We start from the raw sequence: 72089 nt of genomic DNA on the forward strand, positions 1-72089 counted from the left end.
ACTGACAAATTTAATTTACGTAAGTACTCAAACCCTTTACTCAGTACTTTGTTGAAGCAACTTTGGCAGCGATTACAGTATGGAATCTTCATGGGTATGACGCTTCAAGCTTGGCACACCTGTATTTGGAGAGTTTCTCCCATTCTTCTCTGCAGATCGTCTCATGCTCTGTCAGGTTGGATGGGGAGCATTGCTTCACAACTATTTTCAGGGCTCTCCAGAGGTGTTCGATCAGGTTCAAGTCCGGGCTCTGTCTGTGTTACCGATGTGAAATGGCTAGCTGGTTAGCGGTGGTGCGCGCTAATAGCGTTTCAATTGGTGACGTCACTCACTTTGAGACCTTGAAGTAGTGGTTCCCCTTGCTCTGCAAGGGCCGCAGCTTTTGTGGAGCGATGGGTAACGATGCTTCGTGGGTGCCAGTTGTTGATGTGTGCAGAGGGTCCCTGGTTCGAGCCCGGCGAGGGCACGAAATAAAGTTATACTGTTACATCTGGGTCACTCAAGGACATTCAGAGACTTGTCCCGAAGCCACTCCTGCATTGTCTTTGCTGTGTGCTTTGGGTTGTTGTCCTATTGGAAGGATCTCAAAGATCTCTCTGTACTTTGCTCCATTCATCTTTCCCTTGATCCTGACTAGTTTCCCAGTCCCTGCTGCTGAAAAACATACACACAGCATGACGCTGCCAACATCATGCTTCACCGTAGGAACGGTGCTAGGTTACGTCCAGACGTAACACTTGGCATTCAATCTTGGTTTCATCAGACCAGAGAATCTTGTTTCTCATGGTCTGAGAGTCTTTACATACCTTTTGGAAAACTCCAAGCAGGCTATCATGTACGTTTTTCCCTTCTGGCCACTCTACCTTAAAGGCCTAATTGGTGGAGTGCTGCAGAGATGGTTGTCCTTCTGGAAGGTTCTCACATCTCCACAGAGGAACTCTGGAGCTCTGTCAGAGTGACCATCAGGTTCTTGGTCACATCCCTGACCACTTCTCCGCTCAGTTTGGTGGGGTGGCCAAATCAAGGAAGAGTCTTGGTGGTTCCAAACTTCTTCCATTTAAGAATGATGGAGGCCACTGTGTTCTTAGGGATCTTCAATGCTGCAGAAATGTTTTAGTACCCTTCACCAGATCTGTGCCTCAACACAATCCTGTCTCAGAGCTCTACGGGACAATTTGTTTGACCTTATGGCTTGGGTTTTGCTCTGACATGCACTGTCAACTGTGGGACCACAAAGGAGGTGTTGCTAAAATTTATGACAGAACATTTAAATTTACAAAAACAAAAATGACTGCGTTTTCATCTTTTGAGCTTCTAGTCATGAAATCTGTGCAGCCTACTCAATCACTTTTTATAGCTACCAGACCCAAACTGCCATACTTTTAAAACGGAAAGGAGAGTGAATTTGTCCTTTTGGAAATGGCATTGGAGAGCCTATTGGGTATTCACAGTCATCTGTCAGAACGCTACAAATACCAAGTACTAATGGATCATTTGCGGTTTCCCAGTGCATACAGGCTGGCCCAATCCTTTATGCACACCAGACACTGCAGCTCTCCAGGCCCTGAAGGCGAGATATGGTGAGCCACGTCAGCTTGTCCAGAATGAACTAAACAACATCCTGAACACGTCTCCAATTAAAATGGGAGACCATGCTGCCCTCCAAGAATTCTCCCTGGCTGTCCAATCCCTGACCTCGATGCTCCAATCCGTTGAAGGAGAAGACGGGAACGAGCTGAAATGTGGCTCCCACGTGGACAGGCTTCTTAGCAAACTTCCAGTGTACCTCAAAGACAGTTTCATTGAACATTGTTTGAATAAGGGCATCCTGAAAGAGGGCTCGAGAAGCACCTATGCTCTCAGAGACTTGGCCGCATGGTTGGAGGTGAAGGCAAAGGCGAAGAGCATCGCTCACCAGGCCACAATCTCAGCCATAGCCACAGGGGGAAGGAAGGAGTTTGAACGCCAGGAGGGACAGAAAAGGCCAAATCCCATGTACTTAAATAGTGAAGCCAGGGAGGAACCCGGGAAGAAGACCCCTCTCAAGAGCGAGAACATAAAATTCCAGCCTTACTGCCCATATTGCAATAGTAAGGGGCACTTCATTGGCTCATGCCCCAGGGTAAAAAAGATCACTCAAACTCAATTGAAGGCCTGGATCACTTCAGGCGAGCGATACTACAAGTGTGCCCGTAGCCATAAGGTGGAGACCTGCACATTGAGGAAACCCTGCAACCGCTGTAAAGCAATCCATCTCACCGTGTTGCATGATGAAATTCCCCAAGCACCGAAGGAGCAGAGTATGCTCATGGTAGGAGCTGCAAAGGAGCTGTACCTCGACCAGCAGAACCGGTCTCCAAGGGTCATGTTGAAGGTGGTCAAGGTCACTCTGCAAAATGAAGGGAGAAGCATTGATACATTCACTGTTCTAGACGATGGGTCAGAAAGAACAATCATTCTCACGGCGGCCACCCGTCAGCTTAACCTGGAGGGGACCCCCGAGACCCTTAATCTCAGAACGGTGCGACATGATGTTATCCAAATGAAAGGCTCTGCTGTAACCTTTAGCATTTCACCTTCAGGAAACCGGGACGTGGCCTATAACATCACCAATGCCTTCACGGCAGATGGCTTGAATCTCGCAGAGCACTCCTGCCCGGTAAGTGTTCTAAAGAAACAATATCCTCATCTACGAGGACGGCCTCTTCCTAACCTGGCCAGAGTAGCGCCACTTATCCTGATTGGGTCAGACCACCCACATCTCATCACCCCGAATGAGCCTATACGAGCTGGACATCCTTGGGTTGGGCTGTGCAAGGTCCATCCCATCTACTTCTCTCCACCCAAGCTGTACAGTCACAGCAAGTCCTCTTCACCAGAAGCAATCCAGATCCATTCCCCTGTGCAGCCACTGACCTCCTTCGGAATGTTGAGATGCTCTGGAAGATGGACACCTTCTCCAACCGGAAGCTACAGGAGGTCACTTGCTTGAAACATGACTCCTATGCATTTATCCTCCTGGAGAAGAGCACCACCACCACTGATATGGATGGCGTTCGGAGGGAGGTATGCAACCCCACTGCTACGGGTGCCCAACCATCCTCCTCTGGCAACCACGACACGGGCTGTACTCCCACTACTGCGTGGAACAGAGCGAGGCCTGGTGAAGAATCCTGAGCTTGCAGAAGTTCATAACCGAGAGATTCATAACCTTGTGAAGGCAGGCTACGTCACTGAAGTGACAGCTCATGAAGAGGGAAACACACTCCGTGAATCCTGGTATCTCCCTCACCATGTTATCCAGCAACATGGTGGGAAGTATAGACTTGTCTTCAACTGTTCATTCCAAGCTACTGGTCAAAGCCTGAATGACTGTCTACTCCCCGGACCAACCTTAGGTCCTTCTTTGCTCGGTGTCCTTCTCCGGTTCCGGCAGCACTCTACAGCCATCAGTGCAGACATCAAAGCCATGTTTCATCAGATTCGTTTACTGCCTTCCGACACCACACTGCTCCGGTTCATATGGCGAGATATGGAACGAGATGCAAAGCCCACAATCTATGAATGGCAGGTACTCCCATTTAGCACCACCTGCAGTCCTTGCTGTGCCATATACGCTCTGCAGAGACACGCACGGGAGCATCCAGACAGTGACCCAGAAGTATTGGATTCAGTGGAAAATGCCTTCTATGTGGATAACTGCTTACAGAGCGTCCCATCCACGGCTGAAGCGAAAGCACTCCTTGAGAAAATACGGAATCTCCTGTCCAAAGGGGGATTTGAGGTCCGACAGTGGGCTAGTAACAGAGCGGAGATTATCCAGCACCTCCCGCCACAAGCTAGGTCCAGTAGCAGTGAACTATGGCTAACGCAGTCTGGTGCTAACCCAGAAGAGTGCACTCTAGGACTGAGGTGGAGCTGCATACCGGATACCCTGGGGTATAAGCACTGCTCATCCCCGAGTATCGAAACCCCCACTCTGCGCACCATCTATCGGACCCTGGCCAGCCAATACGATTCCCTTGGGTATATCCTGCCATACACAACATGGGCCAAAGTCTTAGTCCAGGACCTGTGGCAGACCAAGAGGGACTGGGATGAACCAATCCACCCAGCTGACCTAGTGGAACGATGGATCTGTTGGGAAACGGAGTTAACGGAGCTCTCTGATGTCCAAATGCCAAGATATTATGTACCATCCTGTGCTGACCAACTGGGATCATGCCTGGAACTGCATGTGTTCTGTGACGCTTCGGAGTGAGCTTATGGGGCTGTTTCCTATCTTAGAGTGGAGGATAAGGCAGGCCACACCCATGTCTCCTTTGTCATGGCCAGGCCCAGGGTCACACCCAAGAAGCAGTTGTCAATGCCTAAGCTGGAACTCAGTGCTGCCCTTTCCGGAGCCCAGTTGGTCTCTACCTTGCGAGCCGAGCTCACCTTGCCAATCCAACGGGTCATCTACTGGAGTGATTCGACCACTGTATTGACCTGGCTCAAGTCGGAGTCCTGCAGGTATAAGGTGTTTGTCGGAACTCGCATTGCGGAAATCCAAGACCTAACAGAAGTCCAGGACTGGAGGTATGTTGATAGCATAAACAATCCTGCTGATGATGTTACTCGCGGTAAAACTCTTAAGGAATTGGCTCAACCCCATCGCTGGAGCTTGGGACCACCATTCTTGTCCCAACCAGAGAACGAGTGGCCGACAGCCCCCAGGCGTGCGGCCCCTCTGCATCCAACTGAAGCTCATGAGTTAAGGAAGTCCGCCCAATGCTACAGCATCTCTACGGAACCAACAACGGCTCTCCCTGACCTAACACAATCCCAAACACTGCTGGATCTGATCGCCGCCACAAACCAGACCTCAGATGGGGTGGCTTCTATACCCACCTCCCTCGCGGCAGAGACACTACTCCTTCAGCAAGCACAAGCAGTTAGCTTCCCTGAGGAGTTAAAAGCTCTGAAAGCCGGTAGGGAAGTGGCTAAGGACAGCCGTCTTCTCTCTCTTGCCCCAGAATAAGATCCAATCCTTGGCTTGATCAGAGTCGGAGGGAGGCTGCGCCAAGCAGAAGTTTTGGACCCAGATGCTATCCAACCAATTATCCTTGACTCCAGACACCCTCTTACCAGGCTCCTCATCAAGAGTTATGATGAGAGGCTTCTCCACCCAGGGCCAGAGAGGGTCTATGGGGAGATGAGGCGGAAGTACTGGATAATTGGAGGACGAGGAGCCATTCGTAAGCACCAATACGCCTGCATAGAATGTCAGAGATGGCGAGCCGGAGCTACGGTGCCCAAATTTACCCCCTGCTCGCTTGCGCCTCCTTAACCCACCCTTCTGGTCAACAGGAGTAGATTGCTTTGGCCCCTTGATGATCAAACTAGGTTGTCGTGTGGAAAAGCGCTGGGGCATTCCATTCAAGTGTTTGACAACCAGATGTGTCCACCTGGACCTACTGGAGAGTTTGGATACTGAAGCCTTCCTCATGGCCCTACGGCGGTTTATCTCCCGACGGGGGAAACCCTACGAGATCCTGGCTGACAGAGGTACGAACTTCAAGGCAGGAGAAGCCAGGTTGGAGGAAGCCTTCCAAGCCATGGGAACCCAGCCTCCAGGATCAGCTGATGGACCAACAAATCTCATTCAAATTTAACCCTCCAAGGGCCTCCCGGGTGGCGCAGTGGTTAAGGGCGCTGTACTGCAGCGCCAGCTGTGCCATCAGAGTCCTGGGTTTGCGCCCAGGCTCTGTCGTAACCGGCCGCGACCGGGAGGTCCGTGGGGCGACGCACAATTGGCCTAGCGTCGCCCGGGTTAGGGAGGGCTTGGTCGGTAGGGGTGTCCTTGTCTCATCGCGCACCAGCGACTCCTGTGGCGGGCTGGGCGCAGTGTACGCTAGCCAAGGTGGCCAGGTGCACGGTGTTTCCTCCGGCGCATTGGTGCGGCTGGCTTCCGGGTTGGATGTGCGCTGTGTTAAAGAAGCAGCGGCTTGGTTGGTTGTGTATCGGAGGACGCATGACTTTCAACCTTCGTCTCTCCCGAGCCTGTACGGGAGTTGTAGCGATGAGACAAGATAGTAGCTACTACAACAATTGGATACTACGAAATTGGGGAGAAAAAGGGGTAAAATTCAAAAAAAAAAAAAAAACATTTAACCCTCCAGGAGCTCCTCATTTTGGAGGAACATCGGAGTGAGCGATCAAATCTGTACAAATGGCCTTACGAGTCGTACTACGGGACCGAACTGTCACTGAAACTGTCTTGAGGACCGTCCTGATAGAGGTGGAAGGGATTCTGAACTCCAAACCCTTGGGACATCTCTCTGCAGACGTCGCTGACCCCGCTCCGGTTACACCGAATATGCTCTTGATGGGACGCCGAGATGCGTCACTTCCTCAAGCCATGTATGCTGATACCAACCTCGTAGGCAGACGCCGGTGGCGACACAGTCAAATCTTAGCTGACCATTTTTGGGCCCGATTCATTCGGGATTACCTACCAAGTCTACAGCACAGAGGGAAATGGCGGAGATAAATGGCCAGCCTGGAAACTGGCCAAGTAGTAATGATGGTGGACCCTCAGCTGCCTCGAGCCTCCTGGCCGGTGGGCCGTATAACTAAGACCATGCCTGGGACCGATGGTCGTGTTAGATCAGTGGAGATCCAGGTGAAGAACCGGACATATATCCGGCCAGTTGCCCGACTAATTCCTCTCCCTGATGAAGGAGGACGGGGAGCAATGAGCCTTTTTTGAGTTGTGGAATTTAACAAATTTCCGGGGTGGCTGTAGAAAAGGCCCATGGAGTTCGCCTGATCTCGCTGCTTTCTCTTCCTTAACTCCATCTGATCCAAAAGTTCTGTGCGTCCTTGAATCCACACTACTCAGTAAATACACCACTTTATGGTTAAAGGAATTCCTGCCTCAGTCTCATCCATTTCTCTGTCACCTGACACGTGACCACCTGTTCACCTTCACTGTCAGTCATCCTACCTGTCCAGCTACCCACACAGATTCCACTAATCGTTCAGATATACATTTGTCTCTGTGCTGTGGATGGTCCTCTGACAAATCAATTGTAAGTTTCGGTGTTCTTCAAGGTTCCGTTTTAGAACCACTATTGTTTTCACAATATATTCTACCTCTTGGTGATGTCATTCAGAAACACAGTATCAACAAGCACGGCTATGCGGACGACACACAGCTGTACATTTCGATGAAACATAGTGAAGTCCCAAAATTGCCTACCCTGGAAGGCTGTGTTTCAGACAAGGAAGTGCATGGCAGCAAATGTTTTACTTTTAAACTCGGACAAAACAGAGATGCTAGTTCTAGGTCCCAAGAAACAAAGAGATCTGCTGTTGGATCTGACAATTAATCTTGATGATTGTACAGTCGTCTCAAATAAAACATTGAAGGACCTCAGCGTTACTCTGGACCCTGATCTCTCTTTTGACAAACTTTTCAAGAATATTTCAAGTACAGCTTTTTTTAATCTTCGTAACATTGCAAAAATCTTACACTTTTTGTCCCAAAATTATGCAGTAAAGCTAATCCATGCTATTGTCACATCTAGATCAAACTACTGCAATGCTCTACACTCCGGTTACCCGGATAAAGCACTAAATTAACTTCAGTTAGTGCTAAGCACAGCTGCTAGAATCCCGACTAGAACCCCAAAATGTTATCATCTCTACATTGGCTTCCTGTTAAGGCTAGGGCTGGTTTCAAGGTTTTACTGCTAACCTACAAAACGTTACATGGGCTTACTCCTACCTATCTCTCCGAGTTGGTCCTGCTTTACATACCTACACGTACGCTATGGTCACAAGACGCAGGCCTCCTTATTGTCCCTAGAATTTCTAAGCAAACAGCTGGAGGCAGGGCTTTCTCCATTAGAGCTCCGTTTTTATGGAGTGATCTGCCTACCCATGTGAGAGACGCAGACTCGGTCTCGACCTTTAAGTCTTTACTGAAGACTCATCTCTTCAGTAGGTCCTATGATTGAGTGTAGTCTGGCCCAGGGGTGCGAAGGTGAATGGCAATGCACTGGAGCAACGAACTGCCCTTGCTGTCTCTGCCTGGCCGGCTCCCCTCTCTCCACTGGGATTCTCTGCGTCTGCCCCAATTACGGGGGCTGAGTCCCTGGCTTACTAGTGCTCTTCCGTGCTGACCCTAGGAGGGGTGCGTCACTTGAGTGGGTTGAGTCACAGACGTGATCTTCCTGTCTGGTTTTGCAGCCCTCGGGCTCGTGCGGTGGAGGGGATCTTTGTGGGCTATACTCAGCCTTGTCTCAGGGTAGTAAGTTGGTGGTTGAAGATAGGCCGTCATTGTAAATAAGAATTTGTTCTTAATTGACTTGCCGAGTTAAATAAATGTTAAAAAATAAGTTTTTTTCCAAAAAGTCTCTGTCGTTCTATACACCACACACCTGTAGAGAATCTCATCCTCCAAATCTTTAGAGACTGTACAAAAGAGACCCTGAACATTTTTCTAATCTGAATAAGAGAAAGGAGGTCTCAGTGGGTTTTGACTGTCCTCTACTTTCCTGTTACTCTGTCATCTCACCCCCTGGGTCATCTCACCCCCTGGGCCTCCAGGGGCCCATGCATGCAGGGGAAAGTTCCTGGGTCCTGTCCCCCTGCCCTAGAGAGTGGGGTGGGGGGCATTGTGAGGGTGCGGAAGAGGATAACAGGTCCAAACGCCCACTTCCCCGAGCCCTCCCAGGCATTAGTACTGTACTTGCCCCCTGGTTTGTAAATTGGTGCCCCAGATGAATGGTCTCGTTTGTCCGCAGACAGCAGGGATGAATATGTCTGTCTCAGAGGAGCAGAAGGGCCTCAATGCTGCCTGAATGCTACACCAGAATGCAACCTGAACACTACCTGTCCCAGGTGAACACTGTAATTGCTGCCCATCCCAGGTGAGAGAAGCCCTGATCTAATTTTGTAGGATATCAAGGCGAGGGCAGTGTCCTTGGTTTCGGCACCCTGCAACAGCCGTTACTACCCAGGCCCAGAATTACCCCCACTGGACAGTAGCACAGAATGCATGAATGGAACAGAATGGAAACGGTTGGATGATTGATGCTAATTCTTAATGCTAGTTCATAGGATTAGGGAGCTGAATAGTGTTGGGATTTTGTATCACCCTGGTTTCAACAAGGATTGTGAGCAAACAGAATAATCCCCACATATTATTACAGCAATAACGTCTCCATGTGCAGAGTGGGGGTTACTGGATACCCACCCTCTGTGGGGTCGGAGACAACCGGATGCATCTGGTTTTCAGGGGAAATGGAAAGGGAGTCTGTGATGCGACCTCTGTTTTTGGACGTTAACAAGGCGACACTCCATCTAAACTCCTCCACATTTACTGGATTGGCTAAACAGTGCAGAAAATATTTTCTCGTCAAGACCAGAAAGAAATACACACCGCTCAGGTGTTTATTCTACGCCTGCTACGTTAGGTTACTGGATACCCAACACCGTTTTGAAGAGTAGGTAATCACATCTTCATTTGCTTTCTTACTATGCCGAGACCACAAGCACAATATTTCGATGGTCTTTACAACCTTTTCATTGCTGGCCTTCCCACAAGCAGCAATAATGTTTTACCACTAACCACTTCTCTATGATATGAAACACTTTCGCAGTTTCTTTCCTTCTTTCACTTCTGTCGTTTTTCTCATCGTAGATCTCTGGTTAACCAGTCAGTCTCTAAAACATTGATTTGTACAAATGTATTGAATATGTCACAAATAAATATGAGGTAGGCTAGAGTACACTATAGCCAACTCACTGTTTATCAATCTCTCTCTACCCTGCCCTTGTCAGATTGTTGGTCTCAATCAGTCCTAATAATACTTCATAAGTATTTCCTGTTTGGACTTCTCACTTCCTGTTTTTCTTTTTATATTGGTGCTTGGAAAAAGGTGTGCAGCCAAGCTTAAGTGCAGCTGTAGCCATAGCTGTACCGAGGTGTGGCGTAGTGGGACAAAATGTGGGGTTGGGTCTGTGGTGAAAAAATACTATTAGGGGTGGAGAACATGACTTATCATATGGTAAAAACAGTAATCCCCTCTAGTCTGTGACTTGTGGGGAGTTTTTGTTACTTACTGTGTTCTGACAGGTCAGGATGTCGCTATGAGTATCCTGGTTACAGAGGTCATCCATGATAGCCACAATCGGCTGTCAATTCTACTCTTAACACACAGTAAATGTCACAGACCATAACATCAAGCTATGGTTAAGTGATTGGGAGACTGTGTCAAGGTTAATAAACCTGCAAGTTTGTTCATGTGTTAAGGTTTGTCTGTATTAGTGGTGTGTCCTGTGAGCTACAGTATGTTTACTAGGTGTTTCTATTGAATACAGCCTAACCACACTTCTCTCCAGACATGAAATGAAATGTCAAGGGAGCGTATTTCTATGAATTTCTAATGGTCCGTAAAAAAGAGGAAGTTCACTTACAGCTTTTAATAGCATAATCACAGTGACGAAGCCTGCCTGCGTGTGTGCATGCATGCGTGTGGGAGCTTGTAGGCTACAACTCATTTTATTGGTGTAGTTCAAACTGTAAACCACCTAGCTGGAAATGCTTACTAATATCCTTGTTTTTCAATGTAGTCTGTTAAGATGGTTTTTCTGTCCACATAAGTCACTTCAGTACATGAATGTCAAACACTGGGTTGATAAGTAAATATAAAACTGGAATGGGATATTAGTTGTTGGTATACATCAAATGTAAGACCTACATTAATCATAGATAACATCATGTACAGTATGTAGGAAGTATAACATTCAATGATGTGGCATGTACACTTGCAGGACTACATGTCCAAGCTTTAAAAATCGAAATGTAATACAGAAAATACCCAGTTTAACCTCATATCCTTCTAGGGGTTTTGGGTAGGGAGTCTGTTTTTTTCCGTTAGGCCAGCGTATAGGTTAACCCCCACCCTCAAAACACACACACACACATATTCACTCCAGGAGACCTGCGTCTGAACCGACCGGACTGCACCTGCCTTCATCTTTCCTCCCTGTCTCCCTAACTCCACTCCGTGAAGGACAACCACCTTTTGATTCTGCTAATTCAATTTCATAGAAAAACACATATATGAAGGGAGTGGGAAATGGAGGGGAGGAATAAGTGGGAGTGGTGGAGATGTTATAGAGAGCCAGAGGATGGGGTTTGTGGGAGAAGGGGAGGTGGGGAGGTGGGTGAAGGCAGAGATGGGTATAGGGAAGGAAAGACATCTGGAGGGGGAGGATGGGAGGGACAGAGAGAGGGAGAGAAGAAACATGAAAGTCCAAGGTTGAAGACTCATAAAGCTCTCATAACTGATGAAGATGACCATCATCTTCACCCTGCTCCTCATCTAATGACATCTTACCTCTGCATCTATCTTTATGTAGCTGTACTGTTGTAGTTTATTACTACCTTGGTGGTGAAGGTAATATTAGCTATAAATACTTATCGTATATCTGCTTTCTACATGGATCCCAAAAGGGTATTACCTCTAACCAAAAGGGTTCTACCTACTACCAAAAAGGGTTCTACAAAGGGTTATCCTATGGGGACAGCCGAAGAACCCTTTTAGCAAGAGTGTGTAATGCTAATTGAGCACTTTAGAATGCACTTTATGGTGGAAGATGGCTCCAATAGAGATGGCAGCTTCACTTCTAGTCATTAGGAAACTGCAGTATTTCGTTTTTTTTAATGGATTATTTCTTACATTGTTAGCCCAGAAAACCTTAAGTGTTATTACATACAGACAGGGAAGAACTATTGGATATCAGAGAGACGTCAACTTACCAGCACAACCAGCATTACGACCAGGAATATGACTTTCCCAAAGCGGATCCTTTATCTGCGGGGCATTTGAACTGATTCCAGAGGCCGAGCCAAAACAACGCCACCGGAGGAGAGGGTGCTGGAGCGGTCTTCTAGTGAGGCTTCGGATGCGCGCACACCACCCACCACTTCCGAGTATACGCAACGCATCACCGGGGGAAAACTACTACACCGGCTCTGACGCTCGTCGGATGTGCCAGGGATTGAAAACTAGTACAGACAACAAAGGGAAACCGAGGCGCGAGCTTCCCAGTGACGCGAGCCTACCAGACGAGCGAAATGCCTTTCATGCTCGCTTCGAGGCAAGCAACACTGAAGCATGCACGAGAGCACCAGCTGTTCTGGATGACTGTGTGATAACGCTCTCGGTAGCCGATGTGAACAAAACCTTTAAACAGGTTCACAAAGCCGCTGGGCCAGACAGATTACCAGGACGTGTACTCAAAGCATGCCAACTGTCAAGTGTCTTCACTGACATTTTCAAACTTTCCCTGACCGAGTCTGTAATACCTACATGTTTCAAGCAGACCACCATCGTCCCTGAGCCCAAGGAAGCGAAGGCAACCTGCCTAAATGATTACTGCCCCGTGGCACTCATGTCAGTGGCCATGAAGTGCTTTGAATGGCTGGTCATGGCTCACATCAACAGCATCCTTCCGGACACCCTAGACCCACTCCAATTTGCATACCGCCCCAACAGATCCACAGATGACGCAATCTCAATCGCACTCCACACTGCCCTTTCTCAACCAGAAAGAAGGAACACCTATGTGAGAATGTTGTTCATTAACTACAGCTCAGCATTCAACACCATAGTGCCCATGAAGCTCATCACTAAGCTAAGAACTCTGGGACTAAACACCTCCCTCTGCAACTGGATCCTGGACATCTTGACGGGCCGCTCCAGGTGGTAAGAGTAGGCAACAACATGTTGATCCTGAACACTGGGGCCCCTCCGGGGTGTGTGCTTAGTCCCCTCCTGTATTCCCTGTTCACCCATGAACTGTGTGGCCAAACACGACCAACACCATCATTAAGTTTGCTGACGAAACAACAATGGTAGGCCTGATCATCGACAATGATGAGACGGCCTGTATGGAGGAGGTCAGAGAACTGTCAGTGTAGTGCCAGGACAACAACCTCTCCCTCAATGTGAGCAAGACAAAGGAGCTGATTGTGGACTACAGTAAAGGGCGGGCCCAACAGGCCCCCATTAACATCGACCGGGTTGTATTGGAGCGGGTCGAGAGTTTCAAGTTCCTTGGTGTCCACATCACCAACGAACTTTCATGATCCAAACAGAAGAGGGCACGACAAAACCTTTTCCCTGTCAGGAAACTGAAAAGATTTGGCATGGGTCTCCAGATCCTCAAAAGCGTATACAGCTGCACCATTGAGAGCATCTGTAGAAACAGCTGTCTTTTAGTCAAGACTTTTGTGTTAGTTAACGTAATATGTAATTGTTGTACTGTATTTGTGTTTATAGTTTTGTTTAATGTTGTGTTCGTGTCTGTAAGTTGTTTGCATCTGACCATAAGGCGCTACAGAGGGTAGTGCAAACGGCCCAGTACATCACTGGGGCCAAGCTCCCTGCCATCCAGGACCTATACAATAGGCAGTGTCTGAGGAAAGCCCATAAAAATGTCAGAGACTCCAGTCACCCAAGTTATAGATTGTTTTCTCTGCTACCGGGGCGCCAAGTCTAGGGACCAAAAGGCTCCTCAACAGCTTCTACCCCCAAGCCATAAGATTGCTGAACAATTCATAAGAACCCCCCCTCCTTTTTGAACACTGCTACCACTCGCTGTTTATTATCTATGTATAGTCACTTCACCCCCACCTGCATGTACAGATTACATCAACTAACCTGTAACCCCGCATACTGTCTCGGTACCGGTGCCCCCTTTATATAGCCTCGTTATTCTTATTGTTACTTTTTATTATCACTTTTTATTTTATTCTACTTGGTAAACATTTTCTTAACTCTTCTTGAACATCACTGTTGGTTAAGGGCTTGTAAGTAAGCATTTCACAGTAAAGTCTACACTTGTATTCGGCGCATGTGACAAATAAAGTTTGATTTGATTTGAAACTACCTGCCCTCCAGGACACTTACAACACTCTCCATTGTCACAGGAAGGCAAAAAAGATCATCAAGGACAATAACCACCGGAGCCACTGCCAGTTCACCCAAGTTCCATCCAGAAGGTGAGGTCAGTACAAGTGCATCAAAGCTGGGACAGAGAGATTGAAAAACAGCTTCCATCTCAAGGCCATCAGATTGTTAAACAGCCATCACTAGCACAAAGAGGTGGCTGCCTACCTACAGACTTGATATCATTGGCCACTTTAATAACTTGAACCCTAGTCACTTTAATAATGGCACTTTAAGAATGTTTACATATCTCACATTACTTATCTCATATGTATATACTGTATACTGTATCCTACAATATATACAATATATTAGCTATTGCATCTTAGCCACTCTGTCACTGCTCATCCATATATTTTATACTTACATATTCTTATCCCATTCCTTTACTAGATTGTGTGTATTAGGTGTTGTTGTGTAATTGTTAGATATTACCTGTTAGATACTGCTGCACTGTCGGATGTAGAAGCATAAGCATAAGCATTTCGCTACAATAGCAATAACATCTGCTAACAATGTGAATGTGACCAATAAAATTTGATTTGATTTATAAAGGCAATACATTAGATTCATTCATATATGATCACATTTCTGTAGCTAGGGGGCTTGATTTATTATAGCACAATACATTCAGTGCCTTCGGAAGTATTCAGAGCCCTTGACTTTTTACACATTTTGTTATGTTACAGCCTTATTCTAAAATTGATTCAATGTATTTATTTCCTCATCAACCTACACACAATACCACATGATGACGAAGCAAAAACACGTTTTTAGAAATGTTTGCTAATTACATAAGTATTCAGACCCTTTACTCTGTACTTTGTTGAAACACCTTTGGCAGCGATTACAGCCTAGAGTCTTCTTGGGTATGACGCTACAAGCTTGGCACACCTGTATTTGGGGAGTTTCTCCCATTCTTCTTTGCAGATTCTCTCAAGCTCTGTCAGGTTGGAAGGGGAGTGTTGCTGCACAGCTATTTTCAGGTCTCTCCAGAGATGTTTGATTAGGTTTAAGTCCGGGCTCTGCCTGGGCCTTTCAAGGACATTCAGAGACTTGTCCCGAAGTCACTCTTGCGTTGTGTTGGCTGTGTGCTTTGGGTCGTTGCCCTGTAGAAAGGCAAATCTTCGCCCAGTCTGAGGTCTTGAGAGCTCTGGAGCAGGTTTTCATCAAGGATCTCTCTCCATTCATCGTCGCCTCGATCCTGACAAGTCTCCCAGTCCCTACCACTGAAAACATCCCCACAGCATGATGCTGCCACCAAGATGCTTCATCGTAGGGATGGTGCCAGGTTTCCTCCAGACGTAATGCTTGGCATTCAGGCCAAAGAGTTGAATCTTGGTTTCATCAGGGGAGGGAGGGAGGGAGGGAGGGAGAATTTCCTGCAGTCCTCAGCTGCGAGAACATCTGTCTGTGAGGGGTCCAAACAGCCCCCCACGTGTTTGCTCACAGGTTGCCTGATTGCCTTTCCTTCCTCTTTTCTCTCCGACTAAAGACCTGCTGTCCTTCCTCTCACTCTAATCAACGCACCATGACCCAGAGAGGTGCATTCTGGGAGATGCAGGGGAGAGGGACACAAGGAATGGAAATAAGGGAGGAATCAAATGAAAATGTGTATTTGTGTTCAAGAACATGTGTGCGCGTCAGGAAAGACTAGTGTGTGTGTGTGACTGTGTGCGTGTGTGACGTGGGCACCCTGTGCTCACCCTGGGTTTGGAGCCTGCTGTCTGGGTCACAGTGGTGCACCCTGGGGCACTAAGGAAAATAAGGGAGGAATCAAATGAAAATGTGTATTTGTGTTCAAGAACATGTGTGCGCGTCAGGAAAGACTAGTGTGTGTGTGTGACTGTGTGCGTGTGTGACGTGGGCACCCTGTGCTCACCCTGGGTTTGGAGCCTGCTGTCTGGGTCACAGTGGTGCACCCTGGGGCCTGAGCTCCACAAAGAGGCCTTCTATAAACAGCAGCACATCACTCAGGCGAGGAGCCCAACAAAACCATTACCACGCTTTGGGGAACATAGAGCTGGCTTCATTACATCTGATATCACTTAGAAATAGAGCTGGAATCAAGACCTTTTCACAAATATATTTTGGTATTTGTTTTGTTAGTCCATTGCTGATAGTTCCAAAATATTTTGCATGTCAGCAATCAAGTTTTCAAGATACTGTATATAATTTTATAAATACAGAAATATGGCAGTTGCGTTTTGGTATTTTGATATTTATCTTGAAAACTTGATTTCTGACATGCAAAACATTTTGGGACTATGTCAACAATGGATTAGATAGTTTTTGGGTGAAATGTTCCTTTAAGGCAATTTTAAATGTGTATATGAAAGAGAGATGGGGAATAAGAGAGACTGAAAGAAACACTGAGAAACAGAGAAATGTATACATTTCAATAATCAGTTTCAAAGACTCATCATTTATAATTCAAACTTTATTTCCTTAATGTTGTGAGATGGAAAAATTATGAACACGTACAGCTCAGGAACAATGTCTTGTCTAAGATAAGTCATGTTTTCTGAAGCAAAAAGAGTGAAAATAAATTATCATAACAATAATTATAACAGCAATTATAACAACAATAGTTGCTCTGTTTGCTTGCTTATTTTTTCAATAAAATCTGTTAAAAATAGGGGACCAGGTGGGTGGTGTGTATTCCAGCATGTGAGGGATGAGGGGTCAGTGGTGTTTGTGTGTGTGTAAAAGTGTGGGGCGGCTGGGTCAGAAAGTCTTTCATTCCTACGGTATCAACAGTCTGTCCACAGCAGCCAGTCAGTGGGGGGGTTAAGAGGGGAAAGCAGTGGTTCCCCTATCTCTTCTCTGATAGGGTGGGAGGGGGGGTACCAAAGTGACTTAGTAGAAAAAAGGCAAAAGAACCATGAATGTCCCCATTCGCACCAATGCGTCTTCGTCTTCCACACACTTGAAGGGGACAACTTAGCATACCCACATTCCCCTTCACCCTCTCACTTTCTCTCTAACTTCAGTCATGTCTCCTCTTCATCAATCTCTCAATGAGGCCAGGCAAAACAATGTTCTACTGACAGTTGATCCCCATTACTATTACCCTTCTAAAAACAGACGCAGTCCTCTTTATGTTGTCCCACAGTAGTGGTGGTGATGGAGTTGGAGGGGTGGTGGTGGTGGCAAGGCCTGATGCAGGGGCTTCAGGAGGCTTCAGTGCTCAGCCCAGGCCGGCGACCGACCTGAGTGGTGGGGATGGCTGAAGGAGGGGTGATGGATGGGCATGGGAGTTGGCAGCATGTGTCCGGAGTGGCTGAAGGGGGGAAGGTGGCCCATGTGGGTCATGTGTCCAGCCAGGCCGGGGCCACCCCCAAAGGGAGAAGACCTGTCATGCATGCATTTGGACAGCTCATCGTAGCCATCTCCGGAACGCTTGCCCCTCTTGGACTTGCTGGACATTTTGCGGTTGCGTGTCTGGATGCCCTCCTTCTTCATGGTCATTGGCCTGTTGACCTGTGGAGAGCCAGGGAGGAGGGATGTTAGCTAAGGAGAAGCCAGACAAGCCTGGAGTAGGCTATTGGAGTAGGCTTCATATTGATATTTTGTGGGTTTCAATATCATGTCAAATACCTGTTTCTTGTTTTAAAAAACTGTCCAGAACTAAATTATTTAGTCATTGGACATGTTCTTGCACTCTCAATCCTTTTATATTCAACTTTGTCAAGCTTCGCTCGTAATTGTGAATCATTTAGAAAAATCTAAACAACTATGATGGAAAACATATTGCCTTTTTAATAAACATGAGAATAAATTCTGATGTGCCATAAATATTGTGGAACAGATGTAACAGACATTGGATAACCAAGCCATATTAAAAGGCATGAGCATTTTTCTACTTTTGTCTTTAAAATGAAATAGAATCCTCTCACTGAACATGAATACATGAGGACTGGAAGCCACGCTGAACCTGAAAGGGCTACTCTCAGACAAGTTGGCATCAATATAACTGACGCCTTTACCCTGAATGACAGTCCCACCCTCCAGCCTCTCCTGGGAGTAACACCCCCCATTGAAACAAAGATGGGTTAATAGAAAGAAAAAACGACTGGCGGGTTCTGCTTGACAGAAAAAGCAGACTTTGCATCCCCAGCCTCTTTCTCCCCGGCTCCTCAATCGATACAAGCTGTCCGCCTACTTGACCAGCTCACCCCCCAGTTTCTATGTAAGCGGTCAGGCTACTTACGTTGTGCAGTTTGTAGTAGAGCCCGCAGGCGTTGCACACCGGGTCGCCATTGCCGTTGCGCCTCCAAAGGGTGGTGGTGGTGGTCTGACAGTTAGCGCAGCAGGTGCCAGCTCGTCTCGCAGCGGACTGGGGAGGAGAAAAACGCATACTGTTAATACATTATGAATAAAGCCATTCAAATGTTAGCTGATTTGATCATTGTATTAGGCAACAGAGGTCAACGAGGGAAGTGAACATGACATGAATACGATTATTGAAATTAACTACCGTGACGATTTAGGCATAGCCAAAGGCTACATTTCAAATGTTCATTCGGAATTTATAGGACATTTTAGAACTTAAAACCACTGGTTTTAAAAGCCTACTGTAATGTTCCACCAGATCGACCCATATCAACTTGTATCACGCATTGAACAACAGAATAAAACATTCTCTTCGGTAAATATCTTCCCATGTATCTTTTAGGGTGATGACTATTATGACTTTGCGTTGCTGTGTAGGCTATTCTCCAACCAACCTCCTCTCAGGGCTACATCCACAAATAACATCAAAGACAGCGCCAGTTAGACTCATGAAATTGCTTAAAGGGAGTCACATCTGTATTGATTTAATTGAATATATTCTGTGATCTATACAAGCTTAATTCAATTTTTCAATTTGTGCAATGCTGCAAAAGCTGTTTCTAGTTAAATGCGTTGTTTCTATCTTTTACCAATTACTGCTGTCATATTTCATTTAATTAAAAAAATAGATAGGGCACATTAATAATGTATGCCGTCTTTTTGCATGATTCTCCCTTGATCCAGAGAATCAAACGACCCGAACTAAGACGTCTACAATACCAGGGCCCTGTCTGCCGATGCGCTTTGTGTCCACTACAGATCAATTCTTCATATAATAAGAAACATTTCAACTCAGAATACAATAACTATACAGCCATGATGCTGCATGTGTGTTTTTCCTTTTCATTCATTTAAGATTGTATCATATCATAGTGGTTCATTCAAAACATCCCCAATAAAGACAACGGTGGCGACGCACGGAATGTAAAAAACGACAACAAAAAACACTTCGCATTCCGACGCATAAAGCTTGTGCCACTGCTTACCCAGCATGACAAACAATCCATTTATTTTCCAACTCCCCCCCCCCCCCCCCCCCCCCCCCCCCCCCCCCCCCCCCCCCCCCCCCCCACGTTTTCTCTCTCCACACACACATAACTGGTTCCTACAGTGCTGTGATAATCGCTCTACAGTATATGTCAAAGTCTGGCCTGAAAAATGCAGCGGGGTTTGTTGAAGGCGGAAACACCGGGGAACCTGGCTTCCTTATCGGCCCGGGCAGATATCCGGATAGGAAACAACTGGATGCCCTTTGAACTGAACTCTGAAAACACTTGAGCTGAAAATGCAAAGCTGCGACCACAGACCGACCCATGGAAAATGTAATGGACTTCTCATCGGAAGAACTAGGCAGAGGCGCGCAGCCAAGGAGAAAAATGCAGAAGGTTTATTTACACCAAGCAGCGCTAAAATGAGTTATACTCGTCCCACTAATGCTGACAATGTTGCTAATACAGTAAGAAACAATGTATTTCAGAAAGACAGTTATTCAAAACATATTCAAATATAATCCCACCCTATTCACCATGCTCACCATCCCATTACATTTAGCTCAATGGAAGATAGCAATGGTAAAGCAAACAACCATTTCAATTTGTTGAACATTTTGAATGATTGATTTCAAGGCAACCACATGGGTTAGGCTACACACATACATTAAAAACAAGAGGGAATTGGGCTACAATTAGGTTATCCAACTAATGTGTCTTTGGCACTGCATGACTGGAGGAGTAAACGTGTAAGTATAACTGTCTAAGTACAGATTGAATTAGATATTAAGGTATAAGCTATTGATTGAAACATGTATATGATGTAGGCCTATAGTAGCATATGTGAAATAAATTGAACGTCTAATCAGAACTAAACTATTCAGATTAAGCCTATAGGTCTACATAAACCAGGTGTGGCGAGTAAAACATCTACTGATCATGACTCATGAACCTGTTTAGCTGAGGAAAACAGAAGCTAGAAAAAGTCATTATAGAAGCAAAATAAAGTAAAACCATTTTCTTGTAAAAAGAAAAATTGTGTTTAAATGCAGATTTACCATAAATGTGGTGTCTGCTAAGGGAGGGAACACTGCCTTTAAATTTCAATCAAGCTGTAATTGTAATGATGAACTTCCATATGGATTGAGTAGAGCCCTAAATCTACTGCTTTAATGCTTAGCCCACATTTTTTTGAGCTATCCAAAAGTTAGGAGTTGGATTGCGCCTTGGACTGGCATTGAAAGTAGCCTTAATTACTTCTCACAATTTACTTTTGGGAAACTTGAATATCTTTTTAAACTTTGAGATGGTAAGACTGAAAATGCCAAATTAGTGATGTAGTGGAAGATACATGCAAATGTTGAAAATGAAATTTGCAAAGCACATAAAAAAATGGCGAAAGGGGGAGATCGAAAGATGGAACAACTATCATTGGTTGCTAAAATGACTAGGATAATGCCTTTGGCTGCTAGAAAATTAAAGAAAGTTCATTTGAAAACCGATAGAATGTTAGAGTGCATAAGGATGTGTTCCTTAAATATTTTGATCAACATTTCTATGGTTGAATTTTGGCTTGGCTACTTTGAAGCAAGGTAAGACATGCCTCATAATAGGACGTATAACGTCCCGGTTTCAAACAACTAAGGAACAAGTCAAATATAGTGATGCTAATGATTATTTGCATTGATCAATCTCATGTGGCCTACTGTTAGCCTACTTGACTATGAAAGACCAACATGGGAATTATCATTTTAGGTCATTCAGAGTACATATCAATGTTAATCATAAAAGATTTCACACAGGGCAGGCCTCTTTTTTTTTTAAATTGTGCAAAATTGGAGCATACCCACTCCTCTTGGCCCCACTACACCAGGGAGTAAGGCTATCCTATAGAATCAAAGTTATGATTCCTAATCAGAGTTCTGAATACAAAATGAAAGAAATAAAACAATTTCAAAATAAGCAGGAACCAATATATATATTTGTTTTAAATAACTTGTAATGATAACTAAACAACTCATCATGATTAATAATATTGAACATTAAATGTACAATAATACTTTGGTCCGAGACAAACAAATATCTCTAAAAGTGTATGTGCATTAAAAATAACAGGGCTTGGAATATTCCTTGCTCCTAAATGCCTGTGCAGAACACTGGACAAAGTGTTTGTGTGTGTGCACTGTTTTTCACTCACTCCAGTGTGGTGATAACTAAAGCAGCATGGGCATTGGTATCAGTGACAGTATCAAAAGTACCAGCAATAATAATAGCAGTAACAATGGCAATAGTTGCAGTATTGTAACAGGCGGTGTAGGGGATCAGCAGGGGGTGAGAGGGACAAACAATTCCAGGAAGATCATAGGGAAAATATAACTTTCCTGGAATTGTCCTGGCGGTATCTGCTTCATGCTCTATTTGGGCCCCTTTCTCAGATGTGGAGGGGTAGACAGGAGAGAGACGGGGACTCACCAGTCTGCGTTTGGGCTTGATGAGAGGCCTGTTCTGGCCATTCATCTTGTGGTACAGGCCGCAAGCGTTGCACAGGTAGTGACCCGTCCCATCCCGCCGCCACAGGGGGGTGGAGGTGGCACCGCAGTTGACGCACTCGCGCCCCTCTGAGCAGAATTCAAGTGGAGGGAAGACAAAGGGAAATTTATATAATTAAAAAGTTCACACTCCATCAAAAGCTAAACTGTAACAGATTCACATTAAAGACAATAGTCATCAGCACCAAGGAGGACAGACAGGTACTAACGAGCCTATTGGAGCCACTTTTCATTAGTAGTGTAATATGAAGTCTTAGGGCCCCCCCCCCCCCCCCCCCCCCCCGAGGACAGTGTCTCAGTGTGCAGGTGTACCAGCCAAGGACAATCCATATGACTGTCATTTGTACAGCTTGGTTCAGGGCGAATCTCCATGGATACAGACACCTGTATGTAAAGTGATCCAAGTTCGGAAGCCCAGAGACAGCCAGGACGTGTCCAAAGGTGTCCAAACAGATGAATGTGAGACACCATCAAATTAGAGCTACATAATTCATCAGCTTAGCAGGCACACATGATAGGAAACAGAAGTGTGTGCTGCTGGTGGTAGTATTAAATGTGGGCCTGACCACACTGTGGTCTCAACCAAATAGAATCCCATAATATAGCTCAGTATCACTTTATATCAACCCGGCTTCTCTTTTTCCCTTTACCCGTGCCCTTTACATTTGTTTACAAAATGTGTTCATTGTTAGGGTTGTGTACCTGACAGCAACTGTGACCCATTTAGTGGTGACCCTGATTGTGTTTTCCTCCTCTGTAGTATTAAGTGCTCAAGCCTTTTCACCCACTTCTACATCTTCAGCTGCAGAAACAAATGGGTGTTCACTCTCTCTCCTCTCAGTTTCACTTTGTTTAATGCACAGGCTCAGTAAATTGGGAGGTTGCTGGTGCATCATGTCTTATTATAATGTCAGCGACACCCACAGTCCCACCGAAACCTCAGAGAGGGATCTGCTCTGGACAATGGCAGTGTTCACTTTGAAGTGTATTCTGTTTGACTCTCTCTCCCAGTCCAGCAGAGGCACCAGTATCAATACAACATCACCTTCCAGCTCCACAAATGCTAAAGCTGTTGAATTGTTGTGTAATTTGGGGAGGTTCCACAGGGAGAGAACACTAAGATCGCACTGGCCAAGAGTATAGGGAGTGTGAGGCCATTGCCCTTCGAGAGAAGAGGTAGGTAGGTGAGCAGAGAGGGCTGTTTTGAGGTTATTTAAACAGGAAACAACACCGTCTTAAGGTATGTGCTGACTGCTGAAATGTCATTGTGGCCATTTCATACAACAATCAATCACTGCTACATAAGATGGGACTGACAGATAAGAGTAGCTAATGGCAGGCCTTATAGTTACTGATTTTGGAGAGTAACTCACAAAACAGTAGGCTTTTCTTGCATTAAATAATCCCCTTAAAACATTTGTGAAGTGTTTGAATTAAAATATTTGCATAACCAATCTACCATTCACAAAGTATTGAACTACTAAGCATCCGTCAGACAATAGCACTTTGAGCTCTGGTGATCATCTAAATGAAGACAGTTGTTGCAATAATAAATGTCTCCCTATGAGCTCATGTGATGGCTTGATTAACTATCTAATTCATTATCTAGTATTTGTATTCATTTCTCTGAAGGTGATGTGCTCTTTGGAAGATCCTAAACTTTTATACAAGTAACGGCTATTATTACAGTATCATAATATCGTTATTATCAATTATAAATATCGTATTATGACTTTGTTGTGATTCATGTGGTCATTACCACTAGTGTTATAATCATCCTCTCAACTAGAGTAGGCTACCTTAACCCTGGCCATGCTTAAAAACACAAACAGCAGGGCTCTGTCGCCTGTGACGGCGCATCCCAACGGTGCTTTGTTAGTATTGGGGCAGGGGTGGAGGTCGTGATTTGTTCACTCAGAAGTATAGGCTACAGGATATGGTAGGAGCCAGAGCGTCGTGACTCCTGCATTTTAAGTGTAATAAAGAACTACTCTAAAAGAAAACAACTGGAAGTGAACACTTCTGCTAAACAAGGACATTGGTGGGATATATGTTCAGCATCTAAACCAGATAAACATAAAAACGTCCACTTTGAATATGGTTAAAAATAGTAGCAAAATAATGATTATAGGCTTAGGCCACGTAGCACTTTTGATAGAACATGCACAATAGCTAAGCCTTATTACATTTTCTACTGAAATATTATTATATTCAGCACCCTCTTAAAAATACTATATCCTACTATAAGCCAAATAATCAACGAGAAAATACATTTTCACGTTGAATTCCCTATTTCTATTTTGGTGACTGTTGACTTTAGGCTATCATCTCTTTGCCTCGACTCCATAGTCATGTTCAAGCTGGTCCTGAATATTTGCGTTTGTAATCGGTGACCCTGATTAGTCGTTTCATGTTAGAATCCCATTAAGTGACCCTTTTAAGTGGATGGTGTTTACAAGTGGTGACGTATGCGATGGAACATAGATAAGATTCGCTGAAACCGGTTTGAGGAGAAAGAAACGCTGCAGGTAAAAGAACCTGAATAAACTATTACAGCAACCAACCGTTTGACAGCGAAACACATACTGGATGGACCACCCAAACTATTTCAAGATATTTCAAGATAAAATAAACATTTATAGCCCTACAAGTAAAATCAATTTAAAGTATGTTAATTATTGTATGTGCCCTGACAGAAATCGATGCACTTCCAAAGCGTTTCGACAAAACTATAGGCCAAGTTTATATCGTTAAACATGCAGGCCCAGATATTGGTATCTTAAAACTTAAATAATTATACCAAACTCTTTAGGTACAGGGTACCTTTTGGAATAGAGTTATGAAACTCACCTGAGCATGACCGGGCTTTGCTTTTACACTTCGGCGTAAAGCTGGATGAAGATCCGCCCAGCAGGCTACCGGGGTGGAAGAGGCTGCCGCCGTACTCGTGTGGTGTTGGTAGAGAGTATGGGTAGGTCGGGATAGGGAGGTGCGTTGCGGGTGTTTGGGCACTCATCGAAGCCAGGCTGTTGCGCAAAGGACTGCAACCCTCCATTTTCATCCCGTCTGCGAGTGACACTTGGTACTTTATGGACTCCTTTTCGTCCATTCTCGCAGAGTTGGAGTTTGGAGAAGTAGGGCCGGGGTCCGGGGACACGTCTTTGGGAGGCGTAGGAGGGAAACTGTAGAGATGGTGCGGGCTGGAGTGGGACGCAGGGGTGAGGGAAGACACGGGAGCAGAATTGGAGCTACTACTGCAAGGGTAGCCAGAGCTAGCAGGATGCAGTCCGGGCTTGCTGAAATGGCTGACTGCCCATGCGTTATGATGGTGGGCAGCAGAGATGGCCGCCTTCCCGCTGTCCAGCCACGGAATGCCAGGGCTGTGGATGAGGTGTGGCCGGCAAACCTGACTCCCAAGGCGAGCTGGAAATAGAAATAAGCTATTATGAATTTTTACTAATCGAAAGCGATTGGTCCAGTTCTCTCAGAATGCGTAAAGTGCTGTCTCTTCACCTGTTGATGCAAACTCCAAACTATTTAAACTCGACATCGAGTTATCATTTTCACAGTGTAAAAGTTAATCAAATAGCCTACAGGGCACTAACTTAAACCCCACGTCATTTTACAATCACCAGCCAAAGCTAAAACAAGAGTTAGGCTACAACAGCCCCGTGCCATAGCCTATACGACATATTTACTAATTTAAATGTTCATGCTTATTGCCGAAAGCATGTAGGCCTAACTGAGAAGAAAAAAATCCACGAGGAGAAAATCGGACCTTTATAGAGGCCTTGATTTAACTGCTATTTGCCTATGGCCAATGCCTGGTCGTCGCTCAAGTTCCAGAACTTGGGCTAAAGAATGGTATTAGCAATTTTGCGCTTTTATATTATATCCGGAAGTGCCTCTCTCTCCACTTTTCTAGAAACCCCTGGCCCAACAGAGAGGGGTTAAATGACATACTTCCCTTTCCTCTTGCTATTTATTGCTTGAAATTCTCATTTTATGATTCCATGCCGTATGTCAGATACATATAAGCAAGCCTAGGCTACACGTTTATGGACATAGATGTGTTAGAGTGATTTAATTCACATATAGGCTTACCCGTGAAAGGGAAAAAAATTACAAAATGTCCTAGGATTAAAAAAAAAAAAAGTCCCATAAGGGACTGTTATGGCGACTTTTAACTGGTCCAGGGTCGTTTTCTGTGTCAAAGGGCTTTGCGCATCACACATAACCATTTATGGCAATAATATAGGCCTACCATCAATGAGTTTGAAAGCAACAGGCTGGGTTGAAGGAAACATGTAATCGTATTGTAACTCGCAAACTCTCGCAATTACCTACAGCTTTAAAGCAGACTTGACTAGAACACAAATACAGTTTAGTCACAAGGCTGAGCGCGTCTTACCATGTGTCTGGCTGTATGTAACCCTAGCCCGGGAATTGGCATAGTAGGGGTTCCCCTGAGAGTCCAAGTGGTTCAAAAACACGTCCACCTCGTCCGGGGGCAAAAGCGGCGCCATGGGCTCCATGTAGTTGTGGGTCAGGCTGTGGTGATGCGAGTCCAGGTGCTGCCCATTCAACACCGCATGGTGATGCGCCATCCAACGAGATTGATCAGCTGCGACTTCCATAACTAAGTCTTCGATCTCCTTATCCAAGATATAACCAAAACGCCGTAGCCTACTTTACTCAAAATACAAATTATCTTTCTGTGGTCCGTCTCCTGGATCAAGCACTTTTAAACAGTCCCGAAGTGTGGAGAAAAAGATGGACGTAGTTGTGATATGGGTTTTCTGCACACTCTCCTTATAGTTTATTTGCTTCAGATATAGAAGCCTTGATCCGTCTTGGCTCTTACTGACACCTGCAATGAAACAAAACAAAATGCTCTAATTTAATACACAAGGTGGTGCCAGCCCATTTTGTAGAACTCCTTCGGGGATGTTTACAAAAGATAAGAGATTGTTGTTATCCATATATGTTCAGTCCTCCGAGGAACATTGATTGTATAGATAGGCTAGTCTACCACTGAAGCCCTTTTACTCATTCATATGCATCATTTTTTTTAAATAGTAAAAAAAAAAAAACATTGCTGCAAGTTTCTGTTTTTTGCATCCAATCTTATTCCGTTAAAAAAACGTATTCTGAATATACCTGGTGAAAGTTTGATCTATAACTACGATCAGCTGTTCAAACACATTTTAATCTCTGAAAGGCCTGATCCGTGAGGTACCCGGGCGCACGCTCATTAATGAAATGTGGCTGTACTGATGCGACTGGCGCCAGTAAATTCAATATCAAGCGAGCCGGGGCGGAGTCACCCGTTAGCAGTGACCCCCTTTAAGCCAACCACAGATCAGTATAGCTACAATTGGCTCATGTATCCCAGCTCTTTCAATTTCCATTCTGCTGTCGAAACAGTAATGCTCGGGACCAAAAAACTAAAAGACATATCAATCAGCGTTGTAATTTCTTGGGGGTCTTTTTCTCTCTCGTGAAACTCACAAAATGAGCAATTGGGCTCTGATAAGGTCTTCTTCTAACAACACTCAAGAAGTGGACAGCCAAGATGGAGGCAAATTGTAACTATAAAATGTAAACCTACCAAGTTCTAGAGCAGTCAATTACATTGCTTAGCCTTGCCTATACCACGTTTAGAGAACGCATCATAATACTATAAACTTGAATTTGAAGTGAATGCCAATGCTATTCTGAATTGGCTAATTAAATTAAAACAACCATGATTAGATTTTCTAATCTACAGGTTTAGTGGGCTAATATAAATGCTATCAGACATCATAACATAATTATGGGTATTTTAGTTAAGCACTGTTGGTTTTTATTCTGTATTTCATGAATAAAGTGGTTGGTTTTACGCATAATGCCTTGTTTTACGCATATGCCCTGGGGAACTGCATCGGCAGGTTGGACAAACTTTACAAATATTATATATGCCAATCATGTAAATGTTACGTAGAACAACAACCATTACAAGTGTGAGTTTTCACATGAGACTGCAATTCAAATAAATACAACTTTCAGCACCTCTAGGATTAATATGGTTGGAGGTGTTTTATAACCTCGAAAGTGGGCCGATGTTGTGAACGCCTAATTGTCTTTAATTAGTAGTCACGACATTCTTCTTGTGAAAACACTGGTTTTGTCTCAGAAATAGGGCGATCAAACACTATTGGCATGGTAATAGCGCCTTTTTCTCACTTGGTGGTGCAGACAGGGCGTCAGGCCTCACTTGCGTAAAACCAACTGGTGACCATTAGCGGCACTTTGTTCATTCTTGTTTACAATCTCCTCGTGGGCTAAAACAAGTTGGCTTGCCCAACTCAGGCAGAACGACAGGAGTGCCGCCTGTTACTTTTCAGTTCGCTGCAGCTAGCGACTGGAACGAGCTGCAACAAACACTTAAACTGTACAGTTTTATCTCAATCTCTTCATTCAAAGACTTAATCAGTAAGAGTTACTGACACTTGTGGCTGCTTTGTTTGATGTATTGTCGTGTCTACCTTCTTGCCCTTTGTGAGGTTGACTGTGCCCAATAATGTTTGTACCATGTTTTGTGCTTCTACCATGTTGTGTTGCTAACATGTTGGTGTTATGTTGTGTTGCTACCATGCTGTGTTGTCACGTGTTGCTGCCTTGCTATGTTGTTGTCTTTAGGTCTCTCTTTATGTAGTGTTGTGTTGTTTCTCTTGTTGTGATGTATGTTTTTTCCTGTATTTATATTGTTTTAGATTGTTTAATCCCAGGCCCCTATCCCCGCAGGAAGCCTTTTGCCTTTTGGTAGGCCATCATTGTAAATAAGAATTTGTTCTTAACTTACTTGCCAAGTTAAATAAAGGTAAATAAAAAATAAATATAACCAGGTAGGCTTTGTCCTATAATTGCCCCATTTGCATAGCCTACCCAAAGACTAATATCTAGGTATATATGTGCTTTACTTTAGTATAGATTAGAAATCCTCATGCCTTAGGTAAGCAAACGCCTACTCAATTATATGCTACCAACTGAGCATCTGAGACTCATAATATGTAGGCTTACAAGTATAGTGGCCTTTTATTATAATGTGATGAAAAACTGTAGCTACACACTACATGGACATGCCATGTAGGACCTACCTGTTCCAAAGGAAATGCATCCAGGATGAATTTGTCAGTCGAGATATACTGGCTTAGCCACTATGGTAAAAATGTGGCATTTCGTGCCATGCTTTAACGATATTGAATATTAAAAATGATTTGTTTTATTGTGGCTTTTGTAATAAAGAGTGCGTGCGTGCGTGCGTGATTGACATGCAATAATTGGAGGGAGCTCGGGGCCCAGACTGACCGCCTCTCTGACGCCGCGACTTGACGTCACAGCATCACAGAAAAGGGGAAAAAATACCAGCGCATGAACTTTATAATCGTTCCAAAAAAGCCTCGAGATCAACGAGGACCAAGTTTCACTTATTCTGATAGAAATACAGTGATGTTTTGGCCAAGCTTATGTGAAGTAATTACATGCACTCTACTCAACCTGTTAAAAAGGGATGCATGAATGCTTAACGCAATGTTAGAGCAAAGCCATTTGCGCAGTTTGGGCTTTGATATGAGCATGTCTGTATGGTGTGTGTGTGTGTAGCTTGACATTCAGTCATTGGCACTGGCCAAGGGCCATGACATGATGAGCTCAGCTCTCTGTGAGTCAAATCCTAAAATCAACAAATTAACGTATGCGGGGGTCTTAACACACCCAGGGGTCTCCCTAATTATGTAATCACCCAAATACAGACATTCTCCTGAAATGAGACATATATAGCTACAGAAAATGACAGGTGTAGCAGTGAGGAGATTTGTCTTAATAAATTGTTTTTTATATATAATGTGCAACTGTCTGTCGATTCATTGAGCTGGTCTAATTACATAGATTTAAAAAAATGTTTTCTATGGCACTTAGCTAGGTCTAAAGTACAATATAAATATTCCCTACAGATATTCCATTGAAAAAAGTGCAGAACTTCATGCCAACTGCTTTAAAAAATAAATAATAATAAGCATCAATAGATCTCTTCAAACTCTGATGCATCAATTTAATAGTCATGTACCAACTCAAATTTCAAATATGAATTATTCTTGATTTACATCTTGACCAAATCCTATATAGTGATCATAGCAGGAAAAAACTATCATTTTACAACACCTTCACCCTAATGCATACTGTTTGTAATTCACCCCTGCTGTCTGTCTGTGTTGTTGTCTGTCCTCAGTGCTGTGCTCCTCAGCGTTGTGCTGTCTGGCTGGGACTGGGTGGGTCAGGCCCAGCAAGCAAGCTTCTCCATTGTTGTTTTGCTTGTTTGCCAAATGGATTACTCAACAGGATTTACTCCTCTGTAATTTATACCTTCATTAATCCCATTTGTATCTGTGCTGGAACAAAGGATGGGATGATGGGTTGGGGGGGGGGGGTCCTCTCTCAAGGACATAGCAGAATTGTCTCACAGGGGATACTACTAGAGCGGCAGAACCCTTGGAGGTAAGCAAGGGTACCTATAGCTGAGGGAAAGACTTTATTCCTAATAAATGTTAATTGGCTATCTTTACATAGCAAACACAGGCATGGTTATGAAAGACAATACAATAGTAGCAAAACCATGTCAATTCCTAGGTTTTTTTTATTTTCTGCTGTAGGATTGAATCTGTGCAGCGGACAGCTTTGAAACATGCTGAAGATATACCCTACCACCATTGCTAAGGTATGGATGGTTGTTATTACTGAACAAGAGTAAGTGTATGAGTTACAGAGAGAATTCAAATAATTAACAGGTGCTGTTATGAAATGAGCTTGCCTTTCTTAACCTGTTTCTTCCCTTTGCTCCTGGTCATCTATCATTTTCCAGCGGGCTGGGGGGGGAGTAGGGTGGTAGTGAGAGCCACAGGGGGGTTTGTGAAGATAAGCAGAGCTGGGGAGAGGAGAATGACACAAACCAGCTGAAGCATTATTGTCCTTTACTCATGGGTAATTAGATCGAGCCAGGGCAGTAAGGGCTATAGAGACACAAGCACCCAACACCCAGCCCATCCTAGTGGAAGTGCATGGGAACACAGAACGAGATGTGAAAGCTATGCCTTTTCACCCTCACATTAAACTGCATCCATTTACTTTGAAGTTGGTATATGTTTTATTTGAATAAATTACACTGAGGTGCAGCTGAATATTGGAGAAGTCAAACTACTATTTTCGGAGTAGGCAAATCTAGCTATAATGGCCCATTAATGGATGGACTTCTGTACATGTTGGCTTCCTGTATCTCACTGGTAGCCTTGACATAATTTGAGAGTCGTTTATTTAGATTAGGTGTAAGTGATACTTTTGATTTTTAAATGAAGTTGGCCACAAGACACACACACACACACACAAACAGACACATAAAAGGGATGCTTAACTCTTTGGCATGTGAGGGACTGCTATGTGATAAGTAACCGTAAGGGGCCACATGTTGAGTTTCGAGTGAAAGCGTCATTTTTATTAGATGATCTCAGTCTCACCCGGGCAATAAATATGCCTGCTCGAGACAACAGTTCCGCCCCTGTTTCTATTCGAGCGCTGAGATCATGACGTTTTTACCCTTTCTTATGATGAAAGGGGTTTTCTGGAGTTAATGCGGTTGAAAGCACAGTGGATACATCGACATATGTCAATATAACGCCAATGTTGATCTCACACCCTTGATTGGTTAGCCTATCTGGATCTGCATAATTCCATAAGAACAACCCGAGGCCACAGCAATTTTCACATTTTAAATGATGAACTATTAAATACTTAATGAACATCTAGTACAGAAAATCAGATCACACTAAGTCAGGTCATTCCAAAACGGATACTCGCAATAACCATGTAATACATAACACTGTTAAACCATTAAGAATTTAATCTGGACAAATTATAATCGATGCTCTTCTTCTGCTCATATGACGCGGCAGGTATTTTGGGGGGAATCGGGAGGACTATATTAGCTCTACCAGATGACTTAATGTTCGAAGTATCACATTATGTTATGTTCCTAGTCTATATAGCATAATATTTACAAAAAACAGTAGGCCTAATAACTAATGCTCAAAGGAGCTAGCTGTAGGCATAGTAGCCTATACAGTCTCAATGCATTGTTTCAACTATTTTATTTGAGGTCTATTTAGTCTTGTAAAAAAATATTGTTTAGAAAACCAGGAAAACTTGTTTGATAGTCGTAATTATAGATTTGACAGAGAAATGCAAACAGCACATAATCGCATCATATAATAGCACAATTGGATTAGATAGGCTACTGCTGTAACTGCGTAACGAATTATTCTGAATGGTAAACTATATGATAAACACATAATAAACTGTTTGAATAAAATACATTCCAATTGTAGTCTATTGTTGTCATTATTGTGATGGCTTGTATTTCATGTTGTTCTTCTCACATTCTAACTACTCCGTGTCCATTCCGAGTGCCGTGCCATGGCTCTCTGCGGCCTATAATGTAGTATATTTTAAATGATACATAGGCGCGTTCATTATTTTTGACTGGCATAAAGCTTGGATAGCCTACTCTCTCACATATTGTATTTCAGTTGATGGACAACTATGCAATATGCACCCCAACCAGTAACAACATTGCAAGGATCATATATCCTAAATAATTCCATTTACCACAATACCCTATGTAAATATTGAATAGCTCTTACCACTTGATGGTTGCATATGTAGTGGCTGATCCCTGTTCTTCGCGATGCACAGGCTAGATGGACACAAACTGCCTCGGTCCTGCTCTGCCTGGGAGAGGAATAATGAGAGACTCAGTCGTGTATAACCGGGTCTCCGTTTCGCTTGCCTGACACGGCGTAGTCCTAGCACGTTTCCCTGTTATGCGCACAGTGATGAAGGTGGTAGATTTGCCTAAAAATCAATCCGCGTTTATTGGTGATGCTGCTGTAGAAGTTATGTGGCTCTTTCCCGAGAGTTCTGTCAGCTGGCAAGCAGTTTAGCGACCTCTCTCTCTCCCTTTCAACCCTTTCACTTTTTCAATCTCTGCACTCCCCCTTTCTCTCCACTGAAAACGAGAAAGAACTTCATAGACGTATAGAGGCTGGAGCAACGTAACGATTTCGGTCGGTGCGTCAACCAGTCTCTATCTTGTATTCCGGATCCTGGCTTTGGCCATTTTGATATGGATTGTGGAGGAGGGTATCTAGTGTTCATTCTTAAAAACATTTTAGTCATAAGGTTTATCCGGCCTACAGTTTCACTCCATAATCAGTAAGCAGAACAGTTCCTTATGGAATTTTATGTGAGAGTGGAAGGTCAATATCACTCAACCAATCCAATAACCAATCAGGTTATTTCGAACTGTAATAAAAGTCATATAAAGTAGGCCTAGTTTAGCGCTATGGCGAGGCAATATATCTTCAAAATAATATAATCTATGAAAAAACAAATTGTGATTATATTAGCCTACCTATTGAGCTATCGTGGGTTGTTGGGCTATGATGAAGCAAGCTACATAAATCTACATGCACAATAGTATTTGGCCTAGAGCAATCCGGTGTAATGAATTCCTTCGCCAATTTGGATTAAAATACGGTATACCCCATGACCGACCCGCCCTCCTCCCATCTTATTTTTACTCTGTCCCACACATTAACACCAACTTTTAAAACATGCAAAGCCTCAATATCTCCTGCACGCGACCTGGGCTCGTGCACTGCCTCTGAAGCCAGGCAGGTGCAAGGGTGCAAGGACTGCTGCATCCCGGGCTCGTGTCCCCTAGAGTAGACACACACAAAAAGAGGAGAAAACCAAGCTCGCATCAATAGAAACAAAAAAGTAAACTCTGACATAATTAATTGCATTCATTTCAAAACTTAAAATAATTTATGCAAAATTCATCAAAACCCGATCTGTTTTGGCTCAAGCATAGGGCCTTGAATGAAAAAAACAGACAGAATATACACACTGACTTGACATAAGTTTAATTTTCAAAATAAAATAAACTGACAAGAATCGTCTGGTTTATGGTAGGTTATATAATTTTACAAAAAAAAGAAGAGAAGCCGAAAAATAAAGACAGTTATCTTGAGATGGCGCTATGTCAACTCTCCCAACTGGAGGCAGAAAAAGCTCCATAGGCTACATGGTATAAATTGTGTAACTTCGTCATGTTGATGCCTTACAACAATCCGTGCATATACGCCCAGAGAAACACATTTTAAATAGCCTGTATTGTGCATTTAGGCCTACATTTTTGTTCAAATAACATTGTTGTAATATAACATAAAATTCAATGACGGCGCACAATTGAAGACAGCATATCTTGTTGAAACTGGAGAGTGCATTATTGGCTAAGGCCTACTTGCATCCAGTAACTAGCCTTTACCTTCCTTGAAATGCAGACTCGACCCCGGTCATGATGTTGTTATCCCATTATCCAAAGTAGAAGTTATAGCACACAAATAAAAATGCACTCAACATTTGAGAACTTGGAGCAGACATATGAGAGAAATGGGAACGGTAACGATCCATTATTTTCACAGTATCCCACCCCAAAAGCGACAGTTCTTTATTTCACTAAAAGTTGCACCAAAATCAACAACAATGGTTATGATCATACCAGTTAATGTTAATAGTTATAATCAAACACTCATCACAAATAGCTCTTTATGTGTATTGATCTTTTCGTTTATTTCGGCTACAAGACCGTAGAATATCATCACTTGACAACAAACTGGTTAAGCTAAATTATAAATTTCGTAACATGCTCATAGCATTAACCCAATTAGAATGCTAATTAGTTAAAGATCAATAAAAGTACGAGCAGCGCAAGCCTTGTGATCCGTCCAGCGGAAAGAGCTGCCTCCTGATTTGAGCGCGCGATAAAAGCTTATCAGCACCGAGCTTCCATTCCTATTTGCAACTATTGAAAAAATAATAATAAAAAAGACTCAAATATATATAACCCATAAATTGATGAAGCTGCTCAACTCATGTTTTTTTTTAATAGAAAATACGACATGTCATACTGTCCACCCAAATCTAGCCTATAGGCTAGAGTTGGACACCTAATAGCTTCTAACATTTTGAAGCAAATTTTCTTGAGGTGAGCCTAATGACAATAATACAAACTTTATAGTTCAAGGTCAAGGACTTAATAATAATACAAATAGGCTGAATTATAGCCTAATAATAATAATTGGCCTTACAATAATTGAATAGCCTAATAATCTTTATCATAGGGTTATCATAATCACATGAAAATGCAGCATTTCTTTTTGTATCTTATCATTTTCAACATGTTCTGCAGCAGGGTTTTTGTAAGTGTCTGCATGGTGCTTGGCTGGAACGTTATTATTTATGCATGCATGCTGCATTAGATGCCAGGGCCCTTCTTCTTCTGATTATTACCAGGGGTAGGCTAATATTTCATCGGTGCAAGGCAATCTTTGTTCTCTGTGAAGATAATAAATGGCCTAATCGTTATCAGCAAACTGCTCGGGGTGTCAGCACCGACCGAGGCTGAAAGCAGGGTCCAAAGTGCCGCTGAATAAATTGGTGCTCCTTATCTCTCACTCCCAGATTATCGCCGCCTTTTCAGACGCACACAACAAATACATTCAATGCATCGAATGCATCATTTGAGGGGGGAAGATCCCGCAGGTTGATAGAGACATACAGACACAGGGAATGCGAAATATTTACACGTTTTACCCGCTCCCGTGTTTAGATCCAATATTAGGTTCATACATTTTACATATCACCCTATATTAAACATATATCACAGTGAAGTGATATGATGGTTATCTGCCTGATTAATCCTGTCTCCTCAGTTGTTGTCTCTACATTGGTAGTGGTAAAAAAACAAAACTCGTTATTTCTTTACGTCGGATGTAGCCTTGTAGCCTATTGGTTTTCAGAAATGCATTTCTATACTGAATAGCCTACTATAACTTAAACTATAAACGCTGACATTTGAAACACAATGGAACATAATAACTAATAACAATTGATAATGACACTATGAATGAACATGCATAACAATGCAATAAATAATAACATAATACTGTAATAATTGTAGCTTAGGCTAAATAATAACTACAATAATAATAATGCATATGTTGATTAATCATAGTATTAGCAATGGCAATAATATTCACTTCAATATACATTTTTACATTTTAGTCATTTAGAAGACGCTCTTATCCAGAGTGACTTACAGTTAGTACATTAGTTTTAAGATAGCTAGGTGGGACTTACAGTTAGTGCATTAGTTTTAAGATAGCTAGGTGGGACTTACAGTTAGTGCATTAGTTTTAAGATAGCTAGGTGGGACTTACAGTTAGTGCATTAGTTTTAAGATAGCTAGGTGGGACTTACAGTTAGTGCATTAGTTTTAAGATAGCTAGGTGGGACTTACAGTTAGTGCATTAGTTTTAAGATAGCTAGGTGGGACTTACAGTTAGTGCATTCGTTTTAAGATGGCTAGGTGGGACTTACAGTTAGTGCATTAGTTTTAAGATAGCTAGGTGGGACTTACAGTTAGTGCATTAGTTTTAAGATAGCTAGGTGGGACTTACAGTTAGTGCATTCGTTTTAAGATGGCTAGGTGGGACAACGGCATATCAAAGTCATAGTAAGTTAATTTTTCCTCAATAAAGTAGCTATCAGAAAAGCCAGAGCTACTAAGGGAAACGAGTCAAGTGCGAGTGTTAGTTCACTAAAAGCTTACAAATGCAATATATAGGCCTATATAACAAATACAATAGGCCAATATACCTCAACATTCCCGAAGGTATGGCAAAAGTTTATTCGAGCAAGCAGACAAACAGTTTCTGCCGTTTTCTATAGGCATACTGTTTATTCTCTAACAAATGCATTTCTTAAAATATTCAAATTCAAACACAATTCTTTTTCCATGTTTTATGTGTATGAAATAGGCGTACTATAGACCCGGTGTGGTATTCTAGGCCTAATATTCCTTTATTCTCCCATGTTATTTTTTGATGTTTTATGAGAGAATATTTGGCATACACGATTATGTGTCGATCACACCTACACTGTCGTTGCGCAAAATGGTAATCAGCATCATCTGGATATGTGTGCAACAAAAGTGTAACATTCACCTTCTGCTACCATTTCTGTCAAGCCGTCTAAGCATACCATTTGATGCATATGTTTGATAAATCCAACATAACACACTGCAACAGCCTCTGCAACGCAATGCTGCAAGGCAAACTCATTATTCTATTGGAAATGAATGTACTTCTGGTGTACCAAAACGCAATGACACTGTAGGTGTGATCGAGGTGTAGGCGCAAAAACTTCACCATGGACATCGAGTTCTCTGATGACTGCCCTTTGAAGTTTGCTGTAGTCATACATCTCAGAGTCTACATTACTAATTTGACCGCACAGAGAGCAAAATGTTTTGTATTTGAGAGAGAACCGTTTTCCATTTATAATCGAGCATGGAACATAATGTAGTATTTAGGAGTGACACTTATGACAAAACAAAAATCGAGTTTTCCAATATACACAAACTCCCCTTTTAATAACAAGGTATCTCCACCAGCCCTGTGCTCTGATGGTCTCCTAGACAACCAAGATAACAGAGCAGCAGTTTTCCATATCAGCGCCAGTCTATTATATCCTGGGATTAGCTCTCTTTCCGAAAAGGTCAAACACAAAATCATGACACCTGGTATTTTCACCCTGGCTGTGAGTGCACACACATGTATATACATGCATTTGCGTGCCATTTCATTTAAAGTCATTAACCTTCAAAATGTCCCTGCTCACAAAATATCAGCATCATAAAGAAGTACCTTCTGTGACTTATGGTGAATGTAGACAGAACAACATAGCAGCAACACAACCTGAGGCTTGGAGAGGTTACTCAGGCTATTTGTCTCATTACCAACCCACTAGGGCTCCAGTTTTAGTAGCAATTGGGCCCAATGTACTGTTATGTAGCGACCCCTAGTGATGAGATGATCATTCAAAAGTAGATCAATATTCAAATGAGGAAAGTGGAGGAAAATGGATGAAAGTGAAAAAAAGTGTGTGTTTGTGTGTGTGTGTGTGAGAGAGAGAGAGAGAGAGAGAGAGAGAGAGAGAGAGAGAGAGAGAGAGAGAGAGAGAGAGAGAAAGAAAGTCTGTGTGCATGTGTGTGTTGAAAGAGGGAGAGAAACGACGAACATAAAGAGAAATTCATGGAGGATAAAAATTAATTCAGTCATTGAGAATAGATGCAGGGGATGGAGACAGAGTGAGAGAGAAAGAGATTGAGAGTGAGTGAGAGAGAGAGAGAGAGAGAGAGAGAGAGAGAGAGAGAGAGAGAGAGAGAGAGAGAGAAAGAGAGAGAGAGAAAGAGAGAGAGAGAGAGACTACAAAAGGCCATTGCACAGCTGGAATGTTCCAGCTGGGATTCCCGATGGCTGGACAGGAAGAGAGTGGAGTCCTGACAGGAAGAGTGGGGCTGGGAGGGCTAGCGCTGGGTGGGGAGAGAGAGAGAGTTGTTTCCTGTTAGCTGCTCTCCCTCTCTCAACACATTTCTCTCTAAGTGTTCTACCTATCCCTCTGTATTTTGCCATGCTTCACTCCCCATCCACATTAGGACTTGTAGGCCTATTGGTTATGAAACCATCCTATTTCTCTCAAATGTTCACCTTCAAACTCCTCATGTGAGTTCACACAGCAACAGGGTATGATACATTTGATCAATGGGGTTGTGGGAGGGAGGAGAGTGGGTCAAGCTGCCAGGCCATCAGGTTGCTTGAGGTGTAAATAAACTGGGGAGCAGGAACCAGGTGTTACCACGGTGGTACTTCCTGCCTGTCAGATCTGTCAGCCAGGTTACAAACCCACGTGGGCTCATAATAAAAGCCCATGTACCAACGGGACAACACAAGTTAATGTCAGAGGTTTGACAAATAGAGGTTGAGAAAACACAGAAAGAATGAGTCTCACAGTAGATATGAAATAGAGTGGTATGTGAAGTGTGAGAGGAAAAATGTCTTTGTCTCTCCTAAACTCAGTAGACAATCAGAGTTTCCTATCAGCTCTGGAGTAGGGGGAAATTGGCTGCCCTGGAAAGGAGAGGGCCAATCTCACAGCCAATGGGAAGTGCCCCTGTCACTCTAATCAGGAGTGATAGAGAGGAGGAAACGTGTGTGTGTGTGTGTGTGTGTGTGTGTGTGTGTGTGCACACGTGTGATTGCATTTGCACATAGGTACATGTGCATATGTCTTTCTCTCTGTATGGATGAAGTTGTTTTTAACCATGTCTCACTGGGTCCAGAAAGCCCATGGATCTGTCATGGATAACATACACATGTATAAAATAACCATCAGAGCTGCCACTTCTTCACTTCCCCTAGAGATGGATCAGTGGATGTTTTAGGTGAATGTCTCCCTGAGAGGCATGACCAGCGTGCCTTTGATGGAGAGCCACGTGACAGAGATCAGGGGGTCTTAGTGGAAGCTGTGGACAGTTACATACAAGGGGAGGAGGGCAAGAGGATTACAGTTTCATCAATACAAATCCATAGAGAAGAGACAAACTGACATAACACACATATACCATGTATACAAACTCTGATTAAGAACACACATACTCTATGCAGTAGATGGAAGCAATGACAACCTTCTCAATGATTGTCCCCCTCTTTCTGTCTCTCTTGCACCTTTTCCTCCATTTCCTCACCATACGACCCACCCTACCCGCCCCAGACAAGAATGTGTCTCTCCACACCCCCGACACAATCCTCTGTTTGAAGTCAGATGAACACATGTCCAAATATCTCTCCATCCCTCTCTCTGTTCCCTTCCTTATCCTTCTCTGTCCGTTTGTCTGTCTATCTGTCAGCCGTGCTCATCTCCACCCCCTGCAGCTGTGAGACGGGCACAGGCGCTCTCATTGTGCTCCTCTTCCTCGCCCTCGCTCGTCTGCACCCGCCACAATCACACCTGCCACCTGCACAGGACATGGGCCCTGACCAGGCAGCTTTCATCTCCCCCCCAGCGCAGGCCCCTCTGCCCCAGGCCTGTCACTGTGGAATGGCAGACACACGGGCTAGAGGACGGAGAGCCATCTCTGTTTGTTTCCAGGTCAAGAGGAGCTAAAGTATACAGGATTTGTCCACAGCAAAGGAATAGATTTTAGCATAGGATGCAACATTTTTTTAATGATTTTGAATACAACAGGAGACAGAGACCTGGGAGTGTGTGGGTATTGCCAGAATGCATGATGGGGATTTTCCTTGTTTATATTGCCTTGTATCCCAAAGTCAATTCTCTACAGATTACCATCACTTTAGGTAAAATACCATCAACAGCATTTTAGCTATTGTGGGTAGTGAGTACAGTCTTTACAGCATGGAGGACAGTCAAGTATGACAGATATTTGATGGCACATGGTTTCCTATTTGCATTTGTAAGTGTTTATGGGTGTTCATGAATGCGTGTGTGTGTGTGCATGCCAAGCTGGACTCAGGGGTAGACTTAACATAGTACATGTAAATCCAGGACACTTCAATTAGTATGATATGTTCCATCATCCATTTCATATGTTACGTTGCGAATTACAATTTGTATATGTTACAAAGTGTAATTTGTACAATATGTTACACATTTGCAAAATGTATGATATGTTACAAATTCCAATTTGTTATGGCTAACGTTAGCTCAGTTAGGGTTAGGGGTTAAAGTTAGGAGTTAGGTTAAGCAGTTAAGGTTCGGGTTAGCTAACATGCTAAGTAGTTGCAAAGTACTGTAGCTAAAAATTAGCAAGTAGTTGCAAAGTTACTAATTAGCTAAAATGCAAGTTGTCCGTAATGAGATTCAAAAAAGCAACATGGTTATACGCCCATCCACCCCGACCAACCACCCTACTTTTGTTTTGCATTAACTAACCTTATGTCTTATGTAATCATACTAAGCATAAGATATCATTCTAATTTGAGGCTCCCGGATTTATGTTTACTATGTTATGTCTGAGACCAGGTTTTGCATGGATATGTGTGCAAGTATTGAGAACTCCCTTGATGTTTGGATTAGTTTCCTCCTAATCTGCATGGTTTCTCTCTTCTCTCTTCAACCTTCTGCTCTGTGCGTGTATGTATGTGCTGCATGTATAATAAAATAGGGACAGGGAGGATGGCTTCTCTGAGGGAGTGATTTATGAGCACGCACTTTGAAGGGTCTTCAGTGCAGGATATTGTTCTCTGACAGTGACTGGTCCCTCGGTAGGGTGTGTGTGTGTTAGAGAGAGCGGGAGAAAGAGATTAGGAGAAGAGGCCTGCAGGTGAGCTCTCAACATAATCAATCACCACCATGTCATGTTGCTCTTGCCCTCTAGATTCCCCATTTCATAAGTACCTGGCTTTTTCTTTCAGATTCTTCCAAAACTATCAATTCATTCTGAGAAATAACTTACTTGCAATAGCCTAAGTTACTGCATCAGGAAATAAATACTATTTATGCAACACATAACAACCACATGGTTCACACACACATGTCCCTCAGCTTTCACTCTTCGCCACATCAGGATACAGTTCTGTTTGTAGATTCCGGTTTAAACAGAATTTTGCTCGGATTTGGTCAACAGCTCAACCGCAGCCCTGGTGTGACCGGTTATCACATCCCCTATAGGCTGAAACTAAAGCAAGGCAGGGCCAGAACTGAAAGGAACATCTCTAACGAATCTTCACCTCCTACCACCCACATATCAACCAAATACAGTAAATCACACTAAACTATTACAAGAAAACACATTTTGAATCTGTCGCTATGCCACACATTTGGGTAAGACATAATCAAATTATTGACACTATTGGAAGTGATGTCAGATGTGAGGAATTGGTGGTATTATGAAGAGCTAACATACTGTACTTAAGTAATACTTTCGCTCTCTCCCTTGTTTGTTAACAGTTTATTTGCCAAACATACAGCGGTCCACAAATAAGTATGCAACCTGCTGTAGAATAGAACCCGCTGTAGAATACAATAAGATCTAACATACTGGTAACCAAGTTGTAATGTGATGGCGTCATAAGACGCATTACATTACCTCAGCTGCTGTTTGACATACCACTGCAGTGAGGGAAACTATGTCAACTACAGTCTACCTGCAGTATAGGAAACTCGGCAAAAAAAGATAATTCATAAAAATCCAAATAACTTCAACGATCTTCATTGTAAAGGGTTTAAACACTGTTTCCCATGTTTGTTCAATGAACCATAAACAATTATTGAACATGCACCTGTGGAAAGGTCGTTAAGACACTAACAGCCTACAGACGGTAGGCAATTAAGGTCACAGTTATGAAAACTTAGGACACTAAAGAGGACTTTCTACTCACTCTGAAAAACACCAAAAGAAAGAATCCCAGGATCCCTGCTCATCTGTGTGAATGTGCCTTAGGCATGCTGCAAGGAGGCATGAGAAATGCAGATGTGGCCAGGGCAATAAATTGCCATGTCCGCACTGTGAGACGCCTAAGACAGCGCTACAAGGAGACAGGGCGGACAGTAGATCGTCCTCGCAGTGGCAGACCACGTGTAACAACACCTGCACAGGATCGGGACATCCGAACATCACATCTGTGGGACAGGTACAGGATGGCAACAACAGCTGCCTGAGTTACACCAATAGGCTGAGAGAGAATGGACTGAGGGCATGTAGGCCTGCTGTAAGGCAGGTCCTCACCAGACATCACCGGTAACAACGTTGCCTATGGGCACAAATCCACCGTCACTGGACCAGACAGGACTGGCAAAAAGTGCTCTTCACTGACGAGTCACAGTTTTGTCTCAGCAGGGGTGATGGTCGGATTCGCGTTTATCGTCGAAGGAATGAGCGTTACACCGAGGCCTGCACTCTGGAGGGGGATGGATTTGGAGGTGGAGTGTCAGTCATGGTCTGGGGCGGTGTGTTACAGCATCATCGGACTGAGCTTGTTGTCATTGCAGGCAATCTCAACGCAGTGTGTTACAGGGAAGACATGGCTAGGGCCATTCCCCCCAGAAATGTCTGGGAACTTGCAGGTGCCTTGGTGGAAGAGTGGGGTAACATCTCACAGCAAGAACTGGCAAATCTGGTGCAGTCCATGAGAAGATGCACTGCAGTACTTAATGCAGCTGGTGGCCACACCAGATACTGACTGTTACTTTTGATTTTGACTCCCCTATGTTCAGGGACACATTATTCCATTTGTTAGTCACATGTCTGTGGAATTTGTTCAGGTCATGTCTCAGTTGTTGAATATTATGTTCATACAAATATTTACACGTTAAGTTTGCTGAAAGTAAACAGTTGACAGTGAGAGGACGTTTCTTTTTTTGCTGAGTTTATGTTGGTATGAGAATGATTGGCTGAGGGGGGGGGTCTACCAGTCCTGCAGCTCCAAATCTCCACTGAAGCACATACACAAAATGCCATTGTGGGGCCTTGTAACGCCACCGAACATCAGTGCTAACAGACATGGTCTTCGCCTTCCTCCAATGTGTATTTTCAATGATTATTGTAACGCACATACAATACATGAATGTTATCATGGCAACTAGAATGGGTAGTTATGGCATAGGAAATGCCTTGGCATGACCTCGTGACCCTAAAGGGAAAGCAGTGACCTCAGACTGACCTATGTCTCATCTCCTGTTCGTCCTCTCTGATCAGGAAGAAATAAGCAGGTCTCCTAGGGAGTGCCACCCTCCACTAGCAGTTTGGGTTGCTAGGTGTGGTCATCCTACTAAGGCCTGGAGTGCACTCTAGAATAAATCGTGTTGGAAATTCCCAGAGGAATGTGGAAAGAGAAGGGAAATGTAATTGATGTTATATACAGTATGTGACATCTTTGAATGTAATGGAGAATTCAACCCACCATTGCCCTCTCGTTTATTAATTCAGGTGAGCCACGATTTAGTAGTGTCTTCAAGAATATAATTGGCTGATGTAATGATCAGCAAAATTAAAGAATAAGCCAATTTTTCCCCATGATTAAGAGAGAATTAGCAAGCCACATCTACAAGGATCACATTATATGAATTGAGCACCAGTTGTTTTATTTGGGGTTGCTTCCATATTAAAATAAAACAGTCAACTTTGTAGGCACTATCCCTTTCCCAAGTCAAAAGCCTCACTTACCCACCACAGATGGGAAAAATATCTTGAGCAAGAGTGCCCTCAGGTGGTGGAACTAGGTTACTTCCCTAAAGAGTTTTAAAAGTAGAGGAATCATTTCTATTTTAAAACAGTTGTCAGACAATATTTCAAACTTGGTTCATTTCCCCCACTTCATTTACTGACGATACAGGTTCACATACATTATCACTCAACGTCTTCAAATGCCCCATACTATTCCCCACACACATGGCCTAATCTCATATCAAACAAAATTACAAAGAGAAATTATACAAAATGTTATAAAATATTAGAGGGACAATGAGAAACTTAACATGAAGATGATAACCCTTTGGATTGGGGTCCACACCATTTCAGAGCTTCAACTTTGTTCAAATATAACAGCCAGGGGGAAGTAACAATAGTTCGTAAGTGCAAAGAATATGACGAAGACATTTAGAGACTGTTTGACTCACAAGGGATCCCTTATTTCAGGGGCACTGATGACTACTCCACCCTTAAGAGAGCACAGGTTGGAGGGACTCAAGGGAGTAGACACAGGACAGATGTGACATGAAAACCCTAAAGATTAACACAAAAATATATATTTATCACCATTCAAAAAAAGGTTAAAAAAAACCACAAAACATTCCAAATTTAAACAGTTAAATTCTGCATTTAGGAACAACAGAGCTCTTCCACGCAATTTAACTTAGACTGCCATGTAAGGTGTGACGCAAGCATTCCCTGTGGTGTTAAGCATAACGCTGTTGTGTTTCTTGCGAGGCACAAAGGCACGAGTGTTTGCATGCACCTACAGGTTCCTTTAGTGTGTGTACTTTGTGAGTGGGATGGACAATGAGCAAAGGTAAATATTTCTTATTTTATAATAACTGCAGGGCTGGATCAACAGATGTGTAGTTGGGGCAGCACAATGTGTGTTTTTTGTACACTGACACGTGTATAGTGGTGTTTACAGGGTGTCCAGCAGACTGTCGATGCGGGTCACCAGCTCCAGTCTCTTGCTAGAGAGGGTCTTCTCGTTGTCGATGTAGGCCTCCTTCTTAACCTTGCCTGCCACCAGGCGCTCAGCCTCCTGCCAAGAGCGACACACCAGCTCCTTCACCTGGCCGTCCAGCTTCTGCACCTCACCCACCTGTTGACAAACACAAGGAAATGTGAGGTTCAACACAGTGTATGCACACAGGTAGGTATAAACTGTACACACACCAAACACTGTATACACAATTGAATACACACACACCTTATCTGCAAGGTCAGAGCCCTCTGCTTTGAGGCGGGCCTGCAGGGAGCTGATGTCGTTGGTGAGGGTGCGGTGGTCGGCCTCCAGGATCTTGCGGCCGCTGTTCAGGGCCCCTGTGTCTCGAGATTGCTTATAGCGATTCACCACCTCGTCCATGTGGCGGTACAGCCCTAAACGCTTGTTGACCAGGGTCAGGACCTGCTCTGTGATGGAGGACACCTTCATACGAACCTCTGCAGCAGGGTCCTGAAACGGGGGGGTGGGAAGACACACACACACACGAGACAATCAGCAAGTGCATACAGGAAAAAGGAGATAAACATAGAAGGGAGTGATGTGGAGAGTACAAGTGCTACCACTATTAAAGAGACTGATGGGGAGTATGTTGAGGATGGTGTACCTTAGTAATGGAGAAGTCCAGGCGCACATAGATGATGACAGTGAAGAAGAGGATGTAGAATGCCAACACCACCAACAGGGGCTCCTGCAGCATCAGGACCTTATTGAAGGTATAATGCACCTGGGGGATGAGACAGACACTGAGGAACTCACACCATCAATTGGGAACCTTACATAGCTTCTAAAGCATTTCTCTGAAAGGGTTTGCAGATGTAAAGCATGCATCTTGATTGTTAAAAAAAAAATGTATTTCAGTGGCATAACTCCAGAGCCGTTGCTTATAATAATCCTGTACTCCGTAACAGCACGCTGGTTTTCCAGATTCAGTGAAACCAAAGACAAACTGCCTTCCTTTCTCCCCTGTACCTCCCCCGAAAGTCTCTGTTCCCTCCTCCACTAGGGGCTTGCAGCTCACCACTACGTCCTGGATGTGCTGCTCCACCAGGTTGTTTTTAGACGCCACCAGCACGGGACGGCCAAAGGTGTCTAGGTAAGTGTAGTGCAGCTGGTCTGGAATACGGTCAATGGGGTAGGGGGTTTCCACATGGATGTTCCTGAGAAGAAGAGACATGGATCAATACAATCAAACAGGAGATCAATGCATTTCCACAGATGCTAAATAAACATCATGCATACTCACCTGGCGCCTTCTGGCAGTATGAGTTTAACAGTGAAGGAGTCGATGACCTGGTCATCATATACATGGTCAACCAGCCTCATCTTCAGAGCGTACTGATCCCCTAAGGAATATTTGAATTAGCATATTATTTTTTAGCTTTCAGTTCGGCCATTTCTCTTTAAAAAGAGTTCTGGTTATAAACAGTTATCGTAATATGGTAATCTAGTCAACTCAACTCACCCAGGGTGTAGAGGTACTCGTAGCTGGGCAGATTGTAGCCGATAATGTAGTGGGTTTTCCAGCCACCAAACAGGGGGAATCGGGGCCTAACCTCCACCTCCACAGAGTCTTCCAGAATCTGGAGGTGGGAGGTGGAGATGTTGCCGATCTCATCCCGGTAGTACACATCCTGGGCTGAGGCAGGAAGGATGGTCTTTGTGAGAAAGAGGAGATGTAGTTATTATAGAATCTTTACAAGTCACCTTTGAGAGCATGATTTGCAAATGCACCAATATTCCATGGCAATAAAAGTGTCTTTAAAATCAACACACCTTAAAGGATTTGACTGATGAGATGCCACTGTCAGACTGGCGCTGGTAGTCATAACGGGAGAAAGGCCCTTTCAGGAATGCCCCTGTGTGCCTCATGTCAATTGTCTCTTCCACAGCAATGTTTCCCCAATGAGAAACTTCAATGATGCGGGTGATGCTGCTAATGGTGAGGAAGGGGGTGTTGTTCTCATAATGGACCTTCAGGGCATCCTAAAAAGAATGAGAAACAAAGAAATATCAAAATTCTCTTCCAAATATGAATCTACTAAGCCAATGTCTGCTATTCAGCTGGCCCAACAGTGTTCAGACCATTCAACAACAAATGTATCTCAAACCCAGGGCCCTCAGAGACATTATACCTCACTGAATGGGGCGACATCACGGAAGGGGCCGTACTCAATGGCCTCATCACTCTTGCTGGGGTTGCCCAGCTTGGTGTAGCTCTCCACAGTCTTAGAGGCAAGGCGGACACGGGTGGTCTGGCTGCGGGTGGGGTATGGAGAGTACAGGTAGTGGTTGCCCTGGAACACCACCAGCTGACGCTCAGCCTGGGTGATGTGGGTGGGAAAGGGCCTCAGAATGTGGCTCAGGACTGTCTCCACCTTCACTCGCAGCTTTGCGCCAACGGCCAGACTAGAGGGTAACTGCACCTTGTAGAACTCCCCACTGTAAGAGGTTAGCAGACAGGAGGGGTCAGGTCAGTGGACACCAGCACCAACGTATATGCTTTAAAAAAACAAGGGGACTAACTAAAACAGTGACAAACTCCACTGGAAAAAAAAAAGGGGTGAAGTTTAACATGGTGAAAATGTGCATATCTAGAAACTTTATAGTCCAATGCTTGACAATGGATAAGCAACATACCCTTCGAACTCAAGGTCGAGCGATTATGATTTTTCAACGCCGATACCGATTATTGGAGGACCAAAAAAGCCGATACTGATTAATCTGACTTTTTTTATTTGTAATAATGACAATTACAACAATACTGAATTAACACTTATTTTAACTTAATATAATACATAAATAACATCAATTTAGCCTCAAATAAATAATGAAACATGTTCAACTTGGTTTAAATAATGCAAAAACACAGTGTTGGCGAAGTAATGCGCAATGCTTGACGCACAACGAAGAGCTGCTGGCAAAACGAACGAAAGTGCTGTTTGAATGAATGTTTACGCGCCTGCTTCTGCCTACCACCGCTCAGTAAGAGGCAGGTTGTTATTGCGTTGGACGAATTAACTGTAAGGTTGCAAGATTGGATCCCCCGAGCTGACAAGGTGAAAATCGGTCGTTCTGCCCCTGAACGAGGCAGTTAACCCACTGTTCCTAGGCAGTCATTGAAAATAAGAATGTGTTCTTAACTGACTTGCCTAGTTAAATAAAAATTAAATAAAAGGTGTAAAAAAATAAAAATCTGAAAAATTGGTGTCCAAAAATACAGATTTCAGATTGTTATGAAAAATTATGAAAATTGGCCCTAATTAAAATCGGCCATTCCGATTAATCGGTCGACCTTTACTTCGAACACACCATAGCATCATGGCATTTTGGTTTACCAGAATTCCATTCATTTCCAATGAAAAGTTGTGTTTGCCTTGCAGCATTGCAGAGGCAGTTGCAGTGCGTTCGGTGTGGTACATACGTATGCGTGAAAATGTATGCGTGAAAATGTATGCGTAGACGGCTCCACACAAATGGTAGCAGAAGGTGAATGTTTTAACTTTTGTTGCACACATATCCAGATGATGCTGCATACTATTTTGCACAAAGACGCTCTCTGTGTGTTCGAAACGTTAGTAAACAGGGATGCACCAGCAATTATAGACCTCTCACCTTTGGCCTTGGATCATTGTCTGCTTGAGCTCAAGTATGCCATCCTCCTCTTCATCACCCTTCACCTGGCAAAGACACATGTTTACATGTCTGTCCAATCCAGTGCAATTCAACTCTTATTACTGCAACTGGACCTGATGTTTATTCATTGTAGATAGGAATGAGTTTGAGTATGTTGCGTTGTGACTAGAGTTAGTACTGATTCCCCACGGCTATGGGTGGTGTGCACACAATCACTGGTAGCACACACAAATCTTAATTTACAACCCTCACCATGAGGAAAACATTTATTCTAACTAGTTACTAAACATTATCTTACATAATCAAAGGTCCCAAAATCATGCACATAAAAAGGAGATGTTCAGAATATAGATAAGACACGGAAATAACTTCCCTCTGCGGATACGTGTCATTCCTGACAGAACGAGTGCGGCGGAAGTGCACTCGTTAGCCCATTCAAACAGTTCCACGCCACAATCACATAATTCACTTATAATTTATTGCTACAGCCTTGCATTGTTAGCAAAAAAACATTTGCTATCTAGCAAGTAGTAAGTTATCTTCCTTGCCTTGACTAGTAACTGGAAGGTTGCAAGTTCAAACCCCCGAGGTGACAATGTAAAAATCTGTCGTTCTGCCCCTGAACAGGCAGTTAACCCACCGTTCCTAGGCCGTCATTGAAAATAAGAATTTGTTCTTAACTGACTTGCCTAGTAAAATAAAGGTAAATTGACTGGGCGCTGCAGGACAAATATGTGCATGCTATTGCTAGCTAGGTTAACTACCTAGCCTATTAACGTTACCTATAATCATGTGTTAGGTAACAACTACCTGGAGAAAAATTTTGGTTTACAGCGAATGCATTCCTAAGTCACTTACCGATGCTCCGATGTACGCAAGGTTGGGGGCCAATTCGGGCTCTACTGCCAATATAAAGCTATGTACCGCCGAGTCTCCCTGATTTAACAGAAGAATCTCTGCTGTTATCTTAGCAATGTGCGTGCTCAGGTCCACTGTTCGTTTCACCTCCTCGTTCACCAGCCCGTCGGCAACTACTCGATAACACAGTCCGGTGATAAGGAGCAGACAAGTGGGAACTGTGCAGAAAGGTATGCTTCGCGCCATTGTTATAGAATTAAACAGTATGTATAGTTGAAGCTAGAGAGGGGGAAAAAACAAAAATGCCGCGCACCGCTTTAGGATCAAAGTTGCAGCCGAAAGGATGACGCTTAATTCATTTCTCACGTAATGGCGTAAACTTCTTCTTCGTCTTCTTCTGTGGGTTTTATGACAGACTACAACCAAAACATGTATTTTGCCGCCACCAACTGGACGGGTTGAAACCAAAACAAGGTAAAAAAAAAAAAATTAATAACTAACTTAATCCACCCAAACAAAAATAGTACATTGAGAAAACAAAACAAATCTCCATATCTAGGGCCTGGGAGGGTGGTACGGCCTGTAACTCCTTCGCAGAGAAATCTTTCAGCCCAAGGAACCGCTCTGCTGCACCCACAATGATTTCTATCTCCCTGGACCTTCTCTCCACCTTGGCAGGGCAATTAATCACCATAGCTATAAAGTCCACCTTCTTAACCTTTAAAATGTCAGGATCCTCCTCGTGAAATGAAGCCCCTGCAGCCTTCAGTGAAAGACTACCCACCACCATGAACTCTTCAGGTGAACCATTCAAACAAACCCTCAACCCATTAACAGCTGCTGCATATGAAATGCTCTGGACAGCCCTGACTTTGGCCCCCTCATTCTCTTTCACCGGTTCTCCCGTATGCAAACACTTGAAACATGACCAAAAGCTTTAGAATGATCACACTGCATTGGTCTTTGGATAAATAACCTGACTCTGTAGTTAATATACCCTAACTGCACTTGAATAGGGAGAGACTCCATATCAAAAAACAAAAGAACAGATACTCTCCTCTTTTTCTTAATTCACCACATGATTCAGCCGATGTGCATCAATCACTCCAGGAACATTTTTCATCTCTTCAACATCCACTTCCACGAGACACCAGCTATAACCCCCTTGAGGGGTGCCCTGTTCCCAAGAGACACACACGACACTTCAAATCGTGTGAGACGCAACACACGTTTCTTCTGATCCGCAGAAGCACATAAAATCTAAACAAGCCCGCCTCTCCTGATCCTCACAGCCTTCACTCTACCCAGCACTTTCTCCACCAGTTTGGATATCTCCAATGGATTCCTCAAGATTGGTCATTCGATCAGCTGCTCCTCATTAATAAACCGTACAATCTTCCAAGATACAAAGTGACATTCTCATCATTGTATACTACTTTTCTCCGTTTCCATTATTTTTGGACAATATTCCAATTATCCTTGATTCTACCGCCATTAGATTCAGAATCCACTTCATCATCTGCTTCCGCCATCATTTTCTCTCAAAACACGCTGATCTCGCTTCTTGCGATACTTCCTATTCTTCTTATACTTCCTATTCCACTTCAGCTAGCTATATCAAGTTCTCAAAAGCATTTCCTAGGAGGGGCCGTTTCGACAGAACACCGGAAATGATGGTTGCTTCCCAGGCTAAATGGTTCTTCTTCTTCTATGATATCATGGCGGTCCGCAAACAATCATTTAAGTGCATGCCGCCGCCACCTACTGTGCTGGAATGTAGGATCAATCATGATCTGCCCAATTCTGTACTACCATGAAAATAAAATAAAAACCAAAGAAATCCCAACTAACTTCTACCCCATTAAACTTGATCTATATCATGCTGAAAAACTCCACCTTTAGGATTGTTCAGCATGTCAACAACCATTTCAACAGTAACATCTGCTACCCCCAATATCTATTTTGCTTTATCCACAATAACCTTCAACCTGGCATTTCTGCTTTCCACAACCTTTTTATTTATTTAATTCACCTTTATTTAACCAGGTAGGCTAGTTGAGAACAAGTTCTCATTTACAACTGTGACCTGGCCAAGATAATGCGAAGCAGTGTGACACAACCAACAACACAGAGTTACACATGGAATAAACAAACATACAGCCAATAACACAATAGAGAAAAAAAGTCTATATACAGAGTGTGCAAATGAGGTAAGATAAGGGAGGTAGGTAATAAATAGGCCATAGTGGCGAAACAATTACAATTTAGAAATTAAGCACTAGCGTGATAGACCTGAATCGTATTGATAACCTTACTAATAAAAGCTATGAAGTCAACTTTATTCATTATCAAAGTGTGCTTAGACACCACACATTCATGAGTACAAGATTTCTGAACAGGCCTCCAAACCATGCCAAACCATGCACTTTACTACAGGAACAGCCATGGAAGCTCTATCCTTCCACACTGTAGTTCTAGCAATCTGTCTTACAGCCTCTGCATATGATACATCATGACTAATTATATATCTCTGAGTCTGTCTAGCCTCTCTCTGCACCTGGCATCCACCAAATGCTGTGCTATGCCTCCCCACCCCACAATTACAACACTTAACCTTCACATTACTCCCACATTCACCTTAATCATGTTCCCCTCCACACTTGGCACATCTTTTCCTTCCTTTACATTGAGCAGCTACATGTCCAATTCTTTTGCATTTAAAACACTGCAATGGGAAAGGGACAAATGCTCTGACATTGAAACTAAGGAATCCTATCTGTACTTTTCCAGGCATAACCTTCTCACACCTCAGCAGCACTGATAGGCTTTCATTTATTTGACCTTCTTTCCTACTGATCAACCTGGCCTCAATCACTCTTTCTCCCTTCATATTTGTTTTAATGCCTCACGCTTCATACCATTAGAACTGACCCCCATATTGTTCGCATTCCAGCACAGCTGTTACTTCACCAACTTTTTCTCAATTTCAGGCTAAATGGTTGATGCTCAGGAATCGCTAGTGCGTTTGCAGAAGAGGAGAAGACTTGTAACGCTGAAAACAGTTTGTTAAATGTTCTTTGTCTCATCAAAAACATGACATGGCTGGCCCGGGTTTGAGTGTGAGTGAGGGCTTGACACCGCACTCGGGTTGGATATGGCAGCGAGTAGTGTGGACGAAATGGAGGAAATTGAGAAAAAGTTGGTGAAGCAACAGCTGTGCTGGAATGCAAACAATATGGGTGTCTGTTCTGATAATATGGAGCGGGAGGATGAGGGTCAATGACCTGAATGGTCAGTAGTGGAAAGACATAGGAAGAAAAGAGGTCATGAAACTGAAAGCAGTGAAGAGTCTACTAAAGAAAGCATAAAGAAGGTCAAGGTAGGATGTAAGAGTAAAGATGTGTTGGTGTAGAAAGTGGTGAGTGTTTGATGAGACCACAGGGCCTCATTTAAAATCAAACTAGCCCGGTTCATTGGAAAAGGTAGATTGCTAATATTTTGTGGTAGTCAAGCTCATCAAGGGAAGATTCTGCAAATGGAAAAGCTTCATGGGAAGAAGATTAAAAACCAACACCCTGGTTCTTATGCTAGGTTGATGGGAGTCATCACTGGGGGTCACAATATCTACAGCATGTCCATAGATAATATGAAAGAAAATGTGAAGGGAGGAAGAGTGATTGAGGCCAAAAGGTTGATCAGTAGGAAAGAGGGTCAAAGAAGGGACATAGTGCAGCATTTGGTGGATGCCAGTTGCAGAGAGAGGCTAGAGGCTCAGAAATATAAAAGCAGTCATAATGTATCGTATGCAGAGGTTGTAAGACAGATTGGTGGAACTACAGTGCGGTCTGATGGCGCTTCCATTGCTGCTCCTGTACTAAGTGAACCTACTGTCGGAGCTGGGGCTTCTGCTAGTCCTGCATGGTTTCCAGACCTGTTCATAAATCTTGCGATCATGAATGTGCTGTGTAAAAATAAACTTTGACAGTAACATCTGTTACCCCCAATAACTATTTTGCCATATCCACTATAACCTTCAACCTGGCATTTCTGAGTTCCATAACCTGAGTCGTGTTGTTAACCTAACCAATGAAAGCTAGGAAGTTAACTTTATTGACTATCAATGGTTGTTGACATGCTAAATAATTCTAAGGGTGGATTGTTTCAGCATGATATAGATCAACTGTAATGGATTGTGGGGTAGAAGTTAGTAGGGATTTATTTGGTTTTTAATTGTATTTTCGTAGTGGTACAGAATTTGGCAGACCATGATTGATCGCACACTCTAGCACAGTAGGTGGCGACATGCACCTTACACGTTTGTTTGCGGACCACCATGATATCATAGAAGAAGAAGGGCGTAAACTGGTCCAAAGATGCTGTTCCGAAGAAAAAAACGGCAGAGGGAGCCATTGTCCTTTTCTTTTTTTTTGCAAAACGTCTCTCTCCAGTAACACACAAATCTGTGTGTAGCTTGTAGCTACAACCCAACTTTACTTGTGAATGACCAGAATATAGATGGAATGTGTTCGACCCCTCCCTATCGTCCCCACTTACTTAGATAGCTATCATGGATGGCATTGTTCCTGTACCCAACCATAGCCTAGGCAGCCGATAATGCAGATCTAGCATTCCCGTTCGTGGATCGGTTCTTACATAAAGCAAAGGCTGCAAAGGCAGCATGGAGCATCGTCCAAAACATACATCTCTTTCTCATAAAACACGTTTGAATTTTCGAACTAGTTTTCATTGGGAAGGCAGAAGACAGAACACAGAATCCTACTAATTACTGCACGTGCTTAATTACATCACTTTTGTTTTGAGCCGACTACGCCGTTGGCTTTGAACAGGGCACCTGGTTTATGCCCGGGTGGCAGCCCGGCTCCAAATCGAATGAAATCCATTTTTAGCGGATGCAAAACACGCCTACACAGGCGCCCTCAATCACAGGCGCACTCAATCATCAAGTTTGCTGACAACACGTCAGTGGTAGGCCTGATTACCAACAACGACAAGTAAGCCTACAGGGAGGTTAGAGCACTGGCAGAGTGGTGCTAGGAAAAGAATCTCTCCCTAAACGTCAACAAAACAAAGGAGTTGATCGTGGATGACAGGAGACAGAAGAGGGAGCACAACCCCATCTTCATCGACGGGGCTGCAGTGGATAGGGTCAAAAGAGTCAAGTTCCTCAGCGTGCACATCACTGAAGTCCTAAAATGGTCTCACCACACTGACACCATGGTGAAGAAACTGCAACAGCGCCTCTACAACCTCAGGTGGCTGAAGAAATTTGGCATGGCCCCCTGAGCCACTGAGTGTTCAATTGGCTTCTGTCTGACAGGCAGAGACAGAACAGGTGCATCAGAGCCAATGACCGAGAGACTAAAAAACTGCTTCCATAACCAGACCATCAGACTGTTGAACAGCCATCACTAGCCGTCTACCAAGTGATGCACACTCACTTACACAAAACACAAACACAAGCCAGGCACGCACCTGCATAACCGTGGGAAGTAGGGGTGCTGAGGGTGTAGATGAAGGGGTTTAAAGAAGGATTTTTAAGCCATGAAACAATTGAGACATGGATTGTGTGCATGCCATCCAGAGGGTGAATGGGTAAGACAAAATATTTAAGTGCCTTTGAACAAGGTATGGTTGTCGATGCCAGGCGCACCGGTTTGTGTCAAGAACTGCAACACTGCTGGGTTTTTCACACTCAACAGTTTGGACATCCAGCCAAACTGACACAACTGTGGGATTCAACATGGGCCACCATCCCTGTGGAACGCTTTCCACACCTTGTAGTCCATGCCCGACGAATTGAGGCTGTTATGAGGGCAGCTCTACATACAGCTTTTGTCATTGCTGTTCTGAACCCACTGCCCCCAGGTCATTGTGACATCGGCAAGTTTGCCTTCCCCCACCCCTTCCCCGTCCACTGCCCTGTATGGAGGTCACATGTGTCATTTTCCAGTCTGCCATGTACTGAGATTTCTATCCAAACATGCATGGCTTGAAATGCGGCCACCGGTCAAATGTGTGTAGCAAGCACTGCCACAGCAGCATAACATTTGATTAACACTAGAAAACACTTGATTTACATCATCATCAACATTTGGTCTGGTTGGCTGATAGCCTACGAGCAGCAGCACTTCATAATGTCTTTCCTTATAGAATCATAGCCATAGGAAGGGTGCTGGAGGTGCTGCAACACCCCTGATAAATTGAAATACATTTTACCCCTGATCAATTGAAATACATTTTACCCCTGATCAATTGAAATACATTTTTACCCCTGATCAATTGAAATACATTTGCCAAAGGTAAAGAATTACTGCTTTGTGTTCAGAAATAAAATAAATCATTCAGAATAGCCTACTACACCATGAGTGAAAAAATTGCCTAGCTGCAGATTATTTGTAGCCTACATTCGGCAATGCGCGGCAAATCTGTCAGTGAGTATGACTGTGGCAATGCAGACAAAACAGGTCTTTCGCAATATTTCAAATACAATTGCGGAAAAACACAGGTTGGAAAGCAAGCGAGTGAGCTGCGCATCTTTGGGTGAGTCAGTGAAACTGGAAAGATTTTTTAGGACTATAATGTCCTCCTCATATTGTACAATGTGTCTCTACACACCTTTCCCTCCCGATGTTAGTCATGTCAGGGAGCACTGTAACTAGCTTCCTTGCAATTTATGATGAGTGAGTGTGTTGTTGCAGAAAAAAATAGGCCTTTGCTACAGAGGCAGTTAGTGCCCACCGGTCACACACTGGTTGAATCAACGTTGTTTCCACGTCATCTCAATGAAATTAAGTTGAACCAACATTCAATTGACGTCTTTGCCCAGGGTTATGAATTGAGATATTAATGATGAAACTCCATTTAATTTTTCAAGGGTGGGATGGGGTTATTTCATTTTGAGCACCTGCTTCCTGAAAGGTCTGTGCATGGCCCTGACACAAGCTATCACACACAGGCCTCATACTCACAAATGCACTTGCATATACACTCACAGAGCAAAACCTCAGTATTGAGGAGTAGTGAACTACATTCAACTATACTGAACAAAAATATAAATGCAACATGCATCAATTTCAAAGATTTTACTGAGTTACAATTAATACAAGGAAATCAGTCAATTTAAATAAATAAATTAGGCCCTAATCTATGGATTTCACATAACTGGGCAGGGTTGCAGCTATGGGTGGGCCTGGGAGGGCATATGCCCACTCACTTGGCAGCCAGGCTCATCCAATGGGGAGGCAGGCCCTGCCAATCAGAATTAGTTTTTCCCCACAAAAGGGCTTTATTACAGACAGAAATACTTATCAGCTCATGAAACATGGGACCAACACTTTAAATGTTGTTTATATTTTGTTCAGTGTACATTTACTTTTGATACTTAAGTATATTTAAAACCAAATACATTTAGACTTTTACTCAAGTAGTATTTGACTAGGTGACTCAGTATCCTTACTTTTACTCAAGGATGACAATTTGATACTTTTTCCACCACTTGTTAAAAGGGCAGTGCCAGAGGACCTGAGGGACCTACTAGGTACATAACTTACAAGCATGTCTGACATGTATTGGGGTGCACAATTAAAAAACAATATAATAATCTTAAAATTATTTCTAAAACTCTCAGGCACCAGTGCAGAGACCTTAAAACGGTGTAATGTGTGCTCTCCGTTTGGTCTTGGTCAGTACCTGTGCTGTTGTATTCTGTATGTTTTACAGTTGACCAATGGCTTTCTTGCGTAGACCAGACAGGATAGTATTACAGTAGTCAAGCCTGCTTGTCATAAAAGCATGGATGAGTCTCTTTGTATCAGCCTGAGAGAGAAACGGCCGCACCTTGGCAATGTTCCTCAGGTGGTTAAAAGCTATTTTGGTCACATTCCTAATGTGTGATTCAAAATAGAGTTCAGAATCTAAAATAACACTTAGGTTTTTTACCTGGTGTTTTATCTTTATTGCCTGTGTATTAAAATGTGCGGCCAGATTCTCTCTCTGTGATTTCGCTCCAACAATAAGTACCTAGGTCTTGTCTTGATTTAGCTGGAGGAAGTTGTGAGCCATTCAAGTATTTAAACCACTAATACAGTCTAATAATTTATCTGTGGAGCAAAAATCCTCTGGTGACACAGACATTTTAAGTTGTGTATCATCAGCGTAGCAGTGAAAATCAATTTCTGATACCAAGAGGTAACATATAGAAACTGAACAGTACCGGACCCAAAATTGAATGCCACATGTGATATGCATTTTCTCTGAGTTATGTTGACCAAGGGTGACAAAATAAACTCTTGACCGGTTAAAAAGGTCTTAAACCAATTTAGAACTCGGCCGGAGAGGCCAACCCACCTCTACAGTCTGTCCAGAAGGACATCATGGGCAACAGTGTCGAATGTAAGACTTAAATCCAAGATAACAGAGATGTTTGACATCTGTGTTGGCTCTAAGATAATTTACCACTTTAACTAAGGCTGTCTCTGCACTGTGGTATGCACAGAAAACAGATTGGAATTTTTCAAAAATACAGTTGGCATTGAATTTTTTTATTTTTGAAAACCAATTTCTCCAGAATTTTGCTTAAGAATGGAAGGTTGGAGGTTGGCTGAAAATTGCTAAAAAGCTCAACAATCTAGATTACTTTTCTTCAAAAGGGGTTTCAGCATAGCAATTTTTAGTGCAGTGGGGAAAGTAAAAAAAATATATAATAATAATAATATTTCACCTTTATTTAACCAGATAGGCTAGTTGAGAACAAGTTCTCATTTGCAACTGCGACCTGGCCAAGATAAAGCAAAGCAGTTCGACACAAACAACAACACAGAATTACACATGGAATAAACAAACATACAGTCAATAATACAGTAGAAAAAGTCTATATACAGTGTGTGCTAATGAGGTAGGATAAGGGAGGAAAGGCAATAAATAGGCCATGGTGGCAAAATAATTACATTATAGCAATTAAACACTGGAATGGTAGATGTGCAGAAGATGAATGTGCAAGTTGAGATACTGGGGTGCAAAGGAGCAAGATAAATAAATACAGTATGGGGATGAGGTAGTTGGATGGGTTATTTACAGATGGGCTATGTACAGGTACAGTGATCTGCTCTGACAGCTGGTGCTTAAAGCTAGTGAGGGAGATATGAGTCTCCAGCTTCAGTGATTGTTGCAGTTTGTTCCAGTCATTGGCAATAGAGAACTGGAAGGAAAAGCGGCCAAATGAAGAATTGGCTTTGGGGGTGACCAGTGAGATATACCTGCTGGAGCGCGTGCTACAGGTAGGTGCTGCTATGGTGACCAGTGAGCTGAGATAAGGTGGGGCTTTACCTAGCAGAGACTTGTAGATGACCTGGAGCCAGTGGGTTTGGCAACGAGTATGAAGCGAGGGTCAGCAAACGAGAGTGTACAGGTCGCAATGGTGGGTAGTAAATGGGGCTTTGGTGACAAAACGGATGGCACTGTGATAGACTGCATCCAATTTGTTGAGTAGAGTGTTGGAGGCAATTTTGTAAATGGCATTGCCGAAGGTGAGGATCGGTAGGATGGCCAGTTTTACGAGGGTATGTTTGGCAGCATGAGTGAAGGATGCTTTGTTGCGAAATAGGAAGCCGATTCTAGATTTAATTTTGGATTGGAGATGCTTAATTTGAGTCTGGAAGAAGAGTTTACAGTCTAGCCAGACAGCTAGGTATTTGTAGTTGTCCACATATTCTAAGTCAGAACCGTCCAGAGTAGTGATGCTGGACGGGCGGGCAGTGATATGTTGAAGAGCATGCATTTAGTTTTACTTGTATTTAAGAGCAGTTGGAGGCCACAGAAGGAGAGTTGTATGGCATTGAAGCTTGTCTGGAGATTAGTTAACACAGTGTCCAAAGAAGGGCTAGAGGTATACAGAATGGTGTCATCTGCATAAAGTGGGGAGTGATTAACAATAGCTTGCACTTCTTCAGATATGCAAATAAAAACAATTTTGAAGAAGATGGTGGGGATAGGATTGTGAAGGCAGGTAGAAGGCTTAAATGATGATATCACTTTCCTTAGCATGTCTGTGTCAACCAGGGAAAAATAAATCCATTGTGCCTTTGCGTGGTAAGCTAGGGCACATATCATCAAACTTCTCATCAGGTCTTCATTAACTGATAACCATGTTTTTTAAAATGTTTGTTATTAAGCTGTAGTCTGGGCGGTGGGAGGCTTCCATAAGAGTGGCTTCAAAAAAAGCAGCACTACAGTCTGAAGACAGCCATGTAATCAATTTTGAACTCAGTAATGAGGTCATTCACGACCTCATTTCCTAAATACTTGCAAAGTAGCTAAAAAGTACTAAGTAGATTAAAAGCTACCAAAATGCTAACGTTGTCTGTGATGAGATTCAAACATGTAACCTTTGGGTTTCTAGTCATAGGTGTTATACGCCCACACATCCACCACTGCCAACCACCCTCCTTTCATTGTTCTGTTAATAAGAAACCTTTTTCTTATGTAACCATACATAAGGGTGGAAGGTAACCTAGTGGTTAGAGTGTTGGACTAGTAACCGGAAGGTTGTAAGAAAATTGGTCATTCTGCCCCTGAACAAGGCAGTTACCCACTTTTCCTAGGCCATCATTGAAAATAAGAATTTGTTCTTAACTGACTTGCCTAGTAAAATAAAAATACCAAATCTGACATATTATACTCATTTGAGTTTCCCGGATTTACGTATACTATGTTAGGTCGAGTGTCTGAGACCAGGCTGACCAAGCGCGACTTTGGTCAAACTACCCTGTTTTCTCTAGCTATCTATCCCATTTTCAAATGAGGTGACCCCTAAATTGGGAAACCCTGCTATATACAGTAAAAAGGGGGCAGGGTTTAGGGCGTGTCTTAGTCAACATCTGTGATGACGTCAAAGATTGCTGACTCAGATGATGTTTTGGAGGAAGTGACAAGAGACTGAAAAGAAAAAGAAATAGGCCCTCTTCAAGTATACCTACAGGGATTCCTCTTGCTTAATACTTTATCTTACTTTGGAAACACAGGTGGCTTACCTACTAGTATTGAAAGTATATATTGCATTATTAATTCATTAAACAGACGTGCGTTCTGACAGCAACGTTACCACACCACTAACTAGCTAACGAACGTTAGGTTGTTGGGTGGGGGGGTCGTCTGTTTTTCATCTAGTTAGACGAAAGGCCCATTTGGACATTCCTTAATATTCCTTCCCTGTGTTTGGGTTGATCAAGGTAAGATTTGTATCTGGTATTTTTTTTCTGCACAAATTTTGATAAATGGTTATTTTATGTTTACCAATTTACTTACCTAGCTAACGGGTCGTTTGTCCCCGCAGTGGGCGTTGAGCGCTAGACACTGAAGTCAGATACCTAGCTTCTCGACTCTAATATGAGTGTCACTCATCAGTCATACTAGAACATCTTTGTCAAAATCAGCCCTGTCCAATTAGTTAGCTGTCTAAACAGCCAGTAAGCATCCAAAACCATGTACTTCGCTATTTTTCTAAATGCATGGCTCTGTAGTATCTAATTAGCTAGGTGCTAGTTAGTAATGCACCAACTAACGTCACGTTAACAGACTATCTAACCTACTAGGCCCATCAGTGGTAACGCCAACATTATGCCAGCTACTAGTTAGCTAAAGTAACGTTGTTAGAAAACAAACAGACCGTTTAGCCAGAGATGAGCTAACTGTCATGTTAGCTAACGTTACTCAATTTAGCTAACCTTGTTGATAAAATAACTAACGTTAGTGTTGAATGACGTGCTCATCTGTAATCATTAGCTAACTAGCTAGTATTTTAGCAACTGGTAAACATTTGTTTACGAGCTAACTTTGCTAGCCAAATGTTTCATACTAGCCAGCAAGGGGTGTATTCATTAATCGGAATCAGTTGCAAAAATGTTTCGTCTGTTTCAAAACTCTAGGAAGCAAATGAGGGACCTACCTGGGGTGTATTCATTACGGAAACCTTTAGCTGTTTAAGAACCGAACAGAGTAAAACTAGTTTCTCAAGTTTTTATTGTCATGTGCACATGTACAGGGAAACGCCATTCTTGCTTGATTTTTCCCAACCATAAAGTAATACATTTTTTATTTATCTGTTATTTTACCAGGTAAGTTGACTGAGAACACCTAATTTACAGCAACTATCTGGGGAATAGTTACAGGGGAGAGGATGAAAGAGCCAATCATAAACTGAGGATTATTAGGTGACAGATTGTGAATTTAGCAGGGTTAACACCCCTAATCCTACAATAAGTGCCATGGAATCTTTAATAACCTCAGAGAGTCAGGACACCCGTTTAATGTCCCATCTGAAAGACCGCACCCTACACAGGGCAGTGTTCCCCGTCACTGCCCTGGGGCATAGGGATATTTTTTAGACCAGAGGAAAGAGTGCCTCCTACTGGCCCTCCAACACCACTTCCAGCAGCATCTGGTCTCCCATCCAGGGACTGACCAGGACCAACCCTGCTTAGCTTCAGAAGCAAGCCAGCAGGGTGGTATGCTGCTGGCAGTATCAGTAGTACTACAAAAAAAAGTAAAGTAGAACAAAAACACATGAGAGAGAGAGATGAAAACACAAAAAGTATACTGAACAAAAATATAAGTGCTACAATTTCAATGATTTTTACAGAGTTTAAGTTCATATAAGGAAATCAGTCAATGGAAATAAATTCATTAGGCCCTTATCTATGGATTTCACATGACTGGGCAGGGGCGCAGTTGTGGGTGGACCTGGGAGGGCACAGGCCCAACCACTTGGGAGCCAGGCCCAGCCAATCAGAATGAGTTTTTCCCCACAAAATGGCTTAATTACAGAAAAAAATACTCCTCAATTTTATCAGCTGTCCTGGTGGCTGGTCTCAGATCCTGCAGGTGAAGAAGCCAGATGTGGAGGCCCTGGGCTGGCGTGGTTACACATGGACTGAGTTTGAGACTGGTTGGACGTACTGCCAAATTCTCTAAAACAACGTTGGAGGTGGCTTATGGTAGAGAAATGAACATTCAATTAGCTGATAACAGCTCTGGTGGCATACCAATTGGACACTCCCCCAACTTGAGACATCAGTGGCACTGTTGTGACAAAATGGCACATTTTAGAGGGGCCTTTTGTCCACAGCACAAGGTGCACCTGTGGAATGACCATGCTGTTTAATCAGCTTCTTGATATGCCACACCTGTCAGGTGGATGGATTATATTGGCAAATGAGAAATGCTCACTAAGAGGGATGTAAACAATATTGGAGAGAAATTGACCATTTCTGGGATCTTTTATTTCAGCTTATAAAACATGGGACCAACACTTTACATGTTGCATTTATATTTTTGTTCAGTATAAGTCAGGGTCGGTTCCAATATCATATTTACAATGCAGGGATACTGGAGTAGTAGGGTTAGATATGTTTAGGGGTAAGGTAGGCATCAGGATATATGATGAACATTGTAGCAGCAGAGTCTATGATGATTGTATGTGAGCGTGTCTATTTGACCAATTCAAATAGGTCCCCCCTTTTTTCGTTTGCTTCAGAATCGAGGTAATGAGTACATTCCTGAATTTGTCAAATAGAAAAATATTGTTTTCGTTGCAAAATCCATCCGTTTGGAGTAAACATTTTCCGTTGCAAAACGTTTTGTTACAAGTGTACGGATATAGGAAGGACACGTGACATCCCGGCAATTTTGAGGGAAAAAAAGTTATAGCGGAGTTGTGCCTGGTCGTCACTAGTTACCACAAAGTCAGAAAGTCCCCGCCTATTTCTACAATTTATCTTCTTGAAATGTGATTTTCCACCTAACCCTAACCACACTGCTAACTATATGCCTAACCCTTACAATAAATTAAAACCAAAAAGCACATTTTTAGTTTTCACAAGTTTTTATGGTAGATCATTTTGACTTTGTGGTTTTGGTAACTAGTGGAAACCGTTATGCATGTTGTTCACACGCCTGTCTGCCCTCTCATTGGCTAGAATGGTCTCACCTGATCTGGCCTCCTCTCCTTCCATTTTTAAAGACATTTATTTTCGTTGTTACTGGCCAATAGTGTAGTTGGTCAATATAATGAATAATCTGTGGTGTTGCTTTCTACATGAGAAATCCATGTGACCCACCCGACTCTCATGAATGTCATGGGTTAGAGATTACATTTTGGGTCAGCAAGGCCACAGTCAGAATTGCCAAATTGTTAGAAATTAAAAAAGTATATAGTGCTTCATTTTATTGTTCAGACTGAGGTTAGGCCTATTTTGGCACCATGCATGTATCTCCCACCCTCAGAATCTAGAGTGGTCCAATTGATCACTTATGTTGGTCTACATCCCAGGTCGGGGTTCCTGAATCCACGGTCCTGTGATCAAATATAATTTGTCACATGCGCAGAATACAACAGGTTTCACCTTACTGTGAAATGCTTACCTACAAGCCCTTATCCAACAGTGCAGTTCAAGAAATATAGTTAAGAAAATATTTACTAAATCAACTAAACTGGAAAAAAAAAAAGAATCCTAAAGGAACACAAGAAAATTATATAACAATAACAAGGCTATATACAGGGGGTACCGGTACCGAGTCAATGTGCTGGGGTACAGGTTAGTTGAGGTAACTTGGAAAGTGACTATGCATAGGTAATAAACACTGAGTAGCAGCAGTGTAAAAACAAGGGGGGGGGGGGGGTGTCAATGTTAATAGGGTGGCCATTTGATTAATCATTCAGCAGCCTTATGTCTTGGGGGTAGAAGCTGTTAAGGAGCCTTTTGGTCCTAGACTTGGTGCTCCAGTACCGCTTGCTGTGTGGTAGCAGAGAGAACAGTCTATGACTTGGGTGACTGGAGTCTTTGACAATTTTTGGGGCCTTTTCTCTGACACTGCCTATTATATAGGTCCTGGATGTCAGGAAGCTTTGCCCCAGTGATGTACTGGGCCATGCGCACTACCCTCTGTAGCTCCTTATGGTCAGATGCCGAGCAGTTGCCATACCAGGTGGTGATACAACCGGTCATGATGCTCTCGATGGTGCAGCTGTAGAACTTTTTGAGGATCTGGGACCAATGCCATATCTTTTCAGTGTCCTGAGGGGGAAAAGGTGGTGTTGTATCCTCTTCACAACTGTCTTTGTGTGTATGGACTAGGGCTGAGTGATATGGCCAAAATCTCATATCCTGATATAGGTCATTTCATAAAATGATATATATCACAATATAGCACATTTTCTGTAAATTCAATGAATAAATTGTTTCTATAAAATGACCACGTGTAAAGGCTTATTTCTTATTACATTTTGAATTATACAACTCTCGTTTCTCAACCATGTATATTTGGGCCATGTCTTTGCAAATGTAAGTCGTAGCGGCAGTTGTTATTTCCTTCCATCTTCGTGATTCTTTGCCATATGGTGTGCTGTGGGCAAAAGCCTCTTGCAACATCTTAGTCAGGTTTGTTTTGAGCACTCGACTGTACTTTTGGGTCTCATCCGTAGACTCTCTCCATACTGTTTCACATGATTCTTGCATAGGTGGTAAAATAGGTTAGTGGTGTTTGAGCCTGTTGTCGGGACCGGCCTGCGGCATATTTGCAGAGGACGTTTTTTTCGTCCATGACAGACTTTTCATACCCAAACCACATCCATGCGACCGAAGTGGCCCCTCTTTTAGCTATGATGTCTTTCTCCATGCTCTGTTTCACGTTCACTCTCCTCCAAGTTTGTTTGTGTTGCAAATTTCTTTCCACACGGCACGTTCACTTGCTCCACTTCAGCCCCGTCAATGTTAATGGGGGCCTATTCGGTCCTCCTTTTCCTATAGTCCACGATCAGCTCTTTGTCTGGCTGACATTGAGGGAGATGTGGTGTCCTGGCACCACACTGCCAGGACTCTGACCTCCTCCCTATAGGCTGTCTCATCATTGTCGGTGATCTGGCCTACCACTGCTGTGTCATCAGCAAACTTAATGATGGTGTTGAAGTCGTGCTTGGCCACACAGTCGTGGGTGAACGGGGAGTACAGGAAGGGACTAAGCACGCACCCCTGAGGGGCGCCAGGGTTGAGGATCAGCATGGCAGATGTGTTGTTGCCTACCCTTACCACCTGGGGGTGGTCCGTCAGGAAGTTCAATCATTGTCCTATATTGACGTTTTGCCTGTTTGATGGTTCGTCTGAGGGCATAGCGGGATTTCTTATAAGTGTCTGGATTAGTGTCCCTCTCTTTGAAGCGGCAGCTCTAGCCTTTAGCTCAGTGCGGATGTTGCCTGTAATCCATGGCATCTAGTTGGCAAATGTACATGCGGGAACGACATTGTTGATGTACTTATTGATGGAAGAGAAGGGGGATACCTAGTCAGTTGTCCATCTGAATGTATTCAACTGAAATGTGTCTTCTGCATTTAACCCAACCCCTCTGAATCAGAGAGGTGCAGGGGGCTGCCTTAATTGAAATCCACGGTGCCCTGGGAACAGTGGGTCCAACTGCCTTGCTCAGGGGCAGAACGACAGATTTTTACCTTTACAGCTCAGGGATTCAATCCAACAACCTTTTGGTTACTGGCCCAACGCTCTAACCACTAGGCAGCCGGTGAATGAGGTGGTATGCTCCTCAATGCCATTGGATGAATCCTGGAGCATATTCCAGACTGTGTTAGCAAAACAGTCCTGTAGCGTAGCATCCACGTCATCTGACCACTTCTGTATTGAGCGAGTCAATGGTACTTCCTGCTGTAATTGTTGCTTGGAAGCAGGAATCAGGAGGATATAATTATGGTCAGGTTTTATTTGGGGGAGATATGGTTATGCTGTTTTGTTAAGAAATGTAGGTCAGTGAGAGCAAGGTGTACTATATTGGAGTGTGGGGGGGGGGGGGGGGTCTTTATTCAATAAGTCTTTATGGAAGGACTCTGCACAAATATGGCCCGCACATCAACAGGAATATTGTATTCCACTCTCTCTGTGGATCAAGTCTCATAGCTTCCTTCACATGTTGAAATGTTTCTGGTTTACATTAAGTCTACATTCCTCTCCCAAACCTGTGTCCTGTGAAAGTGAAATTAGAGGAACCTGTTGTTGGAGGGGCAGGCAGAGTTTAATAAAACAACAACAAAAAACACCTAGTCTTGTTGTTTATGTAGTTAAACAGTGTCCAGTGAGGCACACTGTACTTGGTTACATATTCCCAGAACTATTCCTGCTCCAAGCATTTCATTGTCTGTAATCCCAATGACTGGATCACTAGCTGTGGACCAAATGTCTAGAGTGAGGTTGAGCTAGCAGCTGGTCAATGTAGTCAATTGCACAAAGGAAGTGTTATAATATTTACACTGCAGTAGTAGTGGTTGTAAGTAGTAGCCTGTGATAATATTGCCTGAGCCATGCTGTCGTAGAACATAAACTGCATCGCTTTTTAACCCGGGGGGGGGGGGGGGGGGGGGGGGGGGGGTTCACAGCAGACACACAGACAGCATGCTGTGTGTGCCTGTGTTATAGGTTGTTGTTTACCATAATAACAATGTACATGGTTAGTCCACCATTCTAATTTAGTGCCGCTTCTCTTTCCTCAGCTGTGGCACAATGACGTCTAGGAAGAAAGTACTACTCAAAGTCATCATACTGGGAGACTCTGGGTGAGTGTCCTGTCTACCTTGCTAATTACACTTCTCAACGTAAAAGTTTACAAAATATGTTTGTTTACCAATCACTCTGTCATAACTGTTGCTGAATCTCTCTTGTCAGAGTTGGGAAGACGTCGCTGATGAACCAGTATGTGAATAAGAAGTTCAGTAACCAGTACAAAGCCACAATAGGAGCTGATTTCCTAACGAAAGAAGTGATGGTGGATGACAGACTTGTCACCATGCAGGTACTGGGGAAGGGATACTATCAATTTACTCATCACTTCACAAGTGCTGTTCTGAAGTAGAGGCCAGTGGGTAGGCCTATAATCTATTGTTGTTCATGAACATGTATCGCCTCCCTGTGCTCTGTCACAGATCTGGGACACTGCAGGGCAGGAGAGGTTCCAGTCTCTGGGTGTAGCGTTCTACCGCGGGGCAGACTGCTGTGTGCTGGTGTTTGACGTGACTGCCCCCAACACCTTTAAGACGCTAGACAGCTGGAGGGACGAGTTCCTTATACAGGCCAGCCCCCGAGATCCCGAGAACTTCCCCTTTGTGGTGCTAGGCAACAAGATTGACTTGGAGAACAGACAGGTGGGTCAAGATGTAGTGTTTGAGACCAGAGCATCTCAGGCAGTAGCTTGTGTTCCCCGCAGAGAATGACAGCTGCCCTTTGCATCTGTCAGGTGACGACCAAACGAGCACAGGCGTGGTGTCAGAGCAAGAACAACATCCCCTACTTCGAGACCAGCGCTAAGGAGGCCATCAACGTTGAACAGGCTTTCCAGACTATCGCACGCAATGCTCTTAAACAGGTAGGGGTCAGATGGGAGCTTATAAGAGCTTTGCTGAATGCCATGTGTGTTTTGTGTATTTACAGTAGTGCTGTCTTAATTTCATTGTACAGTGCCTTTCACACCCCTTGACTTTTTCCACGTTTTGTTGTTACAGACAGAATTTAAAATGGATTAATTTGAGATTTTGTGCCACTGATCTAGACACAATACCCATCAATGTCAACGTTAAATTTTGTTTGCAGAAATGTTAAAGTAGAAATGTCTTGAATCAGTAAGTATTCAACACATTTGATAAGGCAAGCCTAAATACTTTCAGGAGGAAAAATATCGCTGTGTACACATAAGTTGCATGGACTCACTCTGTGTGCAATAATAGTGGTTAACATGATTTTTGAATGATTACCCCATCTCTATACCCCACACATACACACATACAATTATCTGTAAGGTCCCCCAGTCGAGTAGTGATTTTTCAAGTGCAGAGTCAACCACAAAGATCAGGGAGGTTTTCCAAAGCCTCACAAAGAGGCAGATGGGTAAAAAAAAATATTTAAAAAAGCAGACACTGAATATCCCTTTGAGCATAGTGAAGTTATTAATAATGCTTTGGATGGTGTATCAATACACCCAGTCACTACAAACATACAGGTGTCCTCCCTAACTCAGTTGCCGGAGAGGAAGGAAACCGCTCAGGGATTTCATCATGAGGCCAATGGTTATTTTAAAACAGTTAGAGTTTAATGGTTGTGATAGGAGAAAACTGAGGATGGATCATCAACATTGTAGTTACTCCACAATACTGACCTAAATGACAGTGAAAAGGAAGTCTGTACAGAGCAAAAAATATTCCACAACATGCATTGAGTTTGGGGCAAAACAAACACAACACATCGCTGAGTAAGTACTGTACTACTCTTTATATTTTCAAGCATGATGGTGGCTGCGTCATGTTATGGATATGGTAGTCATCGGCAAGGTCTACTGAGTTTTTAGAGCTAAGCCCAGGCAAAATCATAGAGGAAAACTTGGTTTCTAACAGACACTGGGAGACATTCACCTTTCAGCAGGACAATAAGCTAAAACTCTAGGCCAAATTTACACGGGTTGCTTACCAAGATGACATTGAATGTTCCAGAGTGGCCTAGTTACAGTTTTGGCTTAAATCTATGGCAAGACTGGAAAATGTCTGTCTAGCAATGATCACAACCAGCTTGAGAGCTTTAAGAGTTAAAAAAATAATAATGGGCAAATATTCAGGTGTATAAAGCTCTTAAGATACTTATGCTGTAATCACTGCCAAAGGTGATTCCAACATGTATTGACTAAGGGGTTGAATACTTATCTATTGAAGATATATTATTTATTTATTTTTAATTATTGCCAAGAGTGTGCAAAGCTGTCATCAAGGGGTGGCAACTTTGAAGAATCTAAAATAGATTGATTTGTTTAACACTTTTGGATACTACATAATTCCATATGTTATTTCATAGTTTTGATGTCTTCACTATTGTATGTATAAAATAATAAAAATAAAGAAAAACCTTTTAATGAGTAGGTGTCCAAACATTTGACTGGTACTGTATATATTCCACTTTGACATTAGAGTATTTTGTGTTGATCGTTGGGAAAAAAAAGACAACTCCATTTCAATCCCAATTTGTAACACATCAAAATGTGAAAGTCAAGGGGTTAAATATCAAAAGAAAAAGTATAAATAATTTCTAATTGCTTATATTTAGCAAACCAGATGGCAAAATTGTCTGTTTTTTAAATTTACAGATACCCAGGGGCACACTCCAATACTGACATAATTTACAAAGAAAGCATTTGTGTTTAGTGAGTCTGCCAGATCAGAGGCAATAGGGATGACCAGGGATGTTCTCTTGATAAGTGCATGAATTTGGACCAGTTTCCTGTCAACATGTAACAAACATTTTGTCAGGGAAAATGTATAGTGTAAAAAGTACATTATTGTCTTTAAGAATGTAGTAAGGTAAAAGTTGTAAAATATAAATAGTAATGTATAGATACCCCACAAAACTACTTCAGTAAAAATACTTTCAAGTACTTAACACCATCTCGTCTTTTAGGAGACAGAGGTGGAGTTGTACAATGAGTTCCCTGAACCGATAAAGCTGGACAGGAACGAACGGGCCAAGCCATCAGCGGAGGCCTGCAGCTGCTGAGGACCTAGGAGACCTACAGGGGACAACTGTTTGCCCTGCAACTCTGTCTTGCCTTGTCTACCCTTTATCCCACATGCCCCTGTGTGCTCTCCTCTGCCCAATATCATCACTGGCCTTCGTAGATGCAAGCAGAGTTCCGCTCGTAAAGTATACTTTACACACACACACACACACTGGACTCATCCCTGTGTACACATTTACTCTCAAGATGAGTCTCCAAGCCCAAAGAACACCCAGATGGATATTAGAGCATTTAACAGCATATCTGCTTATTATTTCCCCTTAACCTGTCTCTTTAGATGCCATTGTTTCCATGGCACCAGCCTCATAACATTTTATAAGGGGGGGTTAGATGTTTGAGAGTTCACTCTCAAAGTTCCAGTGGTGAAGGATCAGATTGAGTCATTTATATCAATGGTGTGTGGGGGTTATACCAATGTACTGCCTAAAGATACATGTGTTAATTTGATTGGATGTAAACTAGCAAATCCAACATACAAGTGTGTTTAAGGCATATTTTGCACTTTGTTGTCATGTAGGCTTATTCAAACCCTATTTGACACCTTATTTTGGAGCCACAATAAACACTTTTTAATTTATTTTTTTAGCTCAAGGCAGAAGAGGCAATATGGATTTTAACTCTGCTCCCCAACTTCCATGATGTCCTCAACTGCCCTACACATTGTTTCTCAATGGGGGAAAAGTCAAGCGGCAAATTATTTTGTCAACATTGAGACCTGACACGGGGTAGAGAATCAAACCAAGGGAGATATATTTTCAGAATAGAAATATCTCTTTACTATTATTAGTACCTGTCTTCTTTTTATGCTGTCAACTATTACAAACCTTTGTCAATCGTTTAAGGCAAGAAAACATGTCTTGTCAGTTTCTCGCTCTGCCGATAGCTCAGGTTGGCAAATTATTTAAGTGCTTGATTTGTATTTTTTACCGATCAGACCTTTTGTCTGTTCGCATATGTTTAGAATTTGAATTGCATCAGAGGACATATGGGGGAAATGTGTTAGCTTTAATCAAGTTAATGAAATGATAAATGCACTTAATCTACATTGTTTGAAAATGTCTTTGGGTTTCAGGTAGTAATAATGGTTATTGAATAAAGAATCTGTGTGTTAGTGCAAGTAGAACAGGTAGTTAAAGCACAGTAGGTTACTATCATGGCTCTCATACACACAGCTGTTGAAAGACAGTTTACTCAAATCTATAGTATACTCTTGAATACATTGAAATGTGTCATTTTGCATGGGGGCACTCACTTGGTATTTGTATTCAGTCTACTCCTTGTACTGAAATATAAAAATTGGTCACTTGTGAAAGTTGACAGAACACGGGACCATCGAAATCTGTCAAACGTTTAATTACATTATCTTCAAGACATAAAAATAATCAAACCATTTGCGCTCTTCCACCTCAAGACAATAAGACATACATTCTTCAGTCTGTTCCCATCTCTTTTCAAAGTCAGTCAATGTTTGTCCCAACCACTCAGTTGGTCCTGGGTTTCTAACTGGGTCCCTGCAGCCACTGTTGGAGAGGCCCTGCAGTCTTCGGCTGCTTCTCAGGCCTGGTTTCTCCTGTGTGGCCCTCCTGTTTGACTTCCCCAGTGTCTGGCTCTTTCCTCTTGGAGGGTGTGCTGCTCTTTAGCCAGCCCATCATCATCTTACTGCCAGCTGAGGGCTTGGGCTCCTGTGGAAGGAAGTGTGTATGATGAGGGGAGGCAGGGAGGAAAGTGTAGTATGGTATGGAGCCCATTATGTATTTTTACTCTTCAACGTTTTAAATCTAGATGTGTTTAGAAAGGTTGTCCCAGAACAAGGATCAGGAGCTATTCAATGATTGGAACACATCAGACATCTCAAATATGGGTATGTAGCTCAGT

At 43.1% G+C, this 72089-nt stretch overlaps 4 protein-coding genes across 6 annotated transcripts in view; 1 reads left to right on the forward strand and 3 right to left on the reverse strand.

Annotated features, from left to right (window-relative positions):
• Positions 1-16428: 16428 nt before the first annotated feature.
• LOC139371229 (GATA-binding factor 2-like) lies at positions 16429-33006 on the reverse strand. Of its 3 annotated transcripts, none has more exons than XM_071111443.1 (6): positions 32613-33006; positions 26294-26752; positions 24733-25305; positions 21806-21951; positions 18223-18348; positions 16429-17492 (listed from the first exon to the last, which is right to left on the reverse strand). In XM_071111443.1, exons 2-6 carry the CDS (start codon positions 26517-26519, stop codon positions 17193-17195), a joined length of 1371 nt encoding a protein of 456 aa, XP_070967544.1. In that variant the 5' UTR covers positions 26520-26752; positions 32613-33006; the 3' UTR covers positions 16429-17192. The 3 variants fall into 3 exon arrangements, with proteins under 3 accessions (XP_070967544.1, XP_070967543.1, XP_070967545.1); XM_071111442.1 differs by lacking the exon at positions 32613-33006 and adding an exon at positions 27043-27157 and having other exon boundaries at positions 16432-17492; XM_071111444.1 differs by lacking the exons at positions 26294-26752; positions 32613-33006 and adding an exon at positions 25396-25738 and having other exon boundaries at positions 16435-17492.
• Positions 33007-43963: 10957 nt separating this feature from the next.
• Positions 43964-51255, reverse strand: LOC139371230 (dolichyl-diphosphooligosaccharide--protein glycosyltransferase subunit 1-like). Its single transcript, XM_071111446.1, has 10 exons — positions 49590-51255; positions 48711-48775; positions 47231-47537; positions 46872-47081; positions 46561-46753; positions 46342-46441; positions 46117-46255; positions 45703-45822; positions 45303-45548; positions 43964-45194 (listed from the first exon to the last, which is right to left on the reverse strand). Exons 1-10 carry the CDS (start codon positions 49833-49835, stop codon positions 45012-45014), a joined length of 1809 nt encoding a protein of 602 aa, XP_070967547.1. The 5' UTR covers positions 49836-51255; the 3' UTR covers positions 43964-45011.
• A 9252-nt stretch (positions 51256-60507) lies between these two features.
• Positions 60508-71543, forward strand: LOC139371231 (ras-related protein rab7). The gene is made up of 7 exons (XM_071111447.1): positions 60508-60835; positions 67156-67218; positions 67328-67454; positions 67585-67803; positions 67896-68024; positions 70097-70196; positions 70797-71543. The coding sequence occupies exons 2-6, from the start codon at positions 67166-67168 to the stop codon at positions 70190-70192; spliced, it is 624 nt and encodes a 207-aa protein (XP_070967548.1). The 5' UTR covers positions 60508-60835; positions 67156-67165; the 3' UTR covers positions 70193-70196; positions 70797-71543.
• Positions 71544-71713: 170 nt separating this feature from the next.
• Positions 71714-72089, reverse strand: part of LOC139369473 (abasic site processing protein HMCES-like) — a 779-nt gene continuing 403 nt past the window's right edge. Inside the window, exon 3 of the mRNA XM_071108730.1 lies at positions 71714-71896. Coding sequence (XP_070964831.1) covers positions 71714-71896 — 183 coding nt within the window. The remainder of the gene's footprint in view (positions 71897-72089) is intronic.

The sequence above is a fragment of the Oncorhynchus clarkii genome, chromosome 17, assembly GCF_045791955.1.
Source record: "Oncorhynchus clarkii lewisi isolate Uvic-CL-2024 chromosome 17, UVic_Ocla_1.0, whole genome shotgun sequence".
Taxonomy (NCBI): domain Eukaryota; kingdom Metazoa; phylum Chordata; class Actinopteri; order Salmoniformes; family Salmonidae; genus Oncorhynchus; species Oncorhynchus clarkii.

Coding starts and splice junctions, on each gene's coding strand:
- LOC139371229 (XM_071111443.1), bottom strand. CDS start 26,519: ATGGAAGTCGCAGCTGATCAATCTCGTTGGATGGCGCATCACCATGCG. Junction 25,306..26,293: donor TACATACAGCCAGACACATG/GTAAGACGCGCT, acceptor TTCTATTTCCAG/CTCGCCTTGGGAGTCAGGTT. Junction 18,349..21,805: donor TCAAGCCCAAACGCAGACTG/GTGAGTCCCCGT, acceptor TCTCCTCCCCAG/TCCGCTGCGAGACGAGCTGG.
- LOC139371230 (XM_071111446.1), bottom strand. CDS start 49,835: ATGGCGCGAAGCATACCTTTCTGCACAGTTCCCACTTGTCTGCTCCTT. Junction 47,538..48,710: donor ACAATGATCCAAGGCCAAAG/GTGAGAGGTCTA, acceptor AACCTCTTACAG/TGGGGAGTTCTACAAGGTGC. Junction 46,256..46,341: donor ATACTGCCAGAAGGCGCCAG/GTGAGTATGCAT, acceptor TCTTCTTCTCAG/GAACATCCATGTGGAAACCC.
- LOC139371231 (XM_071111447.1), top strand. CDS start 67,166: ATGACGTCTAGGAAGAAAGTACTACTCAAAGTCATCATACTGGGAGAC. Junction 67,219..67,327: donor ATCATACTGGGAGACTCTGG/GTGAGTGTCCTG, acceptor CTCTCTTGTCAG/AGTTGGGAAGACGTCGCTGA. Junction 67,455..67,584: donor ACAGACTTGTCACCATGCAG/GTACTGGGGAAG, acceptor GCTCTGTCACAG/ATCTGGGACACTGCAGGGCA.